Raw genomic sequence first — 71,450 nt, 5'->3', positions numbered from 1 at the left:
GCTCCAAAAAAAAAGTTGGTAGAGATGGAAAGAATACAAAAGTGGCATGTGTTTGTCCATCAAATTGTTGAAAAAAAAAAGAAGAGGAAGAAGAAGGAAAAGCATTATTATTTGATGATCTGAAAAGTTTGAGAGTATATCAAGTGAGAACTGTGGTCTATTGAGATATTTAATAAAATTCCCTTTGTATATACTTGGAAGTTTTTGAATCCCTTTCATCCTTTTTTTTTATATAACCCCAAAACCAAGCCACATTACAACCTTTTTTGTTGATCATTCTGATCCTAAGTAAGCTGTTGGAAAGATTGATGGAAGTCTCATTTGTTAGTGTTCCTATCATAAGATCAATGTTTGATTGTTGCTTGTATATAATTGCCTAATTTTCCATGAGAGTGTGTATACACCCATTGTCAACTCTATAGAGAGAGCCTTTACACGAAACACTATTATACCCGTGAGTTATGGAGTTGAACCTTTTGCTTAAGATGTTCTTGATGTTGCATGTGTCAAGGTTAGTGGTACGATGGTTATGGCTTGGAGAACACACACACACTCTGTGGATTGCTATAGGTGGATTGATCTTGATGGGTTATTGGATTCCTTAGATTGTTTTGATATGTGAATCTGGAAAGTGTGACTTGATGGCCTTTATGTGTGATTTTCTTTAGTCTCTTTCGTTGTTTTGACATGAAAATTGCTAGGGACTAACAAGGAGTAAGTTGGGGAGAGTGATGAGTGTGCGAAAGTGCACTCTATATACCCTATTATTGGACTAAAATACTAAAATGTGAATAGAAATCATAGGAATTAATTTGTATTCTTAAATTGAATTTCTATTTACGTTGGGATACTCCTAAGTAGTTTTTTTATGTCTAATTTTAGAGTTTATAAAAGAGCAAGTCAAGCCCAGTCAAATTTAAATGAGGACATTCATGGGGTTTGAGAGCAATTTGGAAGAAAAGAAAAAGAAAAAAAAAATCACAAAATGAAACCACAAGAAGTCCAAGTCCGAAATTCGCTAGGAGACAGTCTGGACATACTTTAGTCTTTTAACTGTATCTTTTTACTCATATATCATATTGATACAATTCTTGATGCATTAGAAAGCTATCTTAAAGGGCTATAACTTTGTCTCTAATAGGGATTTCTAAATTTGAACTCCTGAAAGCTGTACGTGGCTGCCAAGATAAGTCCTAAAATTTAGGCGATTTTTTTATGCGGAAATCAAGAGGACATTAGGATTTCTTTCTTACCCTATATAAGCATATCATTAGCACGAAATGGAGAAGAGGAAGAGGCACAAAAGGCAGATCTGAAGAGAGGAGAAAATCACTTCCATGGCCACCGTTCGCTTCAGTTTTCTCTGGAGATTTTTGTTGTCCATTATATTTATGGGTAACTAAATTCTCAAGTAGGGTTAGGGATGAATTTGCACATTAGATGGTATTTCTAATTTATTGTTAATTCATGTATTTGATTTTCAATTGCTAAAACTCTTTTGTTTTATCATTCTCAATTCATCGTTGATGTTTTTTTTTCCGAATAATCATAGAATTTATTGTGTTTATGGATTCAGTCATGCTTTTTCTATTGAATGGATTAGTTCTTTGATTATGTTTGGATTAATTATTTATCTATATTGATTTAGTTTTTTTGCTGCAATATCGCTTCCTGAGTATATTGTCGTCATTGGATTTTATCAATAGGGGTAGTAATTCACGTTTTTTAAAAGTGGTGAATATTTTTTCAAAGGGTTACATTTGATTTAAGTCTGGTTTATAAATCTATACCTTCCGATTGGGAATTACGGGAATTAAGTTCCTAATTGAGTTATCCAATGAATTAAGAATAATTAAAATACCAGATTTGTGCAAGGGATTCCCGACGCTCTACTGTTTGTCAAATTTGAGTACTTTTTCTGTTAATCACTTTGCTTCACTTGAATTTACACTTAAAATTAATCTTTGTTCTCTATTACTTATTTAATATTTTTTCTTTAGTTTCTTTGTTCCTCTTGCTATTCTTTTAATTTTTCTTCCTGTGGAATCGACACCCCAAAGCTGTGCTACCACTACCGCATTATTCTTTGGGCGTATCACCTGGGCTCCGACTCCGATGGAGTCGGAATCACAATTTCCGACCTCCGACTCCGATTGGAGTCGGAACAGGAAGTTCACTCCGACGAGGAGTCGGAGTCCAACTCCGATCGGAGTTCGGAGTTCAGAAATCTGTTCGAAATTCCGATGACTTCCGATCAGAATCGGCCTCTGACCTCCACCTGATTCCGATTCCGAGCCCTAAAAATAAAAAATAAAAATATATATATAATACATATTACATCTTTAAGAAACTCCTATACAATTTTCCAAAACATTGATAATAGTTTAAACAATCTATTCCAAACATCTTCCAATACATCTTCCAATACAGAGGTGCTCCAAAACATTTTCCAATACATCGTGGTTTATCGTTGGTGATACCGGAAATTAAAATAAAAATTCACAATCAATAAAAAGAAAAAAAATGATTCAGAAAAAAAAATTATCATTTCTCACCAATATTTTTTAATCGCGAGTTTATCAACTTGGCCACACTCCAAGTATCAGTCATCGGCAAGTATGCTAAAGTTCACAATTATATCTATGAAATCATAAAAAGTTTAAGGTTTATAGATTTATGAAATCATAAAAAGAATTAAAAAAAAAATCAATTGAAATACTCAAATAAAGTTACCCGATTCAAGCTTATAGCTATCAGCATCAAAGCCAATGGTATCTAGTCTAATGGGCGTATCACTTAACCAATTCTGTGTGCAAACGAGGGTCTCCACAGTTGACGGTGACAATGAACTCCGGTAAGAATCCAATACTCGACCTCCAATGCTAAATAGGCGTGCTACCCGCACCATACGGTGTGGGGTAGCCCCCGCCCCCCGCCCCCGCATGGGGCGGATGGGGAAAATCCACCCCGTCCCTCGCCTCCGGTGTGCGGGGGCGGGGTACCCCGTCCCGCATGACGGGGTACGGGGTGGGGGGCCAGTCCGTCTGGCCCCCCGCACCCCCCTTCTGGGCCTTGGGCCCAGAGGCAATTTCTGGGCCGAAAATGGCCCAGACGCAATTTCTAGGCCATTTTGGGCCCAGAAGCAATTTCTGGGCCATTTTGGGCCCAGAAATCTCAGCAATGGGCCATTTTGGGCCCATAAAATTATAAGTAAAAAAGAAAAAAAAAATTTCCGAAATTTAAAAGAAAAAAAAAAATGTTATGTCTAAGACTCTAATACGTAATAAACTAATAATAATAACTAAGCTATTACAAAATTGAAAGGCTAAACAATTACAAAATTATAAACATAAAAGTGTCCAAAGGACATTATATCAACATTACAAATTATTGAATACAAAATTTTTACAAATCATTAAAAATTGATCATTCTAAAGAGGCTTGTCAGCTGTGGCTTGTCTTTGAGTCAAGAGGTGTGACAGTTGGGGCGGCCCGGGCTTGAACACATTTTTATATTGCAGAGGTGCTAGACGTCTCATGTGTTACTACAAAAATTAATATTAAAATTAATAACGATGAAATGGAAATGAATATAAAAAATTAAAATAATAAAATAAAAAATAATTACCAGGTGGTCCAAATCCAGACTGATCACCATCCTCATCGGTCTCCTTAAAATCTAAAATATCCGGAACATGAATATCCTTTCCTATCGTCCAACTCTGTGTGCATATCAATGTCTCTACAGTTGTAGGAGACAATGAACTACGGAAAGGATCCAATATACGACCTCCGGTACTAAAGGCTGACTCTGAGGCAACGGTGCTAATAGGGATGGCCAAAATACAGCGGGCAATCTCAGAAATGATGGGATATTTCTTTGAGGCATTCTTCCACCATCCTAATATATCGAAATGATCATCATCATCTTGGACCATATCCGCTGACAAATAGTTGTCTAACTCAGAAACGACCTCCGTAGGTTGATGGACTAGTGTGGGATTCTATGCGAGGGTCTTAGTCCACGGCATTCTGCGCTTCTTTGTAGGAGGCCCGGTCACGATGTCTGTAGAAGGAGTTGGGGTCGGTGTATGTGTCTTCGATGTAGTACCACCCTTAATTGCCATAAACTCGTCATACAATTTTTTCAGGGTATCTCGGGCCAATTCACCAATAATGTCAGTCCATACCTGATCGTGAACAAGTCCCAACCCATATAACAAGTCTGAAACTTTCAGACGGGGATCAAGAATAACAGCCACATATAAGAAAATATTCATTCTAGTCAAATCTCCCCAATACTTGTCATATTTTAGCATCATGGAACTTGCCATCCCCCTCATCCTTTCATTGGAACCCCTACGCATATCTTCTAATTCTTCTTTTACCCTACATATTTGTTGACAAAACCCATGGGATGTAGGGTACAAAGAACCAGATATATTCAACGTGACATCATAAAATAATCCAAGAAAATCAACGAAAGTAGAAACTACCATCCAATCATCATCATTAGGCTTTCGTGATCCCCCGTGCTCATCAAAGTATTTGACATTGGATGTCTTCATCACCCAATAATTGAAAGGCTGCCTTATATTCCTGGGCCGCCTCCAACATCAAGAAGGTTGAGTTCCATCTGGTAGGAACATCAGTACAAAGACCCTTCTTCGATGTTATGCCCGCAGCCTTTGCAGCAACTTTGAATTTCTCCAATCTTGAAGGAGAAGACCTCACCCATTTCACAGCCATTCTAACTCGGGCAACCGAGTCATCAACATCTTTCAACCCCTCAGTCACAATTAAATTCAAAATATGTGCAACACATCTAACATGCAAGTATTCACCACCCAAGAATGTCTTATTTGCATCTTTAAGATAATTCTTTAGATATCCCAATGCGACATCATTAGATGATGCATTATCAACTGACACAGACAAAACCTTTTCCAACCCCCACTCCTTTATTGCGGCCTCCAATGCCTTCCCAATTGTCTCATCATTATGATCAGTTATTTGACAAAATTTAATAATCTTTTTGTGCAGAACCCAATCAGCATCAACAAAATGCACAGTCAACGACATGTAATTCATATTTTGGATAGAAGTCCAAGTATCGGTAGTGAGGCAAACTACCAAACCCGCGAGTTGGCCCCTCAAAACATCTTTATCACGAAGGTACATCTTCTTAATATCTTTTGCCAAGGTGTGACGAGAAGGAAGTACAAATCTGGGTTCCAACTCTTGGACAAATTCTTGGAACCCTTTACCCTTCACAAACTGAAAAGGCAGCTCGTCCATGATAATCATACGAGCTAACTTCCTTCTACACTCATCGGGGTTATACTTCATATACCCCTTCAATGTTGGCCCCCCGGCCCCACTACTCCCATCAGCCATTTTAATATCTAGTCTAGATTGGCCCTTCTCAACTAAGGATTTTAATATTGGACTCTTCTTGCATTGTTCCTCTAGATGGACCTTCAGCTGGGATGTACCATGTTTCCTATAGTGACATCCATACATTTTTTCACAGTGATTACATTTAGCTTGTGGGTTGTTGGGGTCCCCACCCTCTAGTTTGGTAAGTGTTGCCAAACTATAGATACAGGTTTCTTGCCCTGTGTGGGCTTCGGAGCAGGGTAAGGTGTACTCGTTATAGGGGTAGGAGTAGGGTTAGTTTCTAGGGTAGGGGTGTTGGCTGGGGAAGGCGAGCTATCACTGAAATCCGAAGACATTCCTGATTTTCCAACAAAAAAAAAAAAAAAAATTCAAAGTACAATCCAACACAATCAGCAAAAACTACATTCATAACTATTATTGATGTATTAAGTACTTTTTATATATAATGATGATAATATGAATGGCTACACTATAATAAGTTTTTACACCTCATATAAGCAATTCCAAATAATTTGATTAGGAAGAGTCGAAGAGAGATGCTTCATATTTTTAATAGGCATTATTTTAATAGGCCACTTTAAAATACATTTTTTAATAGGCATTATATTCTTCTCTCTTTTCTCTTTTTGATTTTATATAATTTTCAAATTGATTTTTTTTTAAACAATTTTAATTATCTAATAGTTATAATTATTTAAAACTTTTAAATAAAACAAAAAGTGTTTGATAATATGCTTCATAGTTTTGTTCTCTCATTTTTACTTTTCATATATTTAATTTTATAAAATTCATTTCTTAATAGTTACTGACATTAATATTAGTATATTGGTATATTTTTTAATTTTTTAAAATCTTGAAAGATGTTTAAAAAATATGAAAATGAGATATATGTTAAAAAAAATAGTTTATTTACCACATGACAAAAGAAATAATAATTTATGACAGAAAAATATATATTTTTCCGAAATTTACTATCTTACTAAAAAAACTATCTTATTAAATTTTCACTTTAATAAGAAAATTTATTTTAAATATTATAATATTTTCATCTCTTAATTTTTGTCCAATCATTTATCTCTATTCCAACGTCTAAAAAATATAAAAATAAAAGCAACATTCATAACAAGTAACAACTCAAAAAATGCAACTCTGATAAAAATACATTTAAAACTTTTCAATTAGAATATATAAACTTCGTGACTTTTTTTTTAATGAAAATTTAATTTTGATTTAGGGGTTTCAACCCCTAAATCAAATTAGGGTTTCGGATTGGAACCCCAATCCGAAACCCTAAATTGATTTAGGTTTCAACCCCTAAATCAAAATTAGGGTTTCGGATTGGAACCCCAATCCGAAACCCTAACCCCTAAATTGATTTAGGGGTTTCAATCATGAAACCCCTAAATCAATTTAGGGGTCCGAATCACAATGAAATTAACAAAAAAAAAAAAAAAACAATCCATTCAATCGGGAATCCAAACAATCACACAATCCGAAGACATCCACAGCACACAATCCAAACAATCCCATCCTCCATCTCCGATTCAACCCCATCCTACCTCCAATCTCCGATCAAAACTAAAAAAAAAATAAAAAATAATAACCAAACGGAGAAAATCAAAAGGGGAGGAGAAATGTTACCGTGCGGCGTGCGGCGTGCGTCCGGCCTCGTGCGTCGTGCGAGAGAGAGGGATGATGGAATACGTGCGGCGGCCGGACTGGTTGCCGGTGGGAGGAGGGAACACCGAATGGATTAGGCTGAAGGGGGTGAAGCCGTGAAGGGACTCGGGAGGGGAGGGGAGGGGAGGGGAGGGGAATCAGGGGATCGGGTGGGGGGGTTGGGTTATGGGTTAGGGTATTTAGAGAAACGGCGCCGTTTTGTGGTGGACAAAACGGCGCCGTTTCAATTAGTGGGTTAATAATAAAACCCACTAATTGAAACGGCGCCGTTTTGTCCACCACAAAACGGTGCCGTTTCTCTTATATAACTTATATATATATATAATATATATAATATATTATATATTTATATTATATATATAGGTGCGGGGCGGGGGAAACACGGACCGGGGGGGTCCGTTTCCGTCCCCCGCCTCCGCTGGGGGTTGGGATACGGGCCGGGGCCCCCCGCCCCGGCCCTAACGGTGCGGGGCGCCCCGCTGCCCACCCCTAATGCTAAATGCTGACTTAGAGGCAACCGTAGTGATTGGAATGGCCATCACATCTCGGGCAATACGAGAAAGGATTTGATACTTGGTGGAATTAACCTTCCACCAAGTTAAAAGCTGAAATAAATCGCTAGGTGCCTCGACCCCTTTCATAAAATACCCTTCAATCTCATAAGTACATTACATAATATGCCTCATTGCAATGAGCTGATGATACTTATTCACATTCTTGGTCTAATCCACTTTTCTAAAATCATGTTTTCTTTCCAGGTTTCCAAAAATTGAAGAAAAATATCTTCGATTTATATCTAAGTCCTGAAAATACTACATAGGTCCCTAAAGGGAACCCAAAACTACTGAGCATTTATCTACTAGATTTACAAATTATTTTCAAGAAACTTTTTACCTCTACCTTCACATCCAAACCGCAACTAGGTCCTGGATAATCCTGTCCAGCTTTATTAATGAGCACCTACATTTTTATTTTCCCTTTAGATTCATCATTCACCGTGTCCTTGGCAACTACCAAAAACATACTGGTTTGGCATTGTAGTACTTTCAAATCCCACATTTTGTACAAAAGCATCAACCTCCAGTGCAGATTAAACAACATGATCTAGCTTCTAAGTGTCCTCATCTCATGTTGTTTTCTAAAGCATGAGATGAGTACATTCTGGAATTCTGATTTATAGACTATAAGCAATACTTGAAATTCTGATTTAAATGATTAAAAAACAAAAGTACATTGTATAAAGTATGTCTTGACTATCTTTATCTAACAAAATGAATTAGCTAGTAAAAACTAGTAGTTTGAACTAACAAAATGAATTAACAAAATGACCAGTTAATTGGTAGTTTGAACTCTAAATTTATAGTCTATATTAAGATCCAAGCATTAAGATCTTAATTAATGAAAGTGCAAATTGTTAATTTCATACAAATAGAAAGTTTTGGTTATTACGGATGCAAGCTGGTGAGAAACAGATCAAGACATATAATCTTAATTAATAATCTACATTGGTTTTGCTTTTCTTGTGTTTTAAAACTACCAATTAACTGGTCATTTACAAACTATTGTTCATGTTTAGGTTAATCATCAAATTAAAGCTACCGATCCACCATGTTTAAGAGCTAATAAAAAAAACTGAAGGTATATACATAATCCCTTTATGTATATAACACTTCTCTTCTTTTAATCAAAGATAAATATGCATGTTCATTTACAAACTATTGTTCATGTTTAGGTTAATCATCAAATTAAAGCTACCGATCCACCATGTTTAAGAGCTAATAAAAAAAACTGAAGGTATATACATAATCCCTTTATGTATATAACACTTCTCTTCTTTTAATCAAAGATAAATATGCATGTTCATTTTGTTGATATGGGTCTAGATCCAAAGAGAAATTATGAACGAGAATAAGTACCAAATAAATTCTAGACAAATTTAAATTCACACGAAAATATATACAATGATAATGAAATTAAACTTGGTTAGAAGATTTTACTAGTTTTTAAATTATTTGTATTTTCCTTTGAATATATATTTGGAATTTTGGACTTTGTAATTTTGAAATTTTCCTGAACCTTTCCCTTGATGGCAGACAACCTAATAACATTGGAATCTCATTGCTTTTTTTAGAATAAAATTATGCCGTCCTTGAACAAAATAATGCCAAAGATGATTGAAGTACAAAAATCTACCAAGTACCAACTATGAGAATAAATAAGGTAAAGAAAATACTAACCCTAAGTGGATGTAATTTTGTGATTTTTGACTGAGGAGTGACTTGAGTGAGACGTGGCACCGTGGGGCATGGGCAGCGGCACAATGATTCTGTGAAGATGGTGCTGTGGGCAGTGGCACAGTTTCGATTCTTTCGAAGGCGGCACGAAGAACAAATGAAGGGAACTGGAAGACAAAATGAAGAAGAATGGAGAAGAAGAAAGGGGCATGCCGGCGACTGAGTCGCTGAGCAAGGGATCAGGAAGACGAAATGAAGAAGAAAGGGGCATGGCCGCATAGGTTTAAATTCACGAAGCAAACGACGTTGTTCCTATTTCAAGGAACATCGTCGTTTAAGTTAAGGAGGGAAAAAAATAAAGATTCAAAACGACGTCGTTTTGAATCTTTTTTTTTTTAATTTTTAAAAAAGTCAAAGTTCAGATTCGGAGTTCGGAGCCCATGCGAGCTCCGACTCCGACCTCCGACCCCATTTTCAGAATACCTCCGATTCTGACTCCGTTTTCCTAAAATTTCGACTAGGAGTCGAATTCGGAATGAAATTCGGTCGGAGTCAAAATTTTTAGAAATTTGCACACCCCTATTGCACTGTCCCAGAAAATGTTACAGCTTAGAGACAAAGCACTCATGATCGATCAGAGAGACAGAGAGAGATAGAATCCCTGTTTTCGAGGACGACAAACGCCTTTCAGATTTTTCTAAACGAACATGTTCAAAGTTAAAAACCCCTTCCCAACTAATACCGTTACCCTACATTTTTGGATTTGTCTGCAATCACGTGGATTGGAATACCAAACGATATAATAATTACTATTGAGTTCACATTATATAGGAAAAATTTATTTATGAACTTCCAAATCATCTTATTAAACAAAAAATAGCTGGAATGAAAATCATGGATCCACTTGCATAGTGCAGGAAACAGATGTGCATAGGGTAGATATGGAGGTTAATGGGTTTCGTAGAGGGGCTCTATTCTCTAGTATTTTGCTAGGCTAAGGAAGAAGTGGTAATTAACGTGTGGATTCCATTGGATATTCCTCAAGAAAAGAGCCCCCCACCTCTGGTCAACTACTCATGAGATTTTGTGTATATTTTCCATTGAATTACTGCAGTCACAGTCTAAACCAAAGTAGCCAACTTCTTTATGACATGCATTGTATTATTACTATAAACGAAATTTTGTGTCAGCTAAATGGAGAGAGTTTTGAAGTTTCTACACCCCCTGGTTAGAACCAAAGTCTCCAACTTGTTTATGACCTTCAATTTTTTGTTATCAAACCCAAAAACTTGTTGTTTAGAGAACAGATGTCAGTTTAATCCGTGTTTAATTTATTTTTTTCCTAACTTCTTACATGGTTTAATGTTGTGTAGCCTTACTACTTGCACTCATCATCTACGTCATCATCTCGACAGGTAACATTATTTCATTTATTATTTATGTATAATGGTGTTTCTTTGTATTAAAATAATAGGAATCGTCTTGATATGCTTATGTAGCCGACTATAAATGACTGAGAAATTATAGAACATTATACTCGTATTATTTTAATATACACGTCTACATCTACCATGTCTAAAATAATAAATCATAATGCACATTTATGCCTATTATGGGTCATTTTATTCAAATGCACTATAGTACTCGGTTTACTTTTTGAACATTTGATAGCGCCATATGGATGACCCAAATGAAGTGATACATGATCGGCTATTGTGGGATGATGGGATGGAGGATGTCCTCATTAATTTCTTGTACGATGATACCATTTCCGAAAGAATTCAGGGTGGGAAGATCACCCACAACGACCATGTTCGGCTTGCTGAACGATTGTCCGATTATAGGACGAAGAAGTTTAACTCTAAGCAAGTCAAAGGAAAAATTACTCACCTGAAAAGAAGGCAGAGAGAATTCACAGATCTGATGAGGCAAACAGGATTGGGCTGGGATCCAAATAGGAAGGCTCCAGTGGCTAGCGAGGAACACTGGGCAAACGCAATCAGGGTACATATCATTATAATTATATGACAAACTTCAATTTTTTCTCGAGCTTACATTTAGTTACTAATTTTTATTATTTACGTACTTTTTTTTTTTAGGTGAGAAACTCATTCAATCATTTTAAGAGTAATGAATGCCCTCGGTATGAAGAGTTATGTGCTATCTTTGGGTGTTCTGTTGCTATGGGAACCCTCCATCGGGCATCGACTAAGCCGACCCCAACTTGTGAGGAGGAGGACCTACTTGACGAGGAGCTGCGAAACTAAGGAGGGCCATCCCAAGATGATGAAGGGGGCCCATCACCACCTTCTCCCATGTACGGATCCACACAATCAAGACCACCATTATCCGCCGCATACAGTAGTGGATCTCATTGATGCCAGAGGGCCGGGCCTTCCCACTTAGCTGTCATAAATGAACAAATGAGCAGGACCTTGGAGGCAATTGAGAAAAGTTCTGAGGCGAGAAGATGGCTGCTGAGAAGTGGAGGGCCTCGAAGCGCAGTAGAGACAACAACATAGAGACTGAAGGTGTTGTGTCTAGCAATAATCATACGTGCTGCTTTCAGTTGCTTAACAAAGTTGAGCCTCGCCTACCTTTTGATCAATGAAACAAGGTCTTTAGTAAATTAACCGGTGATGAGGCATTGCAGAGATCATTCATTGCGATCTCTACGGAGTGCAGAGCAAAGTGGGCCTAGAGTTTATAGCTGCGTTCTTGTTGATGACTATGTTAATAGATCTCTTAGGGTTTAATTTATTTGCACGTGTTTAGTTGACCACCTTTATCACAAACATTTGAATCTTAAAACCAAAGTTATCATTTCATTATGTATGTTTATTCAAATAATTACAGCTTGCTACTGCTACTTTGATGAGTTTTTCTATAAAATTTACGCTATTAAGTACATGGAATGATTTCGCATAGATATCCCTATTACTTAAATTGGAAAATTTTGTTAATGCACGCGCACAATAATTTCTTTCAAAATGTCCGATAATGACTTCCCAGACGATGATCATCCTTTGCTAGGAGATGGAACTATGGCTGATGTGGATGACAAATGAGAATGGTGGTCGTCGATACCCTATGCCCCAACACAATATTGGTCTTCGGGGGGATCAATATATCCAGTGTGTTTTGAATGGGAATCCTCGGAACTGCATTGAAATGTTTCGCATGGAAGTTACCGCATTCGAGTATATATGCCAAGTGTTGCGGGAAACTATGATAATGGGGCCTACTGAGAGAACCAAGTTGGAGGAATCATTAGCCATCTTCTACCTTATTGTTGGTCATGGACAAGGTCAGCGTGTCGTTGCAGACCGCTTCAACATTCAACTGAGACTATTAACCGGCACGTAAAGATGGTGACGCGGGCACTGCATGAGTTAGGGAGGAGTGTGATTAGGCCTACACACACAGTTGGGGTCCATCCATACATTGCATTCAATCAGCACAACTATCCATGGTTTCAAGTAAATACTTCTCGTCTTTATTAGATTTTTTGTGTAATTAAAAGGTTGTGATAGGGTTACTACAATGTACATGCCCTTTTAGGGATACAAAGGCGGATATAAGTTTATTATTTCTTCCACATTATATTTTCCTTTTTTAACATCATTAATTAAGCACAAAAATATTTATGCCGCATATCATTACATTAATTGTTAGTTAAAAAAAATATCATCAATAAATAAATAAATGAGGAGGAATTTATGGGTACTAAAAAATCTGAGAAATTTTAATTTAATTATAATGTTATATGTATGTTATACTTAAGATGCGTTATATAATCCCAATTTTGTAGAATTGTCTTGGGGCAATGGACGGCACAATGATCACAGCTGTTGCGCCTGCTCGTCTAGGTAACGCATTTAGAAATCGACATGGCCGGATTGTACAAAATGTCTTGTGTGCATGTGACTTTGATATGAAGTTTACATATGTGTATACTGGATGGGAGGGAATAGTCCACGATGCACAGATTTTCATGGATGCGTTGAGTAGACCTGATAACCAATTTACATGGCCAGCACCAGGTACGATTTCTTTTGGTTAATAAAATGAAACAATGTTGTTCATGGATGACTTTCTAGTTATTTATTTGGAAAAATCACTGATTCTAGTTGATTTATAATGTGGTAGGTTATTATTATCTTGTCGATGCAGCTTTTTTTTGCATTGAAATGTTTATGCCGCCTTATCTAAGAGAAAGATATCACCGATCAGATCGTTATAATGAAGGTGGTTTTCGGGGATATAAAGATTATTTCAACTACCGACATACCTCGCTACAAAACGTTATTGAACGCACATTCTCTTTGTTGAAAATGAGGTTTCGAATTTTGTATGCCATGCCTCCCTATCGCCCTGTCAGGTAAGGCATGATCGTTACTGCATGTTGTACACTACACAAAATGATAAAAATGGTGACTCCTAATGATAAAATCATTCAGAGTATAATGAATCATCGGTTAGAAATGCAAAATATGGCTACTGAAAATGAATCAGGGAAAACATCTCATGTGGTCAATATGTCCAATGAATCAGCCCAAGCAATGGGGGTAATGAGGGATGCAATTGCTTTACCGATGTGGGCACATAGATTTGGCCAATGAATGTTCTTGTTGACAAATCTCAAGAGCGTGCAAATATTAGATGCGAATTTTCAAACATATGTTTCGAATGTAGGCCATATATATAAAATTCGAATGTAGGCCATATATATTAATGTACATGATGGAATGTAGAAATACATTTATGACATTCTGTAATCGATACTTGCTCGAGCTAAGTGTCGAGCGACTATCGAGTGTTCAACTCTGCCTGAGTTCGCTTGAGTGACTATCAAGCGTTCAACTCTACCTGAGTTCGCTTGAGCGCCAAGTCGAGCAAGGGTCGAGCGATTACTTCTGTTTTGACCAATGATGCGCACACTTGAAGCCTTTTTGCTTCAATGCTTGTTATAATCCCAATTTTTTACACAGGTTTTCACAAGAATATGTCAATTAAAAGATTTTTTGCAAATCACAAACCATAATTCATGAATAGACATGACTAGTACAGGTTTTAGAATTGAAAAATTTCTGCACATGTGTATAATCAGAAATTGAGTTCAAGAACAGCCGACAAAATGAGATACAAAAATTTCCAGACGAGCCATCATAAACTGTTGTTCCCAAAATACAAAATGTGTTACTAACAACTAAGCTCCCCACATTCAAGTACTGTACTACACTCCCTAATTTATGTCACAATTGGGAAAGGGTCTCAATCATCATCATCTGCAGGACTACCACCATCCTCATCATCCTCATTAAGTTGCTCTTCGATGTCATTGAAGCGTTGGGTCACAAACTGCTGCAGGTTATCAACTTTAACATCTAGGTTATGAACTCTAGCATCGAGAGTATCGAACCGGGCATCAAGGTGGGCTAGGTACTCAAGAACCTACTAAAGTTTGGGCTCCGTCGAACCGGGTTTCGAAATGGATGGTGCCGAGCTAGACGGATGAGAGTTGAATGGCCGAGAGCTCGAAGACTGAGAGGAGGGAGCGAGAGGATGCTCAACAAGGAGAGGGTGTGGGGTGGTGTGAGCACGACTAAGTTGTACGGTTAAACGACCAATAGGACCCTTCAGTGTAATTCTAGGCTCCTATGGCAGAAAAGCAATTGACTGGAAAAGGGCTAAACGAGTGATTAGACAAGCAAACGGCAAACCAGACCCTTTTTTGGAAGACTGAAAAGCCTAAAGAATGACCCGATACAGAAGACTCCCTAGATCATTGATCAAAGCATATAGAAAAGTGGCACGGTCAAGACCCACATCACTCTGATGACCAGTAGGATATAGATTAGTATGAACAATCCTACTAAGAATGAGATAGTCAAGTATAAAACGTACAGTATTGAGAGAGGACTTCCCTTCCCAATTACTAGACTGGCCACATAGACAGGAAGTAATGACTTGTGGACTGAGATGAGATGTCCGTGTATAGGGATACACCGGGTGGGACACACGAGGGGCATTTAGCAGGTTTGCTATCATGCCCAAAGTCACCCTGAAGAAAATGTTCCAGAGACTAATCTCAAAAGAGCCATCATTAAAGATGGCATGAATGTTGGAGTAAAACTCTCAAACCATCTCCACAAAAGGAGTGGGATGACCAGTGGTCAAGGCCTGCCACTACGAGACTCAAAGATGCGAGAAATGATGGTCTCAATGAGCTCACCTAGAGAGACATCACGCTCGGTTATAGGAGTACGATAAAGAAATTATGAGTATACAACTCCTGTGCCCTAGCATTATGGAATGGGCTTGAGCGGGTGCAGGGGGTTGTGGCGAGGACAAACACATCAAGACATGACTTTTGGCTGTAGACAGAGTCAGTGACATTAGACAAGGCCAAAGGTAATGTGAAAACCTGATGAATGTATGTGACATATGTCAAATGCATGATCATGATAAAATCCAAACCTTGACCTTCATGCCAACCATGCCAACTAACGGCTTGATGAAATGCTTGATGGGTATACAAGCATTTCATCAAGCATGTGGTGAATATGCTAAACTAACCATGCCAACCATGCTAACACAACAATGCCAACCAACCCTGCAAGACACGGTGCATGCCAATGCAAAATGCATGTTTTTCGAGATCCATTTCTAAAAGTGAGTACCAAAGAAAAGGAAAAAATGTCTCACTCTCCATTTTTCAAACCAATGGTCCATGCCTAGTCCAAAAAGACACATGTGCATGCCAAGCTAATACCATAGCTTCACAAATGCTTTTAAGACCCAAACACTTCTATACAATCCAACATAACACTATGATAGACATGATCTGAGTATGCGAATAATGCTATGCCAATGGATGATGAAAATGAGAAGCCAAACTTCATTGAGGCATTTCACCAAACGCTTGGAGTGCATCCAAGTGAGAAACTCAGGCAAAACCCTTTGGGAGTTTCAAGAGCCTCCTAAATACAAATAATAGACAACAAAAACTCCAAAAGTGTTTCAACAAACCACAATGACAGAGGGTTTTCAAGCATTTCACTCCAAAAAGAGCAAACCGAAACCCACAAGAAAAACACCAAAAAAAACCCAAAAAAAATTCACCATTTTGAAGATAAAGAGAGGAGATTGATTCTTACCGTGATTTTTAGAAGGTTTCGTGAAGAAGAACGAAAGAAATCACACCTAGAGCAAAAGAAATGGCTCAAAAGAACAAAAAGGGAGAAATTGTGCGAAATGAGCTCGAGCGAAGCACAGTTTGCCTTTTATAACAGACTTCGCTCAAGTGGACTTAAACCCTCGAGCAAGGATCGGCGAATATCGATCGATACTTCTGTCTTGATATCGCTCGCACTACTTGTCGAGCAAACTCGAGTGTTCCAATCTGCCTGAATTCGCTTGAGCTAAGTGTCGAGCGGTCAACTATGTCTGAACTCACTTGAGCAACATATTAAGCGAGGGTTGAGCGACTACTTCTGGCCACTGACCATTGATGAGCACACTTCAAGCCAATATGTTTCAACACTTGTTACAACACAATTTTACACAGGTTTTCACAAGAATATGCCAAAAAAACTCATTTTTCCCTCAACAAAAAATAATATGAGATAAAAAAGTAAATAACATTAATATTGGCGATATAATTTGTAGACAGTAGGTCAAATCCCTATTATGCTGGTGACCTGCTCAGCTCATAATATTGGGCAAATAAGATCCTTCTATCCATAATCAAATCCCTTGCCAGGGAAAATTCTACAAACACAAAAAATGAGCAATTTCCATACAGTTAATATGCACAACCTAATCACTACACCTAAATTTGACAATGAACTTTATCCAAATCAAACAAAAACTATTACATATGTCAATACCCAGTACAAACATAACAATTTTCGCTCTTGAATTTTTAGATTCTTCACTCTCTGTCTTACTTTTTCTTCCATTTTTTGAACATTATACTCATGATGTAATACATCATCCCACGTCTTTGGCGCCTTATTCACTCTTGCACAGAAATTCTCCTCTAATAAATGAAGTATATCCACCCAAAAGAAGAATTCACACTTCGCATTTCTCTGCACCCAGTACAAACTCCCAATTAAGATGATAAAATGCCACCCACAAGAAGCAAATCATATCAAAAAAACTTTAGAAACTAGAATTTGCTTTACCGTATTATAGTTTGGGCAAGCAAAAAATCTCCTTCCAGGATTTTTCCTTGTGTGGGACGTCTTTTGGTATGTTTTCAAACCATACCAACATGTTGGTGATTCAAGTACAAAGTCATTAAGTAAAGATGATGATTGAGACGATGACATGACTGTAGTTCTAAAAAACCAAATACAAATTCAAACACAAGGAACCATGAAGGAAGCAAAATAACAAAAATTTGGCATATAGTTACTGAGGTTGCTGCAAACCTATTTTATCTTATACAAAATTTGAAATAAGTATTAGCCCAGAGTATTGTTGGACTTTTCTGAATATGTCGATTTCGTAAACAGGATTTGGAAATTTGAATCATATAGACTATAATGATATTTAAGTCTACAAAAAATGGACAATCCTAAATCAGACAAGGAGGGCATATTCATCAACAAAACAACTCGCATAGAGCGCTACTACAAAAAGTAAAATGCCAAGGCTTTCACAATTGATTTAAACGAAGGACTCTGTTTAGCCAATTATGGCCTTTTTTGCTCTTTAATTACATATCTCGGCCACCTGGCCAATCAAAAGAATCAATTTGTCCCAGAAAATGTGTGAAAGAATTCTGTCAAATGGGTGAACCAAACAACAATGGCAGAGATATGTTTATCAAACCCAAAGGGACAAAAGTGAAAAAGATAATATATATATATATATATCAAATCTAGGACATTATGTTAAAGGAATTATAACCTTGTCCCAGTGGTTGTTTTTATTTTGTTATCCATTAAATGCACTTATTTGAGGACACCTTGGCAGTAGAAAATGAACAAACACATAGGTTTGCTTCTGTCATATAGTTTTATTTTACTTGTATAACAAAAGAAAGACTCGTAAAGGAGAACAAAATAAATAAGGTTTGGATAAAACAAGAGGGAATTCACATATATAATTTTTCACACAATTGCTATTCAATCTTCACCAACCAACACTATAGTACATAGAGTCATCATAACAGTCTATAAAACATACTAGAACTGGTTTGTTCTAGATGTGATAAATCTATCAAAAAAATCTCTACATTCTCAACATTAAGAGCAATAAGATTATTATTTATGAATCTATCAAAAAATGAGAAACGAAAATAGCATAGAAGAAGGCCAAAATATGGATCACACAGTTTTTATTGCTAGGGATTAGGAATTGATTTTATTTGCTCAACAACTCCTCTTATTTTCCAACATTGAAGAAAAGAAGTTTCTATAAATGAGACTATTAACAAAAACAACAAAAGTGATCCATCCAGATACGGTTCTGTTACTCCTGCGGCCACATAAACGTGTTATGCAACCTCAGTTGTAAAACCATATATATCCCAAAATGAAGATACGAAGGAGATTGAAGATCCACTTGGATCTGATAAAGAGTCACACCAAGTGGATCGTTGACCAGCAATACGCATAAATCCCTTGCTCTCTTTGGGGCATTTTTCCTCAGCAACAAAACATGAAAGATAACAAAATATAATGACCCATTTATATATAATCCAAAAACACTCATACAAAGGTTGCCATAGAAGTCTACTCACACTAGTTTTTTTCCTAGATCATCATTTCGAAAAGAAAATGGGACAATGGGGAAGGTGTATGCAGAAAAATGAAGGTAGTTAGGGATAAGGAAAATAATAAATGTGAGATTATAAGGGGTACCGAAACAGAACAAGTACCAGGTAAGCTGAAATGGACATTTTGATTGTAATTCTAATCCAAATGGGTTGCTGCAAGAATGAAGTTAATGGGCATTAATTTCTACTTGACTTAAAGGGGGCGAGGAGCCAGATTTGTCAGGTTGTTTCGGATGCAACTCGTTAGGCAGGGGTCCGGAGCAGGTCGTTGGTGAGGGGGATCAGAGTAGTGAGTTGGTCGGGGCGAGGAGGAGATTTTCTCAAATTTTTTTCCGGCTCCATCAGGACCAAGATCGCCATTCGAGCAGAGTGGGACTGCAGCACTCTTTCTCAGTGCAGAAGATCCGAGACCAGTGCATTCACATGGATGAGTACTATCACACCCAGTTTTATTTGATATTTTGGGTATAATAGTCATGGGACCCACAACTTTTCCATTTCAAAGATGTTTAAAATTTTCATCTCAACTTTATTTCTAAACATATCTATATAGGACCCACACGAAATTTTACACTCATATCAGCTTAACACTATTTACAAAATTCTCATCTTATCTCAGTGGCCAAGCAGAACCTTAAAATCATACCTTATCATAGAGATCATATAAGCACAAAATTCTCAATTTTACGTAGAACTCAATGTTTTAAATTAACTATTCTAAATAATTAATCTAAAATATCACAACATCTCGAATAAATCTCAACCCTCCAAAATGCCAAGTAATCGAAATATGGCAAATTATTGAATAAAATTCTCCAATAATCATATCAACCTTTTATGTTTAATCCACCATGCTTAAATCATTTCACCCACACTCTCTAATCTTGATTCTTAGCTGAAATATTTAAATTATCTAAAACTTATTATGTAAATAAGGGGTGAATTATCAACAATTCAATAAGTAGAGAACATATATTAATATACAAACATGAGCCTTTTTAGAGAGTTCAGAATACAAAAATAAAACATTTCACTTTCAATATGCAGATTTCAAAACGTGTAATCAGAAAATCACAACAACATTTTAAACTATTCATATTAAAAAAAAATCAATTGTTCATATTCAAAGACCCTTTGGCATAACATGACCAGTGAACATCTTTATCTTACCATATCATATCATTTCATACCATATCGTATCGTATCATATCATCATTTATCATGTTTAACTTCTGTGGTAGGGTTATACTATCCTTAGTGCCTAAACCAGGCAATAGCAGAATGTGAATCTTCCCCTTATTCATTCTCGAAATCCCGAATGTGCACATAAGAAAGAACATGTAAAAAAATCACTTTATTTTCAAAGTGGATGCACTTATATCAGAAATGTTGGTACCAATCATATAACAAAATTAGAGTCATCTTATCAGAAACATAATTAGATACAAAATCAGAAAGTCATGCCAAAGGTTTTTTAGATGCGATATCATATCAAATAGACTACTTAACCTTTTCATATAATTTTCACATAATCAAAACGGATTCATAACATCTTCATATAACGTGTACGAAATCCACAAATTTCATTTTAGCTCTTTTGCACATTTCAGAAATATGTCAAAATATTGATCATGTCTATACCAGTCATGTCTAAAAACACTTTCTCTTTGATATAGATTTCATGAGTATTACAAAACACATAATTAAGATTGTTTTCACCTTTTTTTTCAAAACATATCATGCACATTTTTCATAAAATCAATCTCGGTTCACTTTTTTTATACAAAGTCTAGCATAGGAGCTCCGCTTACCTAAACTTTTTAACTTCTTTGTATTTTCTCACCACAATGCCAAGCAAATATCAATCATTACCTATAAATAAGCACATAACTTGCATCAATTTCCAGCCATGCATGACTCTTTAACTAAGCACATACCAAATTCATTTCATGAAATAGACTTATTCGTAATTAAATTGTTAAGAATAAATTTTACTTTTATTATTTGCTACAAAACATTTAGTTCTAAAACTAATACTTAGTAATATAATTAAACTCTTAAGTATTTTATTATAATTTCATTGATTTCCAAATCAAACCCACAACTAGTAAGCCCTAGTTAAAAATTAAGCAAGACTTAAAACATGTTGCATGTGAAAGGAAGACCAAAATGGCTGCTGCCAAAACCAAAACACCAAGGGTAATAATGTAAATGAGCATTCCATGTGAATATACTAACAGAAGAATAAACGGCAACCTCACTTGTGGAAGAAAATGGTCATGCAACAAAGAGGAGTTCCATCCTCACTGAGAGGGCAGGGGACACATGATGAAGTAGGGGGCTGGGCTAGCATAGATGAAATCACGGCAACCTCCTCCCTCGCACGTGGTGGAGTTCAGAGAGAGAGAGAGAGGATCACATAAAAAGAGAGAGAGTTTACATCAAGAAAGAGGAAAGGGCTTATGCCGCCATGGTGCAAGGCAATGACCACACAGGGTGGAGCTAGGCAGCTTGAAAAGGATGAGCATGAGAGAGAGGCCCGAGGATGAACATGGGAGAGAGGCCCACGGTGCTCTCGGTTTGTTTATGGCTTCACCATTGTACTCAGTGTAATTGTTTGCTAGTCATCGGTGGCATACATATACATTCTAAACCCAATAAAATATCTTAATTCAATTAATTTCACTACTATCCATATATATTCTAAGTTGTATTTAGATGTTGAGTTGAACTTAGTTTTCTATTAATAGTAGTGAGTTGAGTTGGTGCATTGAGTTATGTGGGGCCATATAAGATGAGTTTAGATGTATTTGGATGTTAATATGAGTTTAAAGATATTTATTGAAAATTGAAAAAGATTGTGGGTCTCACGTATAAAAAGGTGTTGAGTTGAAAAAGGTTGTGGATCCTATATGTAAAGAGATTTTTAGTTTATATGAGTTTAGTAATTTGAGGGTTTGGTATTTAAATATTATGATCATTTTAAAATTAGACTGAACTGAGTTAATCTCAATTGAGTTTCGCAACCAAACTGAATCTAAATGTCCAAACAAGCCTTGATAAATCTGAACTATGAAAGTAATACTCAAGTAGAGAAAAGTATAAAATTGTATCAACTTTATTAGAAGTACTACTCTCTGCTAACAGTACAATTGCCATATTTGATAACAATTCTGCTGGGTACAAACATGGTGTGCAAGCGGGAGGTAAACAATTGTACATTTTATAATAATAATAATAACAGAAATGATTTGTGCAGTCGGGAAATGCAGTCGGCGTGCAGTCGATTGTAAAAAAAAAAATTAATACGGGACTTACATAAAAAAAAAAAAAAATTATTTTTATAACTTTTTATAATTCATGTAGGTCTCCCTGAATATAAAATAATTTTTTTATAATTTTTTTTTATTCATTTCGTACAGCCGACTGCATGCCGACTGTATTTTCCGACTGCATGTAGCAAAGCCCTAATAATAAAACTGAGAACAATAAAAAAAGAAAAACTCTAAACTCAGTCGCCCCATGTAAGCGTCGTGTAAGCGCATGATGTGGCCAAATAAATTGAAAACGCACCGTTTTGGATACAACTGATCTATGAGGCGAGTCGCTCTTGACTCTTAGCGATCATCAAATCATGTTGTTAGAGGCAAAAACGTTCGGGTAACCAAGGAGGACGATGGGGCAAGAGCAAGACAAGAAAGAAGGTCATGACCCAAGACGACAGCATCAGAGGCAAGGCTGTGGACGATGATGCAAGCGTGGGCTTGCTTGGTTTGGAAGATGGAAGGGTGGGGTGGGAGAGAGGTGAGTGAGAGTATGAAAGTGAGTTGGAAAGAAAAAGGAGGGAGCTAAGAAACCTAAATACTCGGATCCGATCTAATGAAGACCTTTGCCTCAGAAACTTCATCACTATAGCAAATCGAAAATGGACCGCAAATCGCTCAACTTTGCCTCTGGAAAACTGAACGAAAACCTCCCCCATCTACAACTTTTGGAGACCAAAATGGGACCACAAGCTCAGGGATGTGCTGAGGCATGATCGACACCAGCTTTGCAAAGGAATGACTCCTCTTTGCCACCGTCGGAGGGCCCTTAGAGCCCCCAACGGCAGCCATCTCCCCTTAGAAAGCCCTAGTGAAACCAAAGCAAAATGAAATCTCCTAAAATTGCCCCACGCGCCTATACCTCTATGAGCCTGTTCTTTCTCGTAGAACCCACTACCGTTGTCTGAATGAGAAAGGTGCTTCACTGCTTCTATACACAACAATTTTTTTTTTTATAGTGGCAAAAATTGTAACAGTTACATCCCAATTCTCTTCCCAGTGTATTCATATACAGCCTGTACAAGATTTCTTCTACACTTTCTCTCATCGGGCAACTTTAAAAGTGGAGAAACTTTTGAAAATCTAAAATGCGCTCTAAACAGATAATCTTCCTTCATCTCTGCTTTCATCTTCGACTCCATAGTTGTTGGTCTCCTAATTCAAAACCAGATCAGACAAAGATGAAGAAGAAAACCAATCTAAAAGATGAAACCCAGCTCTGTCTTTGCTTTCACCTGCAGCTCCATAGTTGCTTTCATCTTTGACAAAGCGACTCACGATCAGTCGTGTTCAAAATGGTGCGTTTTTATTTTATTTAACCACATCAGCCACGCTTACACAGGACGACTGTACGTAGTAGAATTGATAAAAAAATAAGTAAAGAGGAGAAAAAATAAGTAAAGAAGAGAAAGAGAAACAACAGAGGTTGACATAAAAAAGAGCAAAAACGTCAATGTACTACGGCCGTAAATAGCAGAGGCTTCAAAACAAAAATGACTCTATATTTCTTTACTGTTCACTCAACAAATACTCAACCGTATTTCAATCGAGGTTGAGAGAGAGAGACCGATCCCATGCTTTTCAGCTCACAATCAGACCAAACAACGGAAAAGGAAAAAGTAGAGAGAGAAACGCCGAAAAAGAAGAAAGAAAAATAGTAGTTTGAAGTTTATTTAGAATGGTGGCTATCTGCTTATACGAGAGAGAGAGAGAGAGAGAGAGAGGAAATGGTCCGTTGGAAGAAAAAGGAGAGGAAACGGAGAGGGAGGGACTAAGAGAGAGACGAACAAAATTAAAAGAGGAAAGAAAAAATGACAATACTGACGTGACAGAGCTGTTTGCACGCCAATTGCCTCCTGCGCTTGCAATTAGCATTTTTCATCTGATAGAATGGAAGATGGGAAGTACTGGCCGTTAATCAGGAAGGGGAAGAAAAAAGGTGGGAACCAGTTTATGACCGACTGAAAGTAGATACAAGCCTTTATAAACGTTTATATCAACTCAAGAAGAACTCTATCTGACTGACGTCATCAAATCACAATATCGGTCTCAAGATTACTAAACTAAAGTTAATTAAAGGAATATCCTCTAAGCCCAATTTTCCATTTCTGCAGAGCCACAACCAGAAGGTTCGACTAAAAAGGCAACTGATCATCATACGTACTCAGAGTACGTACAACCTGCCGGCCAGCTGCTTTCACTTTTGTTTTGCTTGGTTCTTTGAAGCTGGGAAAATAGTGCGATCGATTCATCATGCATGTGCATGCCAGTAAATTGTTCACATGGATAACTGGCCCACGTCCCATGTCGTGAACAAAAAGGAAAAGTATATACCTCCAATAACCTGAGCCACAGGAATTAAGGTAGCTAGCTCGCATGCATTTGGCCAGCTAGCTCTGTGCATGTAGTATCATTTGGGAAAATAAGCACGCTCGTACGTCTTTAATGCCATTCCCCTTTCTCCCTTCTTTTTTTTTTTTTTTTTTTTGTCAGCTGTACTAACTAAGCAAGTGTGCAAAATCAAGGATCCTTTTCGGCCAGGATTCTTAATTTCTGTACGTTTCTTCCTTTTTGGGGTTATATAGGAGGTGTCTGGAGCCTAAAACAAGACATGCAAATGATTCACTGGGCGTGATCATGATGCTGCAATGATAGCAGAGGGAGAGGTACTATAATGCAGTGGTTGATAATATGAATTTAGCACCAAGATTATTTAACAATATTATACACATCATATATACGCATATTGAGCACAAGTATTGGGATATAGATACTGCAATATGGGGTTTGCCGATTTAACCTGAAATGTAAATACTCGGTTCATGACAAGAAAGAGTACTCTTGCTAGCTGCTTTAATCAATTTACACTCGTCTCATTTTTATATAGACTACCCTGGCCTCGAGGAAACTCTGCAATCTTTGCAATTACTAAGGATTCAGGGAAGGCCAAACAAAATTTGGTTATATAAGTAAGGTCCCTTTGCCAAAGGCCAGTAACCTAATTGGTATAACCCCTAGCCTCCAAAATAGAGAGGTCTGGAGTTCAAAACTCTCATTTTCCAAATGTATTAAAAATATATATAAAAGAAAAAGTAAGGTCCATTTCGGATCCAACCACAATTTTGGATAAAATCACCACCACAAGGGGTTTTTTTTGTTTTTGTTGGGGGGGGGGGGGGGGGGGGGGGGGGGGGGGGAAGGGTGTGTTTGTTGAAAATATAACTTTGTACCATCAAACTACTCTTTTCGTACGTCAAAGTTATCACTTGAATCTCCAATTAATTGGAAACATAAGTTGCAATCTAGTACTTGATCTCGGTTAAGATAACGAAAAGAATATGTGATTAGGCATTATTTTACTGATTAGCTCTTAAATGAAAGGTGACTTTCAACAGAGGTAATTAAATGGGAAAATCATAACATAATCTTGGTAGGGCTTGGAAAATTGCAACATGAGTGAGAATTTAGCGGAGTACATGAATATAACTCGTGTCATATTTGGGAACAGTAGGCCTTAATCTTTTGGGTTGTGATAGAGGAAAGCTCAGCCATGCCCCATTTTGAGAATCGTAGGTTTTGATAGCCCAAGGACCCTTTTTTGGGTTGATGGGAAGTAGTGACGTCTTGTTGAGGGGGGACATTTAAAAGCCCATTTTCCAAAAACTTAGTACGCCTTTATCTATTAGCTCAAGTCCTAAAACTAATAGGGGAATCACATCCGGGCCTCCGGCCCTCGAAATTCCATCTTTGCATTAGTACAGTCCTCAACATATTGCTGTAGCACTAAAAGTTGTGTATAAATAAATATATCGCAATGCTATTAGGGGAATCGAATTGTGTAAAAGAGTTAAATACATCAGAGAGATCGAACACCCCTCAAAACGGCAAAACCAACTTGACAATGATAACTTTCCCGTTGTTGTTTGCTCTAAATTTCAAGGGCTGCAAAGGTTCTTGAGATCCTCCTCCTTGGCATACCAGCCTGGAATTATCTTTGATACATGAGGATAAAGATCCTTGTAGGAATTCCTTATTGTCCCTTCTGCAACTCCAGTAGCAACTGAGATATCTGCATTCACATGGTTTAAATTAGCCCCTAGAATAATGAAATGTCCACAGGAGCACATCTAATATATATTCTTGTGCATCTATCAACTAAGTTGGATCATCAACTAAATTGGATCATCTTGTTCAATCCTACAATATCAGCGCATTGTATAAACCTTAGCAAACAAAGTGCAATGTATAAACCTTTAAGAGGTTTCTTATCATCTGAAAGCTGGGTGATAATGTAAATGACTGCTGCTGCAATTGATATAGGGCTCCTCCTGAGATTCAGGAAAAAGAACAGTTGATATAAGCAAATAGTAAACAAAATAACATCAACAAACACAATAGATACATTGAGCGTCATGCTGATGAGGACAGCCATGTGTGAAAAATATACATGATAATACACCTCATAAACAGCATCCCCGTCCAACCCCTGAAATGTCCAAAGTTGATTGGGGATGGATTATCATTTCCCCTTTAATTTGGCAGAGTATGGTCTAGCTCAACAAGGGAGGTGAGCAAGGAAAACACCAATAGTTTAATCTATCGATATCCTTATACACCTTCCTGAGGGCATACAAAGCCTTCACCTTAACCTACTTGTTCTTAGGGCTGTTCATCCGGGTTCCGACCCGGAAATCCAGGTATATCCAACCCGGAACCCGGATTTAAAATCCGGGCCGGAACCCGGATCGGATTAACCCGGGTAAGATCCGGGCCGGAACCTGGATGAATCCGGGTTTTGTAAAACCCGGATTCCAGATTGAGACCGCTTTTTCTTTTCTTTTCTTTTTTTCCTATGTAAAACACGGAGCCGTTACTTTTGTTTGTGTTGCTCATCATCTTCTCGAAGTTGACGTTACCGTCTCCGTCAGAGTCGACGGATCTTATCATCCGTCCTCGGAGCCGGAGCGGCAGAAGGCCACGAACTTGGGGAGGGAGATGAAGCCATCGTTATCAGAGTCCAGCTCTGCCATGATACGACGGAGTTCTCCCTCATCTGCGAATGCGGTACCGAGGGAGCTGAGGACGGCACCGAGCTCCGACTCGGAGATCTTGCCGTCGCCATTGGTGTCGAAGCGGTTGAATACCTTCTCGACCTCATCCATGTTCTGGAGGTACACCGATGGGATTCGAGGTTGGGTTAGTCGACATGGTTGTTGAAGGTTCGATTCCGTCAGATTTTCTCAAATGAGAAGGTTCTGAAGAAGGATCGGTGGATTCTTTGTATATAATATGGAGAGAGAGAGATTTGAGGGGACGCGAAGAGAAGATGAAAGGTCGCAAACGTGTAATAGGATACGGGAGGAAACGTGACACCACGAGTCACACTCACGCGTTTTTCCGCCTTCTTAACACGGAAGGTAGCAGAAACCCAAAAAAACCTGGTACCGGATTTAAAACCCGGGTACCGGGTTATAAATCCGGTACCCGGACCGGATTCACCCGGGTTTTAAAAACCGGGTACCGGACCGGGTGTTTTCCGGGCCGGTGCCCGTAACCGGAACCCGGTTATCCGGGTTCCGGACCGGGCCGGAAAAAAAAAATCCGGCCCGCTTACCCAGCCCTACTTGTTCTTATATTCTTATCCCCCCCCCCCAAAATAATAATAATAATAATAAATCTTTTTAGCACGCATTATGTGTATAAAACAATCAATTGTCTTCATTTCTTTTCAACATAAAATGGCAAAATCTGGGTACCAAAAAGGGGTAGACCATACGTGTAAAAAAAGGGGCAGGGTGGCACCAAGTACATCCCCACCCATGTACCCTAGATCTCCTGGGTAAAACAGCACATATCAGTAAGCTGTTTTATATCATTTCCGTTGTGCCTGGGATTAATCTTTTCCACTCTACTGCCTAATCATTAGTTCATGTGTCATGAAACCTTTTTAATAAGTTATATGTCATGAAGCCTTCAGTGACAAGAAACAAAAATAAAAATATTTGATATTTTGGTTGCCATTAAAATATGATGATACAGGCAAAACCCAAAACTATACCTTATATCAAACTCTTCTGACTTTGTAACAGCTTCTTGGGCAGCTTTAACCGCTTGATTATTCATACCAAGATTGGAACAAAATCGTCTCTAAAGAGTAAGTAGATATCAAAGTCAGTCTCTGTATATGGTCGTGAACACTGTAAGAAAGTTACTTATTCCAGAGGAGAAAAAAATCTCACCATGAAGTCCCCAGCATGAATTGTTCCCATTTCCACCGACTGGCCATTCTCCAACCCCAGTTGTTTCACTATGTATTCTTTTGCTCGGCCAATTTCCTTCTTTGTGGCTCCATTGGCGACAGAGCAAATTTCTAGTTGAAATCCACAGTTTCAGGGAAGCACATTCACAGGGAAATATAAATCAGGAAGCATCCAGATGTTAAAAGAATCATAGGCTGTACCCTTTACAGTGCGTGGCTTATCTTCTTGTCGACAAGCAATGTACAGGCAAGCAGCCAATAGTGCATCCTGATTTCTTCCTCTACTAGACTTCTGATCTTCCACCCTCTTATATATCTCATTTGCCCGGTCCTTCAATCAATTACAAAAGGACCATCAAAGGAATGAAAAACCTCAAATCACAAGGCTATTAAAATAGGAAAACAATTTTTTACACATAAAATAAAATTTTATTCATAGAAAAGTACGCATAGCCCAAGTACACAGGAGGTATACAAAGATAACACCTAACTCCAAGTTAAGAACTAGAAATGGAAAAAATGAATAAAATGGAAAAACAAAATAAATTAAATAAACAAAACTTAATCTTAGATTGATGCGTCATATAACTAGAACTTGCACTTTGATGTTTATATCACTTCTAAAAGGAGGACTGTGATACCCCTATATGATAAGATTAAGGGTAGGTAGTGTATGAGATCCCACATTGCTTGAGAATGAGAAGTTCTTGCTCTTTATAAGGTTCCAATGGGTTTCCAATTGTATTATTGACTGGTCCTTTTGGAGTATAGGCCATATTGTTTGGGCCTTCCATTGAGGCGTTACAAATAGTATCAGAACTTATCACAACAAAAAATGTGGGACTTAAGCCATGCCACCTACAACAGACAAACCTGACGAGGACGTCGGAAAATTAAGGAGGGTAGATTGTAATACCCCTATATGATAAGATTAAGGGTAGGTACTGTATGAGATCCCACATTGCTTGGGAATGAGAAGTACTTGCTCTTTATAAGATTCTAATAGGGCTCCAATTGTATCATTGACTAGTCCTTTTGAAATATAGGTCATGTGGTTTGGGCCTTCCATTGGAGCGTTACAAGGACATTTCATTAGAATTTCATCCACCAACACGCAGACCTATGCATGTTACATTTCAAGCATTACCTACTAAATTAGTCTCTGCATTTTGTTCCCAGGTAGACAAGCAGCCAAGGTTTCGATTTAAATCTTTTACTCCCTGGGGTTTCAAAAATGATCAAATTACTTTATCCACCAGTCTCTCATTTATGTCATTAGTAGGATTACCGCCAGCTATTATTTAAGCCACGTATAAGAAGACACATGAAAGCAGTAGAAAGTGATCATATTCCATAACAATTCTTTTTTATTATAACCAAAAGTTACTGACAGAGTCATATTTCTTTCAATGTTTGATAAATTAAACAATTTATATGCTTCAAGCTTCAGGAATAACATGAATATCATCACCACAGAAACAAGAGTGTGGATATACATGAAGACTTATGGACATTTAGGTTTGCTAAAACTAAGTCACAAAATTGATAACAGCGAGTAAATAGTGTACCTTAATGGTTGCAACAAGGCCCAACCTGAAACACGGTATCACCACATTAGATTCACATTACCATAAACAATAACATTTGGCAGAGTAGCATTTCAATATTTAAAACAACAACAATTAATTATTTTCAAATTGCCCCATAGGCCAATGAGCAAGAATAGATAAAAATTTGAAAGAAAAGGATCATAGCTATCCAAGACAGATAAGTAAACAAAATATTCTGCCTGCATACAGCCACTAGATGCAATTAATTTGTGCTTGTGTCCGAGTCCCCATGTTGTTGTTGCCTTTAAATCATTGCAGTCAGAATGATTGATCATACTTGAGACACATTCCACTTAAAGTTGCTTAGTAGGAGACATGTTCCAATTAGTTTTGTTTAGTTGGACGAAAAGAGCTATAAGTTAGCCTAGGAAACACGAGTACTAGGAAAATCCAGCTTAGGTAATAATCAAATAATTACCAATTTGAATGCACAAATAACAAGTTTACCCTTTCATAGCCAATAACTGAGGAAGAATTCCAAACCCAGACCTTTAACCTCCATCAATAGGTAATCTTTCCCCGCATCCTAGAATATAGATTCCCAAAACTATGAATAAACCCAGACTCCAATTTCACTATTGCATTTCTAATACTTTCTCAGCTGCTAAACAGGCTCCCCAATCCAATTACTCGGACGATCAAAACGGAGTCCATTATAACGAAGTAAAAACTAAGCAGACACTCATCAGCAGAATCCTCAAAAAACAAAATTTTAAAGCCTACAGAGGTTAAATGTCAATCGCGGAATCCAAAACCCAGCTCCGATTCCCTCTATTTTCCGCAATAAAAACAACTCAATAAAAGATTCATACTTGGCTCGGCATATTTCTCACGCTTTCTCAGCGTCCAAAAAGGCGCTCATAATGGAAAGATGAAAGGAAAAAAAATAGAGGGAGAAGAAAATAGATTACCTATCAGACATAGTGGCGATGGTCTTGAAGGCGAGGATTAGCCCCCGATCGGGATTGGAGCCGCGGTTCTGCCAGCGGCCAAGTGAGGACGAGAGGAACTCACCGGTAGCACCGTTGGGCTTGGCTATGACGGTGGAAAGGCCACCGTCGGCCAAGAGGGGGTTGGTGGGACCGCCGACACGGACGGGATCGTTATCGCCCGATTCGTTGGCGAAAGTTCGCCACTCGGAGGTCTCGTCGATGGAGTGGGACTCGAGAACAAGGCCGCACTCGGAGCACACGGTATCCCCCGCAGAGTGGTCGAACACCACCTCCGTCTGCCTCTTGCAGTCTGAGCAATACGCGTCGGACATGTTCCCTTCGTCTTTTTTCTTCACTCTATTCTTTTCCTCGGACAGTGCGACTTCGGTTGATTTCAGGTGTGGATTTTCCTTCCCTCTTCTTCTTCTCCTCCGCCGAGGCCACGAGGAAGAGGAGGAGACGAACGGAAATGCTGTAATGAACAGAGAGGGACGAAAGTAAGGACGGGGAAGGTGGTGGGGGATATTTATAGGGATGACTTGGTAGGAAAGTCATGGGGATTTCATGGCCTTTACTTGTGCTTAGTTGGAAAGGGATATGTTTGTACACACTGATTACTTTTATCTCTGACTTGGATTGCACCGAGTAGTATTCCCATCGAGGGATACTGCAAAGCTTCCACTCTCTTTATTGGTGTTTGGGTAAAATGGGAAAAGAAGGGTTTGTGCACTAGTTCTAGGGCTAGTTTGGGTATTCGCATATTTTGAGAATATTTTTTTATTTATTATTTTTTTATTTTTTTATTAATTAAAATTACTTCATTATTCAAATGCAATCTAATCACCTAGAATGTAAGAGAGTTTTTGATTGGTGGTGTATTTTGTGGATGACAATATTTATAAGGAACAAAGACAATCATCACTCTATCACCTTGAGGAAGGAAAAGATAAACCCCCGTAATTAATTAATTAATTAATATTAGTCTTTTTGGGTGCATTTTAATGGGATTGATAATTCATGTTGTTACTTCAGAAAAATTGAGCAAGTGCTAACAGTTAGTTGGGTTAAAAAGCAATGGTCCACACATGAACAGTTAAATCCTTGTGCTGTCTCTGCCACGTGTACACAGGGCCCATGTGTCTATCCTTTCGGTATGTTAAAAGCTAAATTTAAAAAGCCGACGAGCTCGCGAACAGAGTTGATGGTTGGCTGCGCTCATCTTCATTACTCATTAAGCAAATACGAAAGGTGACCCTTCGCTTCCTCCCTCTGGAATTGACCCAAACCAAAGACTAGACATAGTTACAGAGCTTCGCTTTCTTCTCTACAGCCTTCATTATCTTCCCTACCTTTCTATTTCTACTTTAATCCTGTAACACACCTCAAGAACTTGAAAAGGTCTTTTCGAGGGTAGCTCCTCCAGAAAGATGAGAGAAAACGATAAAGAATGTTCAATAACATTTCAGAATAATTTCTACAAACAAATACATCCAATACATATACCGTGAGCCGTGTGGCACTCCCTAATCGACACCAACAAAACAAGGCCATGGATCACTAGAACGAACTTAGAGCATTCATATTGGTTTCATTAAAGTTATCTTCAAAATTTAATAAAATGTACAAATTTTCCATAAATCTAAAACCTTCCTATCCATAATCCCACATTGGATTAGCTATTGAATTCATCAAAATAATAATATAATATTATTTTTTAATACTAATATTTTTTTTTCATTTTTAGCAATTAAACTAACTATAGGTACATTAATAATTTAATTTTATACTTGGGGCTGACCATAAATCCAAAATTGAAATGAAACTAAGGTTGCAGGAGAAAAAATGAGAGAGGAAAAATAAAGTACACAGTTGAGAATTAAAATGTAGTAAAATAATTGGTTGATGAGTGTATAGTAACCCTTCAAATTTGAAGGAAACTATAGATTTACTGTAGCTCAAAACTCCCCATTTCTTGATAAATCCAATGCAGCTTTGATTTATACATATTCATCATTTTATACATTTGGCTTGACTTTTAATGAAGCCAATGTCAATGCTCTACAAATTCAAATGGAACCAAAAAAATAAGAAGCTGGAGGCCCATTAAGTCCAGCCCAAGTTAATTAGTTTGTAACAAATCCCCAAAGTGAATCCTTCTAGGTGAAAATACCTTCAAATATCGCCTAATCCGCCTATCTTCCCTTTGATTTGTTCATGCTTCCACCAGAACCCGTTTTGAATGTGTTGGGTTCGGGTCCAATTCAAATGGTCCTATAATAGCATTCCACTGCCGAGTCCAGAGTTGGGCTAGAATTCCAAATTTTGACTATAGCATTAAACTTTGGCTAGGTGAATTCACGATTAGCAATCTTAAAATTAAAATAATAATATAATATTATATATTTTAATCATATTTTACAAATTTTTATATATATATATATTGCAGATACACTTTATTTATTAATTAATAATTTTATTTTTACTTAAAATATCATTTTCTAATTATTTTTTTCTTCAACCTAATTATTTAACAAACACAATTTAATATATTGAGAAAGACACTATAGCAACACAGTCCATATAAATACCAACACAGTCCACAAAACTAATAATTCCAGTAACTCGTGTGACAAAAAGAAGAGACATGTGAGGGAAAGATAATGGGATAAGTGGCCTAAAATGATAATTCTTTGGTCTGTAAACAGTAACTCACCAATTTTGACTTGTCGATCCCCTTATTTTACTATAGCTCATATATTGAGCTCTAGAGCATTGTCTAGTCTAATATGGATGTTTCTTCTCATAAATAGCTAAATTTTAGACTTGTATTGACATTTGGTTAGTCCAGCCCCACTAACTAATGTAACCTTACATTTTGTGCACATCTTTTTATGTTCCAACCCATTTTGAATTGTAATTTTTGCCCGATTTCTAATCCCATGTATTTTTTATTTTGATTTTAATATGATTGTTTTTTGAAAAAAAAAAATATTAATATATAAAACTACCCACCATCTCTTATTCATTTACAAAATGCGATCTCTACGATTTGACATAGCTATTTGCAAGGGGACTATTGGGTCTATGATTGGGCTTTCAATTTGTATTGTGTGGGCTCTTTGAAAGTGGTCACAAAGTATAGGGCCTTTTTCTCTCCTGTTTTTTGTTTTTTTTTTTTTAAATCGGCTTATCCTTTCCTTTGATGCTGTTGTCTCTCTCTTTCTTTATTTTTGGCGGATGAAGATATGAGTAGAATGGTCTCTCTTTAAACAAAAAGTAGAGCTTTTAAAACACACTCTTTTTTACACCTTTTACATCATTCTTATTCTGTTATTAGTCTGTTATATAGATCCGTTCTAAACTCCCAAAAATATAAAAATAAAAAGTAAGTCCTGTTATGACCTTAACTCAAAATATAATGCTTGAAAATGACTAACAATGTGCTTGAGGATTCGCTGCATTATCTCACCCGCTGGAGGTCTTATGGAACGGGTGGGTCTTCCAAACATACAAAAAATAAAGATGAAATAGGGGTATGGCCTATGGGGGGGAGTTCCCTGACATGAAGCAAGTGATTGACATGTGCTTAGATCCAAATCAATCAATAATGATAAGCATGAGGCTCGTGACAGAAAATTCTTAATATATTCGACCATTAATCTCTAGGGTCATAGAATCTGGACCATTGATCCCCTTTTCTTTTCCCCCTTTCGGTAAGGAATTTTTATGTTTTATCACATGCCCTAAATGTTGATCCAATTTTCAACATAATCATCATCAACCTATATTCTTAATTATTAATTTTTAAATGTTGGCTACCAATATTATTATTACAATATTAATAATTCTATTTATCATCAATTTAATTATCATTCCTTTTTTATTATGTACCTAATGTCTGATTCAGAAATTATTTATTGTTTTTGGTTTAAATGCTAATTATTCAATATCATAACATAAAATAATGAATGAGATTTACTTAATATAGTCGAAATCGCTACATTATCTCATCTCTATTTATTTAAAGGAAATATATTTATATTAAACAAATCAATCATTACATGGTATCTCAAGCAAAACAACATACATAACTTCAGGAGGACCGTCTGCGATCCACAAAGACTCAATATCTTGATACAAGTTTAATTTAACTGTAATAAAAATAATCTCATAAATTGATATGACTTAATGTAATTTATTATATTATAAAATTATTTTTATTATAAAATAAATCTAACAAATTAAATAAAGTATGTTAATATGATTGTCTAAAATATTTATTTAATATTTAATAAAAATAACGTAGTCAATTATATTAATAAAATATTTAAATAATATATAAAAATGAGTATACAGAGTTTTTATTTATTGAATAAGCAAAGAGGATATGAGATCAGGAATCTTGCTCGAACATCAATATATGTATAATTATTTTATAACCCACGTGATGCCCCTCATCCAAGGCATTGTTGTTCAATGACCAGACAATCTAGTTTACTTTTGTCCCCCACCAAATTAAATTATTCGTAGAGATAACTATTCACTTGATATTAATAACTATGAAATAGTTTAGTCCAAGGAAATATAATAACTATAAAATAGTTTATTAGAGGGTGAAAATGCCAATTTCAGCGAATAGAAAAAAACTTATTGTATTTTAAAAATTAAAAAAAAAAAAAAGAATTTATCACTCTATTTTTTGAGGACCAATTAATTCTTACCATATTATTTGGAACTTGGCCGCATTTTTGGTATTCCAAGATGCCATAATGGTTTTGGCCTTTGGGGATGTATATTTTTGGGATAACTTGTGAATATTTTTGTGAATTGTTTTAATATTGAAGAAATTTAAGTTTAACTCATTTCATAAAACTGGTTATCAGAGTCTGTCACAAAACGAATAGGGGTCACATTACTTATTTACAAATGAGGGAGGTGTTGATAAATAATTTTACATTGCCTGTGGATAAAACCTTGAATATGTTTATAAGGAATGAATAACTATCTTTTATAAAATAAAAATGCTATTTACCTAAAAATAACTCTCGAAACCAAAAAAATACATCATTTTTATTATTTTTTTTAATGGTTAAGAAATTACTTTTTAATAATGTTGAGAGTTTTTTATTTAAAAATATAAAAAAAAAAAAAATTATGCTTATCGGGAGACATTTAGGCTTCATCCATATGAGGATATAGAACTGCTTACAAATTAATTTTGTAAGATGAATGAAGTTCAAGCATGTTTGAGCAAGAAAGGGAGCTCCATGTCATATATGCTAAAAAATTACACGTAACTTCTCACAATTTGGGGTTCATTGCCCTTTAAATAATAAGTGCTGAGTTGGAAATAGTGTACTTATCCTGAAAGAAAATTATAAGATTTTTGGGACAGAATGGAATTGTTGACTAAGGAAACACTTTGCATGTGATGATGAATGTTATAACCTTATTCTAATTGTTTCTAGTGGCTGTATTGACCGGTAAACACCGAAGAAGACAGCTATCCTTGTTACGTGGGAAGATACCCGGAACCTTAGTAAGATCCATGTGATTGTTAATTAATTTACCACGTGCATGTTCTTCCTTTTCTTTTTGGCCAAATTTAGCACGTGCAATTAGGAAATAGTATTTACAATTTTGCACTCGTAAGGGATATTGTCTTTGAAAAAAATGAGATATATCTTAGACCTATATAAAAATAAATTATTTTTTAATAATAAATCTTATTATTTTATATAATTTTGAATTTACTCCTAATTAAGGGGTTATTTGGATAGTGATATGAGAAAATATGATTTTATGTGAAAGTTAAAAGATGAATAAAATATTGTTAAAATATTATTATTATTTTAAAATTTAAAAAATATGAATTTATTATTATATTTTGTGTAAGAATTTGATAAAATTATAATAATGAAATGAGATAATTTTTCAATCTAAACACACTTGATTGATTAGTTGTATTTGATAATTAGACTCGTTCACTTTATCAAAACTTTTCATCTAATCTCATTTCATCTAATTCAATCATTACAGTTTTTTTAAATTCTCATACAAAATAAAATAAATAATTCAATTTTTTTAAATTTTAATATAAAAATAATATTAAAATAATATATTATAATAATATTTTATTCAACTTTTAATTTTAATCTTAACTCATCTCAACTCTTCTGAGCTTATCTATGAAAACAAATGAATAAGCCTACAGGCTACAATCTCCATTGCAAGGTAGCATGAGTTTTTGCCCCCAATTAATTGTAGCTACATTATTAAAGATTTCTTATTGGGGAAAAATTTATAAGTCAAGAATTTTAAGAGTTATGTTATATATAATTATTTTTATGTATTTTTTATATATTTTATTAATATTATTAGTCAAAATAATATAATTAATCATATTAATAAAATTCACAAAATATATATATATATATATATATAAAAGTAACTGGTTAGAATTTTTGAAAATTTAAAAAGAAATCTAGAGAGAGAGAGAGAGAGAGAGAGAGAGAGAGAGAGACGTGACGATCAGCTTCCCCCGGAGATACGCTAACTTTGACAACTGACAATTGACTGGTGAAAAACTCAGGTAGTCTGGCCTGTGTTCCCAAATCCCCTTTGCCAAAGCCAAACTGCCAACCCAACCAAGGCATCAATATTTTTAAAAATTATAATTTTTATAATGCTACACAAGTAAAATCTGTTTTATAAAAAAAATTTATAAAATATCATAATTTTATATAATATCTTAAATTTATTTATAATAAAAACATATTTATAGTTTAATTTATAGTATCATATCAGTTTATAAATATATTTTTATAAAATTTTGGTATTGCTAAAATATTTCTCTTTTTATTATATTATTATGATTGAAAATGTTTTTAAAAGGATAATGAATTAAGTAGGTTTAGGATGTCCAAGTTTTTGTAGATTAATTATTTTAAAAAATAGATAAATGCAAAAACCTTACTTTTTTTTTATTGATCACTCTTATTTTTAAAAAAATGGATGAGGTTTGCAACTTTGTAGGCCTTGAATTTATATTAAATATTGAATATAATAAATATAAGAATAATGTTACGTACAGTTATAAGTGTGTAAATTTTTTATAATTATTTTAAAAAATAATAAAATTTAATATTAAAATTTTAATTTTTTTATATAAATTTTATATTTACTCACTATTTTTAAAAAAATTAATTAATATTTATATATTTCATAATTATAAATATTATTTCCCTAAATATAAATATATATTTGTCAATATAAATTATTAATACCAGAAAATTCTCTGATAAGAGACCAACAGCTACCTATAATTAAGTTATGACAGAAAAGAAGAGAACAACCTTCACCGGTTGAAACAGGCCTTCTTTGACAGCTGAAGTCCTAACGTCTCTCTCTATCAGACGAGAAAAGCAGCAAATCCCAGAAACTATCAATCACGAGGCAAAACCCAGCACTTGCCGTCTTCTCTTCTCCTATACCTCTGTCTCTTCTTTTTCCCCGCAGAGCCCTCTCAGCGACACAGACGAAACCCAGAAACAGTAGCATCCCACCAGCAAAAGAAGTAGAATACTCTCTCGTATTTTTTTAACCTCTATCGTTCTCCCAGTCCATCTCCCTTTGGTTTCACTTCAAAAATCCAGTTCAAAAGCTCGATAACAATGCACATGCAGCGAAAGATGTAAAGGAAACAAAGGAAAGAAATAAAGGAAGGGAAATAGTGCTAAAAATCAACGCTTTACATAGGAAATGGTGCACTATCATCTTCATCATCACCGGTGGAGAAAAGGTGAGAAAAATATCGAAGAAGATGAGGAGTCTCAAGCCCTTATTATAGAATGTGGAAGCACCAGTTGTTACTATAAGAGAACCAGGCCCAAGCTACTATCCCTCCTCTTCCTCTTTATTTTTTCTTTTCACCTGATCTTCAGCTGTGGCACCACTTTCTCTCTTTTCTGTAAGCCTACCTCTCTCATGGGTTTCTTATTTTCCTACGGTATGCCTTTCTCGAGTCCTAATATCTCTTTGACGGTTTGTGCAGATTCATTTGGAGTAGAAAAGGAACGCCCTGTTGCTGACATGAATGCAAATACTCCCGTGTGTTCTTCGGTCTCAAATGGTTAGTACTCTTTCTCTCTAGTTTTTTTTCCCTCTGGATATTTAATCCAACAGTTTTCAGCAGACTCGAAAAAGGGGTTAAAAATGTGAAAATGAAATCACCTTAATCTCCATTTGGTGGGCGAGAAAAGTTCAGAAAATAATAAAACACATAATCTCAGTCTAAGAATTAGTTATTTAATTACTGAAACGATGTTTACTGAGCAAATAGGATTGCCCCCCAGCCCTAATGCAGAGCAGGGATTAACTTTTTACCTCCTGGTTTGCGTTTTTTTTATCAATCAATAGAAGTATATATTATTATTATCATTATCATTATATAGAAGTATTGAGTTATTACAAGAACAAAATTTCTGGTTTGATTCTTATGGTTTCCTTATGCTTATACGAGTTTTAGTTAGTTATCTATCTTTGGGGAAAATAAATGCAGGAACTATATGTTGTGATAGAAGCAGTATTCGCTCTGATATATGTATCATGAAAGGGGATGTAAGAACACACCCTGCTTCTTCTTCAGTCTTCCTTTACATCGCAAGAGACTCCGATGCTGTCATTAATTATGGGGAAGAAGAGGGATATGAGGAACTCAAACTCGAAAGGATCAGACCCTATACACGGAAATGGGAAACAAGTGTCATGGGCAGCATTGGTGAATTAAACCTTATTGCAAAGAAAGTGAATCATGGTATAAAACATCATTGTGATGTCTGGCATGACGTTCCAGCTGTGTTCTTCTCAACCGGAGGATATACAGGAAATCTTTATCACGAATTTAATGATGGGATTCTGCCATTGTACATCACTTCACAGCATTTGAACAAGAAGGTTGTGTTTGTCATTCTTGAATATCATGACTGGTGGATTCTGAAGTATGGAGATGTACTTTCTCAACTCTCTGATTATCCAGCAATAAATTTTAGTGGGGACAATAGAACTCATTGCTTCCCAGAAGCCATTGTTGGTCTGAGAATCCATGATGAGCTCACTGTGGACTCTTCGTTAATGGAGGGAAAAAAGAGCATTAATGATTTTCAAAATCTTCTAGACCAAGCTTACTGGCCACGAATCAGGGGTTTGATCCAAGATGAGGAACGAGAAGCGCAAGAGAAACTGGTACAAAAGCTTTCTTTGTCCCCGACATCAGAAACCGCAATTGTAACGGAAAGGGAACTGGAAGAAGAACAATTAGAGAAGCCTAAACTGGTGATTTTATCACGGAATGAGTCTAGGGAGATAACTAATCAGAACTTGTTGGTGAAAATGGCGGAGGAAATTGGGTTTCGAGTTGAAGTGTTGATGCCTGTCCGAACATCAGAATTGGCAAGGATTTATAGGGTTCTTAATTCAAGTGATGTTATGGTTGGGGTCCATGGTGCAGCTCTGACCCAGTTTCTCTATATGAGACCTGGCTCTGTGTTTATTCAAATTATTCCACTTGGAATTGCATGGGCGGCAGAGACATATTTTGGAGAGCCTGTAAGGAAGCTTGGTTTAAAGTATATTGGCTATGAAATTATACCTGAAGAGAGCTCACTGTATGATAAATACGATAAGAGCGATCCAGTTCTTAGAGACCCAGACAGCGTGAATGCGAAGGGATGGCAATACACAAAAAGTATCTATCTTGAAGATCAAAATGTGAGACTAGACTTGAGAAGATTTAGGAAGCAGTTGGTTCGTGCTTACGACCACATTGCTAAAATGAAGGGATATGTTCATCTCCAACCGTGGTAATTTGCTAGTTTTTCCAGCAGCAATTAATTCTGCTGTCCTCGACATCTTCTTCTCCACTCGATCTGTAAGTTGGTGAAATGTATATTCAGTGCTGAAATTACTGAAGCTTTCCAGGTTCTACTTTATCTGCGTTTGATTGTTTCAATGAAGCAATGAACATCTCTAAGCAACCATGATTTGATAAGTGTGATGTGCATTCTTTGATGAACTGAAAATATCTTATCCATTCTGCCGTTTTCTTTCCCTATTTCCAGCAACTCATAACATGACTATGCATGTATTTGTGCATTACCAGCCATGCCAAAACTATTTTCCCTTCTGTTTTCCTTTGTTAAATCACCCAGTTTGAACCGCGAATGCAGATCTTTTGTATATATTCATAATATCCCACACTCCCCTCTGCATGATTCTCGGTTGCATCCTGAAGTTATCGTCACTGTTGAAACTTGAAAGTACCAAGTTGGAAATTATTTCGAACTGGTTTTTACTTTTTTAGGTTCAGTTAAGAAAATATAAATGATCAAATATACGTCTTTTGCTGAACTTAAACTTTGAAGACAACTGATTTCATATGCTATCAGACTAGAGACCCGAAGTTTAAATTCTAATTCTATATTCTTCTGTCTTTAATTAAATATTTTACATTTTGCGAGACAATTTTTGAATTTTAGAAAATAATCTAAAGAGGCTCTATATACCTGAAAAAAAAGGCCATTGTTTGTTGTAATCGTAAAAGGAATTCGACCGTGAAGCACAATAAATGCAGGTTTGATTCTTCAGGGCGATCACCTTTGCGTGAAGAGGAGAAGAATATGCTTGAGAGTTGAGAACAACCCTTCATGCGGCCTTGCGCCAAAGTTTTTGCAAGAGACAAACTTTCTTGTTTGAATGGACTTTCTTTGTGGCAAATGGCTGATTTGGTCAGTCATAACTGAACTTTTCCGACCTAAGTGGTGCAATCTTGTAGTTAAATTTCAGAACTTTTGATCCTATTTTTCCAAGTGCCAATCAAGGGCTTGTCTTTTTTTTTTTTTTTTGAGGTATGGAGTATATAAATATTTATAATTCTTTTAAAAAATAATGAGGTTTATTATTAAAAAATTAATTAATTTTTTATGTGAATATTATATTTACTCACTTTTTAAACATAAATTAAACAATATTTATATGCACTCTACAATTTTAAATATTTTTTTTTTCAACTCGCTCATCTCATTTAAATACAAAAAGAATTAGGGGCATCATTTTCAAGGAACTCTCTGCCAATGACGTTAACCTTTGCTGTGTGATCGAATCCTGACTAAAATGGCATCTTTCATTTAAGTTTAAATTTTTAGCACTTTCAACAACCAAAAGACATTGGTGTGTCCAGGACATGCAACGTGAAGCACCATCTTCGATGATTTCCCTTGTTCTCTCTGTTTCACCATGCTTGGTTTGCTGCCACATTGAACAATTCATCGATTCTGTCTGAAAGAGACCTTAAATCCAAAAGAAAGTATGATTGGCGACCTTCGTTTAACAGATATATATATATGGATAAAAAATACAGTTGCTTTCGTTACCCAACAGAGTGAAAGACTATCTATTAACTGGAAGTGTCAAATATTATTGTTTTGAAACTATACTTGAAGGTCTTATTTACAACGTTTTTTATTGCATCATATGGCTTAAGTTTTATTTATGTATTGATAAAGGGTGAAGAAATAGAGCCATAATGTTAGCAGCAGTTCGTGTTGTTTTCCAGTACTGCTGCATTTTCTTATCAATTTCAGTGTTTACTGAGAATGTTTTGACAAAACTCGATCTCATGCAGCTCGTTGTCTGTTTCTGTAGTATTCTCACGTAACGTTGTCCCATCTAGTTGGAAGTATAAACGAGAGATAGACAACATATTATACCAACAGTAAAAACACATCAAGGAATTTTGATAAATAAAATTTGTAGTCATAGGATTGGATAATACGTGAAAGGCTTTCGCACATACTATCTATTTCTATTTCTTAAATTATACATTTCTTAAAAAAATAGATAAACTTGAAATTCACATAAAAATCTCTTATTTTTTAAATATAAGAATATGCGAGACTTGTATACCGTCTCTATCTAATATTATTCAAGATTTTTTACATCTAACATATATTCTCAGTAGATCCCACCACTTCTATATAATTTATTAAAACCTTAAATTATTCTTCTTATCGGTTCCTTAATCTATTTTACACCCCACACCTTAGATAGCAGTTGGAACCATAATTAAAAGGATATGGGTAGAGCAGGAATTTTGAAGAGGAAGAAGAGGAAGGAGCAGAGGAGGGAGATAGAAAGTGTAATAGTTATGAGGAAGAGAGGTTAAAGAGAGAGCTTGAGGAGAGAGAGAGATGTTAAGAGAGGGAGAGAGCTTGATGAGAGAGGGGGGGTTTGATGAGAGAGTGCTTTAGGAGAGAGAGGTGGGGTCGAAAAGCAAGAGAGATTGAGTCGTCACATCAGGTCAGGTGTGAGCTGGAATAGTGGCTGCTGTACAGCATTTCCCTAAAGAATAATAAAACCTTTCCATTGAAAACCTTTCACAACTATTCACATGCAATTATTGAAAACTCCTAACATTTCTAATGTCTTTTCCCCCACCCGCAGTTGTAAATGAGGTAAATGAAAATATATATTCCTTCCCAGATCATTCCCTTTTTATACATAATGACAAGTTCGCAACTGAAAATAAAATCACAAAAAAGAAGGGTCTTTTATTAATAGACATGGCCGCGTATTATTGTATTTGATAGCAAGCAGATGATAAAATTCATTGTCGAACTCTTGATCCAAATTTACAGAATGATTGAAATTCAAGATTGGAGATTTAAAACCATCAAGACACTGGTACCTCCAATTGTATATATCTACTGTCTTGTAGATCAACATTGAATACTATGGTAAAAACTTGAGGCAGCCATTCCACTCGACTGTTTGGAAGGAACAAAACTGGATCACAAAATGAGGGCACCTCTCACTTATTTTCTCCAATGAATTCTCGATACTCTCGCTTCATTTTTACCCCCGACACCGTCCTGCATAACCAGAAGGGAACAATAAGTGGCAACTAAGAACCAACGACCATGTGTATAAGAGCTAGAATTAAGGCAGCAGTTCATACGGAGAGATCACATGAGACGATAATTTCGCCAATACTCCATAAAATTGAAAATCAAGCTTTCTAAATTGAAATCATTCATCCGGTAAAAAAGAAAGAAAAAGGAATAGAACCTTCTTTGTGAAAACATAATGTTGCATAATAAAGCGACATCATTGATTAACACTGAGCTTGTGCCGGTCATAGTAAAGAAAAACATGACCAGATGGCAAGAACTAAGAGCCAAAGAGGGCAAACAAAAATGAATTGAAATTCAAGAACACCCATGCAAAGGGAAGGACAAAAGAAGTGTCAGAGGACAGAATATAACCGACCTTAGCATCTCCTTATTTTTGAAGAACTGCACACATGGTGTACCCATAATTCCAGCTGCTTCTGCTACTTCTGGATCTTCTTCGATATCAATTTCAACAAAATGTACATTCTGATCGAATTCATCTATTACCTGCCACCAGAAGTAAAGCAAAAGTTCAGCATTTTCTTAATTAGTCTATCAACATAGTAACAGTTACAGATGTCATAAAGCCTGAATCATTGAACACGAAGGATTTGTCATTCCTACAACACACTTAAACTCACCCACCCACACACACCCCCACTCCAGTGAAACCACTTCATGCAGCTTGGTCCAACTGATTGTGCTATCTCTTGGGATCAGTTATGTATGTCCTATTCATAGCCTTTTCAAAAATACACGTGAAAAAGCAGATATTATTGTAAGTGTTTTGATGTTTAGCTTCAACTAAAAAAGATATACAAGTTAACTTCTGCTTGTTCAACTTCCCTAGTGGCACTTGATCTGATTGTTGCCTTAAGCAAGCCTCAGAGCTTGACTAGGATCTTCATGTGATTTGTACTAGATCCAAAACATGAAACATTTTTTTAATAAGTGCGCTTCTCTTTCATTAACAGAACTGTCATCTTCAACATGCACCACGCACATCAATATTTATTCATCATAATTCAGTTTCTCTCAAGTCTGACCAGATTTTTCCCCAGTTGGTTCTATCATGCGTCTTCGAAGGAAAAAAAAAAATCCCCATTACGATCATGCGTGAGAGATAGTAGTAACATAAAAACTTAACTAGAGATTTAAGTACCATGCAATATCAAAACAAGTTTGGAATTATGTACCTTACTAAGAATTGGCTTCAAAGTCCTACAAGGACCACAGGTTGGCGCTGTATATAGTACACAAATAAGCCTTGGACTTTCATGGTACAATTTCCGTAATGCATACTGAAGAGGGAAAATGGTAAGCATTAAGCTAAATATAGAAAACCCATAGCAAAAAAAACTTAATTCAGTGAGATGTCAAATAACGCAAAAGTTCCACGTGTCAGAGCTAGCATTTGGGAAAGTAGCCCATACCTCGCCCTTGTGCTTTGTAAGTGTAATGTCAAAACCTTCTTGAACATCCCTGGTTGTGAGTTCCTTCTTTACCTCTTCAGCTTGGGGCTGTCACAAGTAAATTCATGAGAAGGAGTTTCTTAAGGGATAATGGTATAAGCCCCATAGGTAAACTAGATGATAGACTTGAATGTAAAATCCAAAATTAATTTCTAGAAGTTTATAACCATCCCTAGTCAGTAGTCAACACTTAAAAAAAAAAAAACGTTTTAAAACTGAAAGGAATAAGTTTTTCATGAACTTCCATGGAACAATGAGCTCAAGCTCGAGGGCACATCTTTATCCCATAAGAAAGAGATGGAAGAGGAAATCATGAGCTCAAACTAAGTGCTTGTGGAACTTATCAATAACAATAATCAGAATAACAACAATAAACCATGAATGATTCCCATATCGGAAGAGCCTAATTTAACCGTATGTAAAGATCTAATACCTTAACTGAAAAAAAAAAAAAAAGGGAAAAAAACAAAAGTTTTCCTTTCTTTTCTTTTTTCATTTTGGATAATTACTGAGCAATTTTTTTTATAAGTGTTACTGAGCAATTGAATGAAACAACAGGCCCACTATCTTGATTGAAGATGCATAGAACCCTACAATGTCTTGTACATGGTTTCTTAATTAATACAAGATCAAAGAAATAATTGGTTCGGTCTGCAACTAGTCAGAAACTGGTACTCGCTAAGGGATTACTTGGGTTAAATCTTGGTATGGAAGCCTACCAAGAACTCCCACATCCTAAGAAACCATTCAAACCAAAGAATTAAATGGAATTCCATGAATACCTGGTGAAACTCAACAAGGAGATCATTGTGTACAAGATATCTCTCGACTGATAAAGCAGCAATGCATCCAGATCCAGCAGCAGTTACAGCTTGCCTCCATTCGTGGTCCTATTAATATAACAAAACTAGAGTAAAAAAAATTTCTACAATGATAATAGTTCCCAAACATAAGGTCATTCCGATCAGATGATGGGACTTGACTTAACAGCCAAAAAATATACTTGACATAAACTGGTGAACTGGATGCTTTTAAGACCTATGTACAAAATTTAAATTCATTCTTTGGTTTAGAATCATGAAAATAAAGATTTTTCTTGCCAGTATGAAAATTGAAGCTTCAAATACAAAAGTAACAGAAACTAAAACCTATGTCTTTCATTTCTCATAAATCAAACAAACACTAATTTGGCCACCATCTTAAGCAAGGGATCTGGGAGGCACAATATTCATGGACCGATCAAAAAACCAAGAAATAAAAATGATAATCTTGAAGAGCATACCTGCACATCTCCAGCAGCAAATACACCTTCAACTGAAGTTTTTGCAGTACCCTCTTCAACTAACAAATAGCCAGAGCTGTCGAGCACAACTTGGCCTTCCAACAACTGGCTATTTGGTGAATGGCCTATACCATAAAATAATCCCTTTGCCTCAAGCACGGATTCCTCGCCAGTATCGAGTTTTCGAACTAAAATTCCAGACATCTGACCTTTTGCATTGCTAATAACATCCACGGTCTCTGTATTGTAGTGCACGGTGACATTTGGATTGTTGTACACTCTGAAACATTCGCGATAATCAACCTGTTAAACAAACATTCAGGGAGTTGAAAACTCATACAAATTGCTCATTAGTATATTATTCACCATCAAGAAAGAACCCAGCAAGGAAAAAAACAGTTACCACCATGAACTGTAACGTTTTAGCCACTGATATGAAATCTACAGTAACCCACCCATATTTGGATCACCAGATGAGTAGTGTCAAGCAGAGGGTCCTTGCAAGTTCCACTAGACCCAATGTTTAAACATGAGCATAAATGAAATTGGCATTCTTTTGAGTGGTTCTCACTAGATAACTGCAATGAATAATTATTGCATGGTTACCGAGGGGAAAATATGAAAATATGATAATGGTCATTGCTCTAAAGATCAAGCAAGAAATGTTGGTAAAGGCAAGATTATGTTCCCAAGGGTTATAATCCTACTACCATCAGCATTATTTTATAATAGTTAGACACGAACAAAATCAAGCATGCCCATAACAGAAAATTTAAGGAAGCTATTGTAACACCCCAATGGAAGACCCAAACCACATGGCCTATACTCTAAAAGGATTAGTCAATGATACAATTGGAGCCCCATTGGAACCTTATAAAGAGTAAGAATTTCTCCTTCACAAACAATATGGGATCTCATACACCACCTACCCTTATCATTATCATATGAGATATCACAATCTCCTCCTCTTAAACTTCCGACGTCCTCGTCGGGCCAATCCATCATAAGTGGCACGGCTCAAGTCCCACAATTTTGGTTGGGATAGGCTCTGATACCATTTATAACACCCCAATAGAAGACTCAAACCACATGGTCTATATTTAAAAAGGACTAGTCAATGATACAATTGAAGCCCTATTGGAACCTTATAAAGAGTAAGAACTTCTCATTCCCAAGAAATGTGGGATCCCATTCACACCACCTACCCTTATTCTTATCATACAAGGAATCACAGCTATAACTATAATCTAATCGAGTTTATTTGACACCATACCACATACATACAAAAATTAGCTGATACTTGTCACCAAGAGTTTTTATAAACCGCACAAGGGTCAGTATTGTTCATGAAGTTATAATCGTTTACGCAGTTCAAGCTTATAACTATTAACCTGTACAGGCAAAGGCTCAGTATACCACAATTTTATTAGGTATATAATTCATTAATTTTTTTTATAAGTAAAGATATATAATTCATAAATACAATATAGCAATTGAAAAATGTGGTACTTTTCCATCCTAAAACGCCAAATTTGACAATCTAGTAGAGTTGAAGGAAATGAATCACGACACAGAAAAAGTGAAACACATGGCAGAGTCGAAGCAATCTTAGTATTGTAAATGAAAAGAACCTATGGTGACAATTGAAGAAGATATGTAGCAGCATATAAAGTACATTTAGATTCAATAGGAAGGTTCTGTAGCAATTCCTGAGGCGAATGTTGCAGCAAAAAAGGAGCAAAGGTACACAAAGATCCAATTGAATACATTGAAATAAAACAATTAAATTAAAAAATAACCAGCTATGAAAAAGAGGAAGACAAGCTTTGAGGTAATGTGAACTTTCATTGAGCTGTATATCTGCTATGAAATACCGAGTGATAATGGGACTGAGAAGAACATTTTAGAAACTTCAATTTGATGTTCGTAATGAGCAATTTATAGGTACCAACCATTGATGTGTAACATAGAAGTTATGCAATTATAACTTCAAAAGAAAAACATCGAAGAAAGAACCCCCATAGCTCACCTATCTTGCATAGCTTTGGAAGCCTTTAGTTGGTCTCTTCGTACAAGTAAATGAACATGACGAGCATATTTAGTAAGGTACAATGCTTCCTCAGTAGCTGTATCACCCCCTCCAACAACAGCGAGGACTTGCCCCTTGAACAAGGGTGATGCCCCATCACAAATGGCACAAGCACTAATTCCCCTACTCCAAAATTCATCTTCACGGGGTAACCTAAGCCTTTTTGCGGTAGCTCCTGTGGCATAAATGACACTATGGCACTTAACCTGAAATGTAAAAAAATAATAATAATAAAATAAAAATAAATAAAAATAAAAATAAATAAATCACAAGAACTGAAGCAAACAATTACTTTATTAAGAGCCAAGAAACGATGATTGAATTTACAACCTATAGGTATAACATACAGGCTAATGGCAAAGACATAATGGAGGAGCTTTGTGGCCTTCTTTAACAATGGCTATGGCAGACAATAAGACTGAAAACATAATTATAATATGAAATGCAGACTAATGTGTGAGAACACACCTTTGCTATTCATTTTGATTTTGAGACCTATCAACCATGCAGTTTCTTTTATAAATACTATTTCCCAATTGTCAGAGCTAGAAGCTCTGTCACACTTAGTCAAACAAGACTACTTGACCATTCAGGAAATCAAATACAAGAGAGAAGGAAGAACTCAAAATTATTTTGTGTTTTTTTTTTTTTTTTTTTTTTTTTTTTTTGCCGGGGAATTTACTCAATCACCTAAGGAAGGTGTCATTTGGCCTAAAGACCTAAGTTTAAAGGAACCATAGCGATCAATGAGACCATATATTCATACTAGAGATATATTGTATGACTGTATCAGGAATATGTATTACTCCGTGTCGTGTTCCAAAACATAATGTTCTTTTCTACAAAGTACAAGGTACATTCTACTCATGCCCCTGCAATTGAAGGTCTCTATCTTCTATCATGATTAAGACAAGATTAGTTCTCAATTGAGGCTTGGTTTCTGAAAAATTAGATAAAAGCACACTCATATTGCAAATCATATCATTTTTTTTATGAAAAATAAAAAGGGCATATACTGGCAGATTCAAAGAACCAGTTTAAATCAACTTAAATATATTTGAAAATTTGGAAGTTCAATCATAAACAGATATATGAAATAAAAAGCTGCAGAAATAATATATCACCTTACGTTCACTACTTTGCACTGTAAAGGGACTACTTTTTAAATCGATATTTTCCACGTCTTCTTGAAACAATTCTGCTCCCCAACGCTCAGCTTGCAGTCGCATCCTAAACAATACCCAATGTCAAGATTCTATTCTACATTTCTAGTTGAAATTGCATACTCCTACAAGTATAATTTGTTAAAAAATATGTCAAGTATAAAAATGATACAGTATATATATGTATTTTTTTTTTTTACTTTTCCATCAAATCTGGACCGCTTATTCCATCAGGAAACCCAGGGAAATTCTCCACCTCAGTGGTAGTCATCAACTGTCCCCCAGGAACACCGCCTACTTGATATCCCTCGAACACTACAGGCTTCAAATTGGCACGAGCTGCATATATTGCCGCTGTGTATCCTGCAGGACCTGAACCTATAATAACAACATTCTCGACATTTTTTGCTGCAAACAGAATCAAAATGATCATTCCCCAGATTTTCATGGTTATCAAAAATAAGGAAGACAAAGGAGCACAACCCTAAACTGAGAACCCAGATTTCTATTTCTAACCATGTGGTTGTAAGAATAATTAAACTGGTTCCCCGTTAGACTTCCGTTAGCACACAATTGAAACTTCACATCAACAACAATGAGCATTCAAAACAAATCAGTTGACAAGCCACGTGCATAAACAAATTCAAATACAATAAAACTTTAAAAATCTATACATATTAAACTAAAATACATAAAAAATAAATTTCTTACAATTAAAAAACATAAATTATTTAGAAAACAAAAGGAGTATGAATTTTCTAAAAACTTTAAAAGCTATGGTGGCTGTGTGGCCGCAATATTTATGACAAGAGGTGACTGAACCTTATATTAAAGATTTTCTGAATAAATTGGCGAGGAACTCTGGAGATCATGCAAACGCAAGATGTCCTTACCACTTGAGCCAACCATTAGTTTTTATTTTTTCTTAAATGGACTTTTTAAATGATCTTGGGCCTTATATTTTTCTTTTTTAATGTTTTATACAAGTGGCACATACATGACATGTCAAGTTACATGTGATGAATCGTAATTGGTGCTGATGTGGAGTTTACAGGGATTTACTAGCGGAAATATGACATGGAGAGCACAATCCAAGGCTAGGTTAAACTGAAAAGGAAGCAATGAAATCTCCAATTAGAAACTATACATTAAGTGTTATCAAAGGATCCAAAGAAATGAACGTAATTGAAGATTTCATCAAAGGATCCAAAGCAACGAAATATGTTGGATAACTAGAGCCTAGATGTGACTTGGGTATATTAAACAACAGTACAGATACGGGGCTCATTAGGGGCTAAAAAAAACAATCTAAATTAGAGATTATCAGCAAGCACCTCCTATCAACTAATTCCACCTAATTTTGGAAATTTGTCTCAATAAATTACAAACAGGGCTTATATTTCAATGGCGAAGATACGATTAGCCTCGTAATTCTAATACTACGGCTCTTATTAAAATGCATTTCCCAAGTTCGATACATTTTCAGCAATCAAACCAAAGACAAAGCTTATAAATGAAATAAATTGCGGCAGTGTGTTTATTTATAACATTTCACCAAAGGCCAGTCCATCTTGAAAGTACTAAAATACCAGCAATCGGAGCCAACTCTAAGCCCCATAACCAAAATTTTCAAAACTCTCCGCCTGTTTTTTTCCAAAGTAAAAACTGCACCGAAACTCAGTCTCCCAAAGCAATCAAGCCCGAATTCCAAATGGCATCCAAACGACACGTCAATTTCTCCTTCTTCTTCTTAAAAATATAAATACACAAGCACTAACACATATGAGTGCGTGTGTAAGTGCAGTTATGCTACCTGTAGTGATCGGGAGGTCGGGCGAGGAGGCAGTCACTTGGAGAAGGGGAGAGCGAGCAGCGGGGGAATGGAAACGGAGGGCGCGCCGGCGAGTGGACAAGGTGTTAAGGAGAAAGAGACTGTGATTGTGTGGAGGAAGAGCGTTAGAGAGAATGGAGGACATGGCGGTAACTCGGTAACTCGGTGCGGAGGATCCGATTCCTATCGTCACGTTGCAACCCATTCGTTTCAGACCATACAATGGGCTTGCAGTCTGAATGATAAAAGCCTAATCTATCCGAAAGTCCATACGACATTGACCTCGATGTTTGCGAAGGCGTCATGGAAGTTATGTCCTGGTGACTTCCCCGAGTGTCCATGAAATATCCACCGTCCACTTCGGGATCTCAGTGATTGACGGCTGTCTGCTCTTGCCACTTGGCGGAGAGCGCCTGTATCCAGATACAGTTTAGATAAGCTGCCGCATTTTTATGAACCAATAATCCCGTGCCACGTGCCAGTATTATGTTCCCGCATCTTGAGAGAATCGATGAGCTGTAGCATATTTCCATTAAAAAAATTAAAATTAAAATTCATGTGAAAATTTTAATTTTTTTTATAATAAGTTATATTTTTTTAATTAAAATGCGCGAAATTTATAAGGTAAGTGAAAATATAGCATGGAGACAAGTTCTCGTTTGGTTAAATAAATCATCACATCTTATCATTAAAATTTTTTCAAACTTTCACATAAAATATAATAAATAATTTAAATTTTTTTAAATTTTAAAATAAAAATTATATTATAATACTATTTTATTTAATTTTTAACTTTGATTTCATCTATATAATCAAACGAAATAGTTCATACTATTACCAATTTAAAAAAAAAAAAAAAAAAAAAGGGCAGAAGAAGATATGGCTCAAATTTTAGGATGTGTCCAACAGAATACCAAGGAAAACGTTTCATGGGTTGTGGCTGTTAACAAATACAACCTTACGCAGTTCACTCACTATTTGGGCCAACAGATTCTGGGCTAAGTTTGCCCCCAAGCTTAGCTAAATTTTGTTGAATTTTGTTATTGGGATAAACATGAAATGGATTGGATCATTGATAAAATCATATCTGATTCTTTGACACAACTGATCTTTCACAGCAGCCTCGTGAGTTTGGAGATAGCCCCAGTGGGAAAACCAAGGCTGTAGTTGCTGATGAGGAGGAGGTGGGGGCCTATATTGAGGACAAAACCAGCAGCATACTACTGGGAAAAAAGTGCAGCAAAAGAAAAGGACTGTTATAAAACTATCGAAAGGAGAGAGAGAGAGAGAGATAGAACTCAGAGAAGTTATGAAATTTATGAATTTCTTAAAGAATTCAACGATATATATAGGCGTACAAAGGGAACTATGCCAGTTACTATGCAGTACTATGCATATGTACTATGCCAGTTACTATGCAGTACTATGCTGGCACTATGCGCACTGTGCGATGTCGGCTATTTACTATGCCAGTTACTATGCAGTACTATGCTGGCACTATGCATACTGTGCGATGTCGGCCATTTACTATGCCAGTTACTATGCAGTACTATGCTGGCACTATGCACTGTGCATTTGACTTCTAGCTCAAGGTGGTCATACAATTTTACAATGTTATTTTACAACACTTCCCCTTTGGATGACCACATATAATGAATATGCCTCGTTAAAATCTTGCCAAGGAAAAACCCTGTGGGAAAAAACCAATGGCGAAGGAAAAAGAGTACAATATTCATGTGTACCGTAAAATGCTTTAAGATTGCCTCATTAAAACCTTGCAAAGGAAAACCCAGTGGGATAAAACCTTAGCGAAGGAAAAAGAGTACAATCAGCATAAGTCTTCAAGACGTTACTCCCCCTGAAAAGTGCATGATAAAAGGTCTTCAAGTCTCCGCATTCCAATGTTCTGTACAATCTTCTTAAATGTTGCAGTTGGTAATGCTTTTGTGAATAAATCTGTCAGATTATCACTTGACCGTACCTTCTTGATATCAATTTCAACTTTCTTCTCATGAATTGCAATGATCTTCTTGTGTGTATCTGAAAGATAACTCGCATCTGTACATCCAACTAACTGTGGACTTGATCCATGTTGATAAAATAATCACAACTGGATCTTTCTGCTCATCACTACTCTTCTGGAGTTGTACTCTTCTGGAGTTCTTGTAAATAACACAGTTAGTGGAGAATTCATCAACATTAAACCGCTAACCTCATTTTTTAATAAAAACGGTGGCCAGCCTTTTAAGATCAGACAAGCACCGCGGATTTTCAACTCCTCTGTAGGTGTCAGGCGTGCTGTCAGGCATCGCAGCTGTCAGACGTGCTGTCAAGCGCCGCAGAGCTATGAAGCTATATTTCGTCTCTTTTCTCTTGCTTCACGAGAGATGTTGTATCATAATTTTCTCTATAAAAGAGATATTCAGCTCATTTTCATTCACATCTCATCTTCTTCACTTTTCTGTAATCATACTGCATTTTTACTCTGCAATCTCTTTCTGCATTTTTACTCTGCAATGGCTCAGCGATCTTCTCATAGCCAATATATGAGGTACTCTGCACCTCGTTCATCAGCTGTTCCTGCCTCTACCACAGGTGCTATCATGCAATATAATGATCTGACTCGTAGGGCAGATAATGAAGCTATCTATGAGCTTGTGAGTCTCGGTACCCGATACTCATCATCCATTGTCGCATTTTCTCAGCGACTGCAATCCAGAACTTGTGGAGTTGACGATCTCCATGAGAATATTGCTATACTTCAGCGACTTCTTCTGGAGTCCAACATGAAGATAGAATCAATAAAGCAAGAGAATAGGAATTTAAAATCCTTGCTTAAGTCTTCTTTTCGATTGCCCACCGCTTTAGATAGGGATACCATGCAGATTCTTGAAGAACAAGAGCATTTGAAGAATGAGGCAAAGTGCCTTAAATTTTTGTAATTCTTGTTTCAAGATAATAAAATAATATTTCACAAATATTCATATTTGTGTTTCTATCTTTTGGTAAATGTTCTGTGTGCTTTATTTCTTCTTTAATAATGCACATTTCATATCAAACACATAATATGAATCTGAAATACTAATTGTATTAAAAGATGGTATTTCATGACTAATAACATCATCCATCTTCCCCTTGAAGCCGCAAGGGTTTCAGATTTATATTTCAAATATGTGCAGTTTTTATGAGCTCTTCTGGAGCCTCAATGACATTTAAATCATATATATAAACTGCAATAATAGCTTGTTTTCATTTGCGTTTGGATTGCTTTAGATTATATAAGGATCTTTGAAACTTGATAGAATACATATTTCCAGATGTATTCATATTAGAAGCTTCAGACATTTCCTATCCTTCAGGGATTTTCATATATATATCATGATCCAATGATCCATATAAATATGCAGTTAATCATGCATATCCAAACTTTCGATAACTTTCAAGCTAATAAAAATCTTAATATGATTTAACCACTTTAAAATCATATCAATATTGTTTCATTTGTGTTTGGACTTCAAGTCCATATTTATCACATTTTACTTAGTGATATCAATTCTGCAGGAATTGAGAAACTGACTCGTGATTTATATATCACATTTTTATTTCCTTTCCATAAATACCCACTGACATTCAACAAGCATCACCTCTTTAGGTGTTTGGACTATAAGTCCCGATGCATCATATTTTACTAGTGAATCAATTCTGCAGGAATTGTTTCTTTCAAATATTGGCCAATATTTTACGTCGGTCTTCTTCGACGGTTCTTGATTCACTTTCTCCATTATTTCTGGTAATGTCAATTGCCATCTCATATGGAAATACGTTGTCGACAACGATTTTATTTCTATCCATAATTTCTCCATTATTCGAGATCTCGTTATTTTCAGGTACCTGTCCCTCTTCAAGGGCAGACATTTTCATGAAAAACCTCTTCAGGAGGCACTCTTCAAGAGTTTATATAGGAGAATTTTATACAAAGAATTTGGATGGACTTTATTGCTTGTTTTGTGGGTATGGCCTCTTCAGGAGCACCAAATTATTTGTGCCTTTCTCTTTTGAGATACTCTATCTTTTGTATCGATAAGTCTCACATGCCTTTATACATGTTTTTAGACTGCTGAATTTCTTAATTGTCCTACAGGGACTTCAATCCTCGCTGGGATTTTAGCAGTTAGAATATGAGACATTTTTATCTTATTGCATCCAAAATTTAATTATCATCTGAACTTCTGGTTCACATATGATAATCAAGATAATGTTGAATAATTTCATCTTATTTGCTTCAAGCAAATTTTTCTTTTCACTTCTGGTGGTAAGACTTTATAGTAAAAGAATCTTCTAGTTCTTTTATGGACGTCCATATGAAAATCATTCGACTTATCATAATTGATTTTGGATGATCAAGATAACCATGAAAAGATACAAATATTTTGAATCATATCATCTTTTGATGCATCATAATATTTGATTCAATAATTTGTATAATATCATCTCAAAGAGAAAGCTTACAGCTTTTCCAATACGAGCTTCTGGCCCAAAAAGATATTCATTATCACGTCCAATCTCTTAGTTTCTTTGAATGAAACGCATCATTCTTTTTACTTCAGGGAATAGAATGATATAAATTCATTATCATTCACTTCAGGGAATGATATAGATCTAGTAAGACGTGATTAATGATTCTTATCAAAAACTCATTATTTTGCTCAGTCACTGAAATACCTGACACAAATTTAGAATATATTGTGAACGTTTGCATTTCATATTACTACTTCAGGAGCATACTCGATATTGCTACTTCAGGAGCACATTCGAGACGTTCATTCAAATATATATTCTTTCCACAATTTCAATTATGCAACTTCAGGTGCATAAATCATAATGAGTTTTTGGTACAAGTATCACTCATATGAGATACTCAATAAAATTATTGATTTAGGGCGATCCTTCAGGGATGCTCCATTTCCATTCTCAGATAAATCATATCATCAATAATTTATAACAAGTATAAAAGAATAAATAAAACTTTCATTACTACAAAACATTGCAGAATATAAAAATATTTTATAATAAGATAAAAGAAATACATTAATTAAAAAGGAACACTTTCATGATCAACTCTACCACTAGAATCCTCAAAGAAATCAGAAATATCAAGACTTGTAATATCTTCTCCATTTATAGAATTTAAAGCATATGATGGTTCAACAAAATTTATTTCAAATTTCTTTGTTTTTTTCTTTTATAGAAGATTGGTATAAGTCAACTAAGTGCTTGGCTGTATGATAGGTACGAGCCCAATGTCCATTCATACCACATCTATTGCATCCATCTTCATCTTTCTTTAAAAATTTGTTTTCAGGACCTTTGCCCTTCTCTGAGTTGAACCACTTCTGGTGGTACGGTGTATATCTATTATTATCCCTTTTAGTGTGGTCACTTCTAGGACCTCCACTTCTATAGTTTTTCTTACCACGTCCACGTCCTATTTTTCTTTGAAAAGATGCACCATTCGCTTCTGGGAATGATGTAAATCTAATACCATTCACTTCAGGAAATGATATAGAACCAGTAGGACGTGACTGGTGATTTCTTAATAAAAGCTCATTATTTTGCTCAGCTAATAGAAGACAAGATATAAGTTCAGAATATTTCTTGAACTTTCGCTCTCGATACTGCTGCTGCAGGAGCACATTCGAGGCATGAAAAGTAGTATATGTCTTCTCTAGCAAGTCATCATCAGTGACTTTTTCACCACATAATTTCAATAGCGAGCTAATTTTAAAGAGTGCAGAGTTATACTCACTAACACTCTTGAAGTCTTGCAACCTCAGGTGCATCCAATCATGACGAGCTTTTGGGAGGATTACAGTTTTCTGGTGTTCATATCTCTCCCTTAAATCATTCCACAAAATAAGTGGATCTTTCACCGTTAAATACTCAGTTTTTAATTATTCATGAAGATGGTGCCGAAGGAAAATCATTGCCTTAGCACGGTCCTGCAGGGACCCTTGATTTCCTTCTTTAATTGTATCTCCCAGGTTCATCGCATCCAGATGGATCTCAGTATCAAGGATCCAAGATAAATAATTTTTTCCAGAAATGTCAAGAGCAACGAATTCTAATTTTGTAAGATTTGACATTTTCTACATATATAAATCAAGAACATAAGTATGTTTAATATTTCATATTCATTTTGAAAACTATAAAAAAATATATTGAAAGACTTACTTGAAGTAGAGGACTATTAGCTTCAAGATCGTCAGAACTCTCGTGCTGATAACGTGTTATAAAACTAGCGAGAGGAGAGAGAGAGAGAGAGAGAGAGAGAGAGAGATAGAACTCAGAGAAGTTATGAAACTTATGAATTTCTTAAAGAATTCAACGATATATATAGGCGTACAAAGGGAACTATGCCAGTTACTATGCAGTACTATGCATATGTACTATGCCAGTTACTATGCAGTACTATGCTGGCACTATGCACTGTGCGATGTCGGCCATTTACTATGCCAGTTACTATGCAGTACTATGCTGGCACTATGCGCACTGTGCGATGTCAGCTATTTACTATGCTAGTTACTATGCAGTACTATGCTGGCACTATGCACACTGTGCGATGTCGGCCATTTACTATGCCAGTTACTATGCAGTACTATGCTGACACTATGCACTGTGCATTTGACTTCTAGCTCAAGGTGGTCATACAATTTTACAATGTTATTTTACAACAAGGACATGGTTTTAAGAAAAAGTCATGAAAGTTCAGCTGCTCAACAAAATCACTATATTCCATATATATATACTAATATATAAAGTGCGAATCGTTTAAGAACAGTGTTTTCGTCCAACATTTTTATTTCCAATTTTATCCTTAGTTTTATTTGTCAATTACGGTTATTTGCATTCTACTTTTATTCTACCGATTGTTCTTTTGGTCTTTCTCCATTCCCACCAACTTATTTAGCTTTTACTGTTTTATTTCCAGTTTTGCCCCTTAATTTTATTGTCCAGTTTGTTGTCTTTGGTGTCGTTTTGATTCGCCGACTTTATTTTAATGTCTTTTTACAGTTAAAGCTTATCACTTTGTCTGATAAAATGCAATCGCATTGAAATTTAAATGTCAATATTTCTTTCATTCCGTATCTTCAGCTATCTATTCTCCGTATTCTAACCTTTTAAAAAAAATATCGTGGACGAAGTTAATCGTCAATCTCAGCAATTCTAGGTATGTTCTTGTTGTTTCTCTCAGTATTGCAATGATGAATTGTATTGTATGAATGTTGTTACAGTGTGTAATTAGATGATTTGCATATGCATATGTCGTGATTTCTTCTGATTTCTTCGTATGTTCTGAGAACACAAAAAAAAACACAGTTAAGAGTGAAAAAAGAAAACCCAGTTGTTCCTCACCTTGAGAGCCAATAAACAATAGATCCAACCGAAAAATAACCATAAGAAAAAAAAAGTTCCTCCACCAAACAACAAATCCAACCGAGAAACCCAATAATATGCTATCAGAAAAAAAAAAACACCCAAACAGAATTCCTTAATACACACGAGATGGTGAAATAAACCCACCCAAACAACAAATGCAACCGAGAAAGTCAAAAAAAAAAAAAAACTCCCTTTCAAAAAAAAAAAAAAAAAAAACTCCTTCAAAAATAAAATTTCAAAAATAATCGCAATCATGCACGGGCAGACCCACTACGTTACTATTTTAGATAAAATATTATATAATATATATAATATTATATAATATATATTATATAATATATATTATTATCATCTCACTCACTCCGTTACTATTTTAGATAAAATATTATATAATATATATAATATTATATAATATATATTATATAATATATATTATTATCATCTCACTCACTCCGTTACTATTTTAGATAAAATATTATATAATATATATTATCATCTCACTCTCACCCACCAACTCCCACTCCTGTCGGGAAAGAATCCAAAATTATTTGCCGTGCACACCCACTCCGTTACTATTTTAAATAAAATATTATATAATATACATTATCATCTCACCCACTCTACCGACTCTCACCCACCAACTCCAACTCCTGTCGAGAAAGAATCCAAAATTAATTGCCGTGCACACCTACTCCGTTACTATTTTAGATAAAATATTATATAATATATAATATATTATATATATACAGTTATTGAACATTAGAGAAGAGACGAAAAATAAGAAGAAAACAAAAATAAACAAACAAAAACCAAACAAAAACCATAAACAATATAGATCTATAGATCTAAACGAAGAAAACGCAAGGTAGAAACGCAAAAAACCATAAACAACAATATAGATCTAAACTCAGAAAAAATAAACAAAATAAACACAAGAGAAGAGAAAAATAAGATGAAAGATTGTACTGCCAAGGCATCATCGACTAGCACAACAAAATAATCGGAAAAACCCACAAAGAAATCCCTAAAAAATGCAAACAAAAATAAGCAACCAACCAAACCCTCGCAAGAACCCATCGAAACTGTCCCAAAATGACGAAAAAAATCCCAACTTTGAACCCACAAGAAGATCCCAAACACAAACAAAAAATCGGCAAGACCCACAAAATGCCATTTTATACAGCAAATTAACCACAGATCTGAAATCGAAGGACAAAAAAAAAAAACAAACAAAAACCAAACAAAACAATATGTAAAAGCAGGAGAAGAAGAGGGGGGGCATGGGGAAGCAGAAACAGAGAGAGAACGGAAGGAGGAGTGAGGAAGGAGAATCTCTAGGGAAATAAAAAATGCCAAAGCAACCATAGAAAAAATGAAACAAACATCTAAACACAAAGGAAAAGAAACAAAGAAAAAAAAATGTAAGAGGAGGAGAAACAGAGGAGAGAGAGCGAGAGAAACAGAGAGAGAGAGAGAGAGGGAAGGGGGGCGGGGAAGAAAAATCTAGAAAGGAGCGATGTGTTTATGTAGCTTTTATAGTTAGGGTTTTGGCTCAGTAGCTAGCTTAGAACCCGGCTATCGCCTGCTAGATTGGTTGATTTGTATGGTGCTTGGACAAGTGGCATTTCCAAGTTGAACAACTGCAAGATGCAAAACTTCGATTAGTTTCGGCATGGCCCATGGGATACTAAGCTGTAAATTGGGCCATTTTAGAGGGTGAGCTAGGTCCATATAAATATTAAAAAAATATTTATATCGTCATAATTTTTATTATAACCGTAATTAGTTCTATAAAAAGTAGTGTGTTAACGTATTAATTATTTGTAAGTAGCTGAATTTATATGCATTGAAAAAAATAAAATAAAGAAGTTAAAAAAAATATACAAATCTCAACGTGTCCGAGGTTGCCTGGATCCAGCTCTTCCATGATCATAGCAGCATACTCTTGTGCACGTTCTTGGATTTTTGACAAGATATTTGCTGAAGCATTCAAGGCAATAATCTGAAACATTTAAAGTAAATTAACAAAGTACTCTATTTAATTAAACGATGAATTTTCACTTAATTTCCATTCATAAATTTTATAAATAATACTATATATAGTCATTCAATATATAAATAGAAATGGCACCTGTTTAAATGGCAACGTTTTATTTCTCTTGATTTATATATTGATAATTAATTACAGATTTAATAATAATATTTATAAAAAAAATTCATTACTTATGTATTATTAGTATATAGTTCGTTTAAATTTTTTCACTTAATCTCTAAATTTTAAATAAAATTCTATTAAAAATTTAAAATGTTTTTTCCTCTTAAATTTAAGTTTTAAATTTTTCTACTTAATATATCAATTCTACATAAAATTATATTAAGAATTTAAAACATCAAAAAAAATTTGAAATGTTGTAAAATTTTATTTGTTTTAATTCATACATTAATAATTATAATTATTGTAAATTTAATGATAATGTTTATAAAAAAAATCCATTATTTAACTATTAGCATATACTTCATTTAAATTGTTTCAATTCATATATGAATTTTATATAAAATTATATTAAGAATTAAAAATATAAACAAATAAAATTTAAAATGCTGTTAAATTTATTTTTTTTAATTTATACATTAATAATGACTCAAAATTTAATAATAATGTTTATAATTTTTTTTTTATCTAGATATTAGTACACAGTTCATTTAAATGTTTTTGCTTAATATATGAGTTATAAATAAAATTTCGCTGAGAATTTAAAATGTAAAAAAAATAAATAAAATGTAATTACAGCGCCTAACAACACTAATTTAAAACCTTATGTTTTATTATAACTCTATTTGTCTATTATGCAACTAACTTTTAATTATATATATCTGCCTCTCAGTGATATAATTTATTTAAATGCCTTATGAATTCAGGTAAATTCTCAATTTTAGTATGATAAATATTTAGCAATTAGTTTATAATTAAGGGTCATCTCCATAAGTTTTGAATCCAGGTGAACACAATGAATAATCTCTCAAAAAAAATTTAAACAAAGCAAATTTATGCCCGTCACTAGATAAAATAGTAAAACGCCATTATTATTTTACTTAATAATCACTTCAAAGCTATGGTTATTGAGTTTTTTTTATAGCCTTTTATTTGTTTCTATTTTATTTGTTTTATATATTTTATTAAAAATATGTTTGATAATAAATTCCGTTCAATACATTAATTCTTTGCTTGTAAGTTTTTTTTTTTAGTAAATAGTGAAATTATTTATATCATTTTTTTTGTTTATCATGAAAATAATTTTTTTTTATGTTTGTTCTTTTTGTCAGATTTGTTGCTTTTGCTTTTGTTTGGCTTTTCATCAATCTGGTTGGTATCAATTTGCTGTGTCCACTTTATTCCTGTTTGTGCTCCACTTCCTGATACGTTCTTTTCTATCTCATTTGAAAAAATATTATTCAATTTTTTTATGTTTATATAAGTGCGCTTATAATTAGGATAAATTGATGATATTATATCATTGTTATGTTAATATTTACTTTTTTCATTTTTTTATAATAAAAATAGTTTTTAAACTTAGTGCAATTTAAAAATTGTGGTGAAAAATATAACTTACAATTTTAAGGTTTTTAAGAAGTAGCAAAGTATTTATACATTAACGACTATAAATATTATTATTTTTGAATAAATAAAATAGAAACTTTTTATGAATTATCTGTAAACGAAAAATGATAAACATTTTTTTAAATCAAGTAACAAAGTAATGATCCAAGTGGATTAACAAGAGATTTATATCAACTAACAATAATGACAAGAAAGTTGATGAATTCTTATAATTAACTATTTGTTATGAATTAATAGTAAAATATCATTTTGCTTACTGATCGCTTCAAAGTTATGGTTATTGAGTTTTTATACATAAATATAGTATTTAGTCTTGTTATTTTCAAGATTTGTTTGAAAACTTTTAAAAATTTGATAAACATTAACTTATTAACACAAACATTATAATAAAAAAATAAAACAAAATAGCATTTCCATTTATTTGTGGTTTTTTTATAGCCTTTTATTTATTTTTTATTTTTTTTTTGTTTTATATATTTTATTAAAAATATGTTTGATAATAAATTCCATTCAATACATTAATTCTTTGCTTGTAAGTTTTTTTTTTCAGTAAATAGTGAAATTATTTATATCATCTTTTTTATTTATCATAAGAATAATTTTTTTTATGTATATTTTTTTTGTCAGATTTGTTGCTTTTGCTTTTGTTTGGCTCTTCATCAATCTGGTTGGTATCAATTTGCTCTGTCCACTTTATTCCTCTGTTTATGCTCCACTTCCTGGTACGTTCTTTTCTATCTCATTTGAAAAAATATTATTCAATTCTTTTATGTTTATATAAGTGCGCTTATAATTAGGATAAATTGATGATATTATATTATTGTTATGTTAATATTTACTTTTCTCATTTTTTTATGTTCAATTTTTTTTTAGATTACGCACCAAAATCGACACAGAATTTACAATTTTTCATAACTTTATGCCGATTGGTAAGACAATATTATTAAATGCAAAAATATACTTAAACATTATTAACACCGTTTTTTTTTTTATCTAACTTCTTTTATGAATAAATCCAGAAGAGAGTGAAAACAATCCACGAAGAAAAAATTGGTATAGTATCCAATCAAACCAAAAAAAAGAAGAAATCCGTCAAAAAAGAAGAGAGAGATATGCTGAGTTGAAAAATCTTCGACATAATGAAATGCGAAGGCAAAGACAGTCTCAGAATGTCCTATCTCTTTCTTCAAACAACAATGAAGGGATTTGTATAAGAGAAATTAGATCGTCTTCGAATATCAACTTTTCTAGAATTAACATCGATAACAATACGTCAACTTCAGCATTGACCAATCAGGTTTATTCATAACAATTTCTTACTAAAAGAAATATTTCCTTCAATTTCTTTCTCATTCTATTCAATAAATATTAAAAAATGCTTTTATAGGTTAATTATCTAAATGAAGATGAATTGAATTTTCAAAGAACGTCAAATTCCAATTTAGGTAATGTACAAGCTAACACATTTTTTCGTTAATTTTTACATTAATATTTAATATCTTATCTTTAATAATATTATTTTTTATTTTTTTAATATAGGAAAACGACGAAGAAGATCTCCTTGTTTTAGACAAATATTACACACTATAATTCTTGAACCAAGTTATTTACCATTAGTACCGTCATGTAAATATTGTGGAGCAAAAAAATTTTATCATGAACCAAACAGTTTTTGTTGTGCAGATGGAACAATATCGTTAGCGTTTAGTCAAATTCCTAATGAACTATATCAGTTATTTACTTCTAATTCAAACAAATCTGAAAATTTTCGTACATACGTGCGTACATATAATAATAAATTTGCCTTCACATCATTTGGAGTTAAGTTTGATACAAATTTATGTAGAAGAAACAGAGGAATTTACACATTTAGAGTTCAAGGACAAATCTATCATTACATTAATGATTTAATTCCCGAAGATGGATATCCTTCGTACTTGCAACTATACTTCTATGATACTGAACATGAATTAGAAAATCGTGTTAATGATGCAGAAAGATTAGATCCTTCCATTATTAGTCAATTGATGGATATACTCAGAATTAATCCATATAGTCATTTCTTTCGAAACTTGAGTAACATTCCAAATCTCGAAAATCATGTAATTCACATAAGATCAGACGTTGGATTAGATCAACGTGTTTATAATACCCCATCAGTATCGCAAGTTGCAGCTATTTGGACTGAATCTGATAATTATGCAGAAGAAACAAATCGAAATATTATCGTTTTTAGTCATACAGGTCAAAATCATATTGTTCAATATTATTTTGGTTGTTACGATCCACTTCAATATCCATTATTATTTCCTCTTGGTGATTCTGGTTGGCATGAAGGAATCGAAAAAATAAAAAAAGGAACAATATTGCTAAACAATCAAACATCAACATTAAATGATTTACACAAATCAAGTAATGCAGAGGAATTATTTCGAACTGAAGAAGAAGGTAATAATAATTTTAAGGGTTAGACTTTATCCCCTCCAACTATTACTTAATTTACAAGGTACCCCTAAAATTATTGATTGCATCAAAATATCCCCTCTTATTTTCAAAACGTCCCAATCGCCCTCTTCCATCTACAACAAGCATTAAATCGAACGAAAATATCATTTGTGTGCTTTTCACGTGTATTTCCTTTAATGCAAAGACAAAATTACCCTTCACTTCATCAACAACATTGCCGTTTGCATTTTCCTGGAAAACAAAAGGGGTTGGTTGATCTGCTTTCCTATTTTTGTATCCCCACGAAAATTTCTCTTTTCACATCATTTTCAAATTTTTTCCATACATCTCGCAAGTCCAATGAAAGCAGGTCCGGTGTACATGATTGTGAATTAAATGATAGTCAGAGGGGCAAACTATATTTAACTCTAATTTTAATTCTTCTAATTTTCTTATCTTAAGCTTTTATATATTTATATTTCTAAATTTTCTTCCATAATTTTTGTAGTTTTGAAGAAGAAGAAGAAACAACCAACAATTTCATGCCGTGAATATTATTGTTTCAAATTACAAATAAGACAACATAACAAATCAATTTTATTATTATCTGGTCGTTTATTACAACAATTTGTTGTTGACATGTATATTAAAATTGAAACATCAAGATTAAATTATTTTCGTTCGAAACAACAAGAAATTAGATCAGATATATATCAATGTATTGTTGATAGTATTTCAATTGGAGAAACTAATGCCTCCAAAATTGGAAGACGAATTATCTTACCTTCATCTTTTATTGGAGGTCCAAGAGATATGCGCAAGAGATATATGGAAGCAATGGCATTAGTTCAACGTTTTGGCAAACCTGATATTTTCTTAACTATGACATGTAATCCAAGTTGGAAAGAAATTTTAGATGAATTAAAACCACATGAAGAAGTTCAAAATCGTCCTGATTTAATTTCACGAATATTTAAGGCAAAATTAGAAGATTTAAAAAATGAATTATTTAAACGAGAAATTTTTGGTAAAGTTGCAGCATATGTTTACACAATTGAACATCAAAAAAGAGGCTTACCACATGTTCATTTTTTAATAATACTACAAAAAGATTGGCGAATTTATGCACCTGAATCTTTCGATGAAATTGTTTCAGCAGAAATACCTGATAAAACAAAAAATGTACACTTATATAAAAGTGTTGTTAAACATATGATGCATGGTCCTTGCGGAATATTGAATCCAACTAATATATGTATGAAAAAAAATGGAATTTGCAAAAATCAATATCCCAAAAAATTTACATCTAAAACAACTGTTGGAATTGATTGTTTTCCGTTATACAAACGTTCTAATGACGGAACAATTGTGAAAGTTAGAGGACAAAATTTAGATAATCGTTGGGTTGTACCATATAATCCATATCTTCTTTCAAAATTTAATTGTCATATAAATGTTGAAATTTGTTCTACAATTAAAGCTGTCAAATATTTGTATAAATATATTTATAAAGGACATGATCGTATCGCTTTCAATTTAATCAACGACGAAAATAATCAACAAATTGATGAAATTGAACAATTTCAATCAGGTAGATGGATTACACCACCCGAAGCTACATGGAGAATATATGGTTTTGCACTTAACGAAATGTATCCATCAGTTTATAGTTTACATCTACACCTTGAAAATCAACATTTAGTAGCTTTTCGTGCACATGAAAATTTAAACAGCATTTTAAATTCAGATTTGTCAACAAAATCAATGTTAACTGAATTCTTTTTAACAAATCAAATTGATCAAAATGCACACAATTTATTGTACAAAGAATTTCCTGAAAAATTTGTTTGGAATCAACAATATAAAATTTGGACTCCAAGAAATAAAGGAAATGTTATAGGGCGAATTGTTAGTGCAAATCCAATTGAAGGTGAAAGATATTACTTGCGAATATTACTGAACCACATTAGAGGGCCAAAATCATTTGAAGATTTAAAAACAATTAATGGTATTGTTGTGCCCACATTTCGTGAAGCAGCTAATTTACATGGTCTATTGAACAAAGATAGTAGTTTAGAAGAATGTTTAGAAGAAGCTTGTTTATACCGAATGCCAAATAGTTTAAGACGTCTTTTTGCAACAATTTTAGTATATTGTAATCCTACAAATCCAAAAGAACTTTGGGAACGATTTGAAAAAGAAATGTCTGCAGATTTTTATTCAACAAATACAACAGCTAAAAATATTAAAAAAATGGTACTACAAAACATCTCTTTTACGCTGGAATCAATGGGAAAGAATATAAATATGTATCATTTTGTTCCAATTGATATATTCTCTGACGATGAAGAATTTAGACATCAAGAAATTGATGATGAATTAACTGTTACAATTCCACAAGAAGATCTGCTTGCATCAAATCATTTAAATTCTGAACAAAAACATGCATATGAATTAATTCTCGAAACTTTACTTCTCAACAAACCTGCTGCATTTTTCATTGATGGTCCTGCTGGCACTGGAAAAACATTTCTATACAAAACACTTCTTGTTGAAATTAGATCAAAACATATGATAGCACTTGCAACTGCATCATCTGGTGTTGCTGCATCAATTTTACCTGGAGGCCGAACAGCACATTCACGCTTTAAAATTCCATTAAATATAGAAAAAAATAGTACATGCAATGTTAGCAAACAAGGAAATCTTGCTAAATTATTGCGTCTTGCAAAATTAATTATATGGGACGAAGCACCCATGTGTGGAAAATATTCTATAGAGGCAGTGGATAAGATGTTACAAGATATAAATGATACAAACCTTCCTTTTGGTGGAAAAGTCATTGTTTTTGGGGGAGATTTTCGTCAAGTATTACCTGTAATTCAAAAAAGTACAAAAGAACAACAAATTGATACAAGCTTAGCCCGCTCTCATTTATGGTCTTCTTTAACCAAAATTAAATTAATAGAAAATATGAGATCTAGATTGGATCCTGATTTTTGTCGTTATTTAATTGAAGTTGGTAATGGTAATGAACCAATTACTGTTAAAGATATGATCAAAATTCCAACAGAAATGCTTATTCAATATAACAATGATGCTGAATCTTTAAATTGTTTATTAGAAGCTATTTTTGAAAACATATCAAATTATTCAAACAATTTAATTGAAATGACAAATCGAGCTATATTAACACCAAAAAATCACTCAGTTGATGAAATAAATGCTATAATCATTGAAAAATTTCCATGTGATATGGTGCGATATTATAGTTTCGATGAAACAATTGATACATCTGAACAAGGTGTAATCGAAGATTTTTTAAACACTTTAACACCAAGTGGATTGCCACCACACGAATTATTGCTTAAAAAGAATTGTCCCATCATGTTGCTTAGAAATATAAATCCTTCAGAAGGTTTATGCAATGGCACACGATTGATTTGTTGTAATTTTAATCGTAATGTTATTGATGCAAAAATTTCAGTTGGTCATCACAAAGGGAAAAGAGTTTTTATATCCAGAATTCCATTCTTACCAGATATAAATGAAAATAATGGTTTTCCATTTAAACGCACACAATTTCCCATCAAATTAAGTTTTGCAATGACAATAAATAAATCACAAGGACAAACATTAAATTCTGTCGGAATATATTTACCCGAACCAGTATTTTCTCATGGACAATTATATGTAGCATTATCAAGAGCCAAAACTGCCAATTCAGTAAAAATTCTTATAAGACCAACTACAATTGATAACTATGAAAAAAATTGTACAAAAAATATTGTGTATAAAGATTTTTTGAAAATAACAAACTCATTATAATGCTATATAAATAGTCATATTTAATATATTCTTTAGTCTGCTCAGTTAATGTTTTTCAAATATTGTTATGATTTATACATTCTATTGTTTTTTGTTAATTATATTATACAATTTATAATATATATAGTAATACTTCTCTATCTTCTAATTTGTAAAAACAGCAAATATGCGAACCGTTTATGCATCAATCAAAGACATTATTCCAGTTACCAAAAACTGGAAAGTCAAAATGCTCGTTGCAGAAAAATCTCCAAAAAGGATTGCACGAAACTCAATAACAAAATATCAGAACCTCACATTGATAGATCCTCAGGTATGAATCATTTTGTATTTATTATATTTTATACATTTCAATTTATAAACATATTTTCTTATTGCATTTATTATATTGTATTTACTATTGATATATAAATATTTATTTCTTTAAATCGAATTGATTAATTCTTCAATTTTTTTTTATAGGGAAATCGTTTACAAGCAGTCATATTTGGTAAAGATATCGATCTGCGCGATGATACATTGCAGGTTTTTCAATCTTATTATATAGGCAATGCATATGTCAAAGCAATAGATCCAAGACACAAAATCGAATCGCATGAATATCAATGGATCATCAATTCGAGGACAATTATTGAAAATGTTGAAGATGACGAACCAGTGCTAAAGGCTCCAGAGTACAATATCATCCCTTTTAATGAGCTTGATGCTTATAAGGATACAGATTCTGAAATAGGTAATAACTATATAAATAATTATTAGATATATTTATATGCTTTTGTTTCATTATGAACTAACAAAAAATATTTTGGTGAAATAGAGATTCTAGCTATTGCAATCCAAATGATGCCACCCAGAGAAGTCAATACTGTTAATGGAAAGGCAACAGTTCAAGATATACAACTTATTGACGAGAGGTTTAAATACATCTCTAATTACATTTATAGCATTTTTTATTTAACGCATTATAATATTTTTATTATTACAAACTTAATTCTATTTCTAATTTGTATAGCCTGAAGCCTTTAACTTTAACAATGTGGGCTCGATTTGTTCATGATGAATGTCAACAAATTTCAAACATCATTGCAACAAAACTAATAATTCTTGGAGTGCGAATTAAAGTTGGTTCTTATGATGGTACTTTTCATTCAAAATAATACTTTTGTTAATTATTTATCATGTATTTATATATTTGCTAACACATATTTATAATACAGGTCTATCTTTATCATCACAAGTGACAAGCGTGTTTACCATCGATCCTCTTTTAGCAGCTGCGGTTTCGTTACATACATGGTAAATTGTCTTTTTTTAAAAATTATTTAAATAATTAATTTTATAAAATCTAAATTATTTATTGTTTCATTCATTATAAAATAATATCGTATAATTTTAACATATATTATTGTTTTTTTTATTACAACCATCGTTTTAATTATTAATGTAACTTTTTTTTACTACATACATTGCTTTAATTATTAATATAATTTTTTAGGGCAACCCAAAATGATGCATTACTAGAAGAAATCATTGCCAAAGGTTTCAATACATCAACAGGATCGAGTTCAAGCGATGCCATGCAGACAATAACAAAAATTTCTGAAATTGCTGAAATTTTAGATTCTACAGAGGCAATGACGGTATAACTTTCTTTTTTAAAACTAAATTATTTGTTTCTATTTAAATTCACTTTATTGCTACATTCATATTAGAAATTTATTTTTTCATTTTTAATGCAGAAATCAACATTCACAGTTAAAGCAAAATTTTTATTACTCGATTTGCATCAGCCGTTCTACTATATGTCCTGTGTCAACTGCAATAAAGCGACTGGATATGATTATAATGAAAAGTTCTCGTGTTATAATTGCAAAAATATGAGCATCGGACAGCCACGGTAAAAAATTTATTTCAATACTTTAAATTATCATTTTTTACATAATAAATATAAAATAATAATTATAAAAAGTATGCAATAATGATATTCTCATTAATTATAGTTCTCGAGTATATTTGGAAATAGAAGATGACACAGGATGCATAGCAGTTGTTGCCTTTGGATTGGTGGCAGAAGAAATTCTGAATTCTACAGCAGTTCATCTATTA

The 71,450-nt window shown here is 34.5% G+C and overlaps 3 protein-coding genes and 1 long non-coding RNA gene across 5 annotated transcripts; 1 reads left to right on the top strand and 3 right to left on the bottom strand.

Moving 5' to 3' along the window:
- Nucleotides 1–22,201: 22,201 nt before the first annotated feature.
- On the bottom strand, nucleotides 22,202–25,431 carry LOC122278904. The gene is made up of 2 exons (XR_006229383.1): nucleotides 23,666–25,431; nucleotides 22,202–23,585 (listed from the first exon to the last, which is right to left on the bottom strand). It is a non-coding gene; the product is annotated as an uncharacterized LOC122278904 (long non-coding RNA).
- Nucleotides 25,432–26,131: 700 nt separating this feature from the next.
- LOC122279425 (transcription initiation factor IIB-2) lies at nucleotides 26,132–31,754 on the bottom strand. The gene is made up of 7 exons (XM_043090083.1): nucleotides 31,211–31,754; nucleotides 30,258–30,282; nucleotides 28,891–29,020; nucleotides 28,670–28,800; nucleotides 28,489–28,577; nucleotides 26,682–26,758; nucleotides 26,132–26,499 (listed from the first exon to the last, which is right to left on the bottom strand). The coding sequence occupies exons 1-7, from the start codon at nucleotides 31,561–31,563 to the stop codon at nucleotides 26,366–26,368; spliced, it is 939 nt and encodes a 312-aa protein (XP_042946017.1). The 5' UTR covers nucleotides 31,564–31,754; the 3' UTR covers nucleotides 26,132–26,365.
- A 6,831-nt stretch (nucleotides 31,755–38,585) lies between these two features.
- On the top strand, nucleotides 38,586–41,279 carry LOC122278861 (xylan glycosyltransferase MUCI21-like). Of its 2 annotated transcripts, none has more exons than XM_043089068.1 (3): nucleotides 38,586–39,032; nucleotides 39,285–39,362; nucleotides 39,792–41,279. In XM_043089068.1, exons 1-3 carry the CDS (start codon nucleotides 38,993–38,995, stop codon nucleotides 41,093–41,095), a joined length of 1,422 nt encoding a protein of 473 aa, XP_042945002.1. In that variant the 5' UTR covers nucleotides 38,586–38,992; the 3' UTR covers nucleotides 41,096–41,279. The 2 variants fall into 2 exon arrangements, with proteins under 2 accessions (XP_042945002.1, XP_042945001.1); XM_043089067.1 differs by having other exon boundaries at nucleotides 38,586–39,200.
- A 2,532-nt stretch (nucleotides 41,280–43,811) lies between these two features.
- LOC122279438 (NADPH-dependent thioredoxin reductase 3-like) lies at nucleotides 43,812–52,309 on the bottom strand. The gene is made up of 10 exons (XM_043090116.1): nucleotides 51,998–52,309; nucleotides 50,385–50,592; nucleotides 50,146–50,251; nucleotides 48,962–49,227; nucleotides 46,933–47,212; nucleotides 46,433–46,540; nucleotides 45,612–45,698; nucleotides 45,375–45,479; nucleotides 44,555–44,685; nucleotides 43,812–44,157 (listed from the first exon to the last, which is right to left on the bottom strand). Exons 1-10 carry the CDS (start codon nucleotides 52,218–52,220, stop codon nucleotides 44,097–44,099), a joined length of 1,575 nt encoding a protein of 524 aa, XP_042946050.1. The 5' UTR covers nucleotides 52,221–52,309; the 3' UTR covers nucleotides 43,812–44,096.
- Nucleotides 52,310–71,450: the final 19,141 nt, after the last annotated feature.

Source organism: Carya illinoinensis, chromosome 10, assembly GCF_018687715.1.
Source record: "Carya illinoinensis cultivar Pawnee chromosome 10, C.illinoinensisPawnee_v1, whole genome shotgun sequence".
Taxonomy (NCBI): Eukaryota; Viridiplantae; Streptophyta; class Magnoliopsida; order Fagales; family Juglandaceae; genus Carya; species Carya illinoinensis.
This window is presented reverse-complemented; position numbering and strand designations above follow the sequence as displayed.

Excerpts from the sequence above, each read along its gene's own strand:
- LOC122279425 (XM_043090083.1), bottom strand. The coding sequence starts at position 31,563 with ATGTCCGACGCGTATTGCTCAGACTGCAAGAGGCAGACGGAGGTGGTG. Across the intron at positions 28,801-28,890 it reads TAAGCCACGCACTGTAAAGG|AAATTTGCTCTGTCGCCAAT; the intron begins GTACAGCCTATG and ends GATTTCAACTAG. Across the intron at positions 26,500-26,681 it reads TGATAAGAAACCTCTTAAAG|ATATCTCAGTTGCTACTGGA; the intron begins GTTTATACATTG and ends ATGTGAATGCAG.
- LOC122278861 (XM_043089067.1), top strand. The coding sequence starts at position 38,993 with ATGGTGCACTATCATCTTCATCATCACCGGTGGAGAAAAGGTGAGAAA. Across the intron at positions 39,201-39,284 it reads CACCACTTTCTCTCTTTTCT|ATTCATTTGGAGTAGAAAAG; the intron begins GTAAGCCTACCT and ends CGGTTTGTGCAG. Across the intron at positions 39,363-39,791 it reads GTGTTCTTCGGTCTCAAATG|GAACTATATGTTGTGATAGA; the intron begins GTTAGTACTCTT and ends AAATAAATGCAG.
- LOC122279438 (XM_043090116.1), bottom strand. The coding sequence starts at position 52,220 with ATGGGTTGCAACGTGACGATAGGAATCGGATCCTCCGCACCGAGTTAC. Across the intron at positions 47,213-48,961 it reads TCCAAAGCTATGCAAGATAG|AGTGTACAACAATCCAAATG; the intron begins GTGAGCTATGGG and ends CGAATGTTTCAG. Across the intron at positions 45,699-46,432 it reads TCCTTGTTGAGTTTCACCAG|CCCCAAGCTGAAGAGGTAAA; the intron begins GTATTCATGGAA and ends TACTTGTGACAG.